Here is a 72,089-nt window from a genome sequence, read left to right on the forward strand (position 1 = left end):
CTCTCCCCCATGCTTTTAAAAGTCCTGTTTTCGTAATGTGTTTGTACTTTAAACCTTTAAATTTGGGCATCTTGATTTGTCTTCAAAGAGATCCCACTACTTTTCTACTTTTATCATTCACTGGGGAGGGAGGGAGCAAAACTTTAATCAACTGGCTAATTGTTGTTGCTTCTTCTTCGGTGATTGTTCCTTTACCATAAATGGCAAATTAATACCTGAAATCCTTTTAAAAGGAAATAGGCCTAACTCCCTAACATCGTATAGTGAGACACAACACTACAGTTCTACAGTACTGACATTTATGATTGGCCTTGCAAAGGGATAAGTATTTTTCACCTTTAAAGTGTTTTGATTTTAATGAGTAAACCTTCTTTGTGGAAGAAAGTGGGTCATCTAGGAGGACAGGATGAAAGGCCAGCAGCTGTGTTGCGAAGGGGAAGGGGATGGCTAAAGGTCTCCTTTGCAGTAGTAGTCCTCATGCTTGTATGTTGCCATCTGTAGCTTTCCAACCAGTGTCCCACAGTAAAGAAGGGAAGAAGACCCAAGGTAATGTAGTTTAAAACCAATGTGTGTCCTTCACATGTAAGAATCCACTGTTGGAAGGAGTTGCAGAGGTGACCCTCAGAGCAAAAGATTTGGGAGGCCTGTTTGGAAAGCATGTGAATCCAAGGTATAAACCGATTCCAGTTGATATGCCTAAAGGGTTTTAGGTGAAGTTTTAAAAGAAAATAAAAGGGATTTTCAGGGTTGGGGTAAGGAGAAATAACTCCGATGGTTTAGATTTTGGAGAGAGGGCTGAGCGGGAAAGAAATTTTAGTTTTTCGGCGTCCTCCTCCATCCCTTCGCACACCTCCTTCTTTTAGGTAACCCTGTGGCTTGACCTTGTCAAGGGCGAGATCAGGATTTAATCTCAACTTGGAAAAAAACCCCGCTACAAGTTTTAGCGTCGTTTAGTCCTTTTGTTTTCCTTTTTTCTTTTTCCGTCTCCCCCACCCCATATTTTCCTTCTTCTTCTTTTTAGAGCAGTGGATTAGCTGAGTAATATTGCAACCGGTCCCTGTTAATTTTTTTCTCTTTCATCCTTCTGTTTTGGAACCATATTTTTACTTGACGGTCGGTCAAGTTGAGCATTCGCGAAAGCTGGAGGCGTTTCTCTTTGTTTATATAGACGCTGAAGAAGAACTCCCTTTCTAATTCTCTAATCTGATATTTGGTGTAGGGGCATCTCTTTTTACGGGTGCGTTGTCCACCTGCGGAATGAAAATAATAATAATAATAATAATAATAATAATAATAGAAAGGCAGAAGCCATTAAGTCTGGAATCAGATATGGCTGGGTTAATATTTAATCAAGAAGGTATTCGTGTGTGTGTGTGTGTGTGTGTGTGTGTGTGTGTATTAAAAAGAAATGCTTGCCTTACCACTCCATGGCTATATAATAGCGAGATTCTCTCCTACTACTCAACTATATATATATATATTTGAGATATATAATCTAGGGAAATGGCTTGCTTGTAATATGCCAGACATGATGCTTCATGCTGGAGCATCACTTCAAACAACCAGCCTGCAGCAACAACCCATGTGCAAGTTCACCCAGACAGGAATATTACAGAGTACAATGAGGATTTGGCTCCCCAGGAAATGGGTTTAAGATTGGACCTTTCTCATGCCATTTCAGGCGTACCTCATTGAAAGGTAAATACCACCCTCCCAGCCCCACCAGATGAATTGTGTGTCTCTTACTCATAGCAATTCAGGATTGCAGCCTTTGCTGTTTGGGGAACCGAGCAAAGGGCAATGTCTAGACTAGAGATGCACCCTGCAAAGGAGCCTCCTCCCAGGAAAAAGGGGGTGTGTGCATGAAGTTTGGAAAGACCATGCTATAAGCACCTTGTAACCTAGTCTGAGCCTTTTCAGCCGAGTTCTGCAGTCCAGCCTTCACAAAAACCCAGGGAATTTTATATCCCCCCTCCGCCATAAAAGACATTTGGAGGAAAACCTCCTTCCTGTACACTGACCCTGTTGTTAATCTTAAACTTGGTTTTGCTTTTGGATGGCATTTCTCTTCATTTACAAACAGTAGACCAGCCCCTATGATAACCACCAGGTCATTATGGCTTATTTATGGCTTATTTATGCAATTTTGTTTTAAAATAAGGATGCCATCGCTTTAAACATCTCCCCAAATTGCTCTCTTTTCTGCCAGAGCCTTATTGGCTTTTTCATCTTCTTAAAGCAGTATTTTACGCTTCCTTACATTTTACAGGATTTAAAAAGAACATTCACTATTGAAATAATTTTTTAAAAAATAGTATTATTAATCCATCTATTTGTCCTTCTAGAGTTCATTATAATATATTTTTTCCATAGCCTTTTTCCCCCCTGGAAGGTGATTTGGAAAGCGAAACATTAAAAAAAAAAAGTCTGTGAAAGATCCAATAACAACTTAAAGTAACAAACTGTTGGGCAGAAAGCAACACGTAATTACCAATAGTGTTTTAGGAAAATGGCTTCCTTTGGACAAAAAGGCCAGCTTTAGGTTAATTTGTTGCCTTTAATATATTGCTAGCAGTGCAGGCGGCTACTTTATCTGTTTAACACTCTTCCCTTGCAATCGTTAAGAAAAGAAAAGAAAAGAAAAACCTGGGATGGCTTTGAATCCAGCCTCTAACTAGACTTCTGGGGCAACACATGGCTTTTATAAAACAAAAAATAAATAATAAAAAAGTCAGAGGATTACATGGATATCAAAAGGCTCTGGAATCCCCTTTTGGGCAAATTTACAGGCTCAAAACGTGCATTATTATATTTTTCGAGGCTTTGGCTACAGAGGAGTGCCCCTCCCTTCCTATTTTCCACCTCCTTTATTCTTTTCTTCTTCTTTTATGATTTAAAAGAAGGGGTGAAAAAAAGCCCCTTTTTTGTGTGTGGGGGGGTAGTTTTGCTTTTTTGTTTTAAAAAAGGGCCTCCATTGGGCCGGTGGGTCTTTCACGGCCAATTTCAGCCCTCGCCACGTGATCTCTCGCCTTTCTTTTCTTTTTTTTATAACAAAGTTTTGTTGGGGGAAATCTAAAAGGCCCTTCATAAACCTTCCCCCTGCTTATAAAACAGCATATAAAAATTTAACAGCGGCGGTGCGCCTAAGATTTCCAAAGCCCGGTTCATAATAAAAAAATATATATATATAAAAAGGAAAAAGAAAAAAGAGCAGCAGGGCTCTGCCTTTTTTATACGTACTGGAGCTGCTGGATTTCTCCTCAGTGTTGCCGGAGGACGAAGCCGGGCTGCTGCTGGTGCTCTCCGCCCTGCGGCGCCTCTCCTTCTCCTCCGCCGGGGTCCCCACCGAAGAGGAGGCATTGGGGGCTCCGGAGCCAGCCTCCCTCCCGCAAGAATTCCCCTCCGAACTTGAAGTTGCAGCTGCAGCAGAGCTTCCTCCAGGAGGCATTTTCTCGCCGGTCTTCTCGTTGCTGCTGCTGGTGCTTCCTCCTCCTCCTCCATAGTCGGAGGGGTTCTCCGCAGTGCCATAAGCAGTCTCAAAGAACTGGTCGAAAGCCTGGGGGAGGACTCCGTTCCTGCCCACCGTGCTATAGAAATTGGAGGAAGCGTTGGCGGCAGCCCCGGCGTTGGCGTTGGAGCCATTGGTTTGGTGAGGATGGTAGACCCCAGCCGGGTTTTTCCCGAACATCTCGGCAGCGGCGGCAGCGGCGGCGGCGGCGGCGGCGTTGGAGCCTGGCAAGCAGTCTCTATGCATGATCTCCTCCGCGGAGTAGCAGTGGGGCAGGTTGTTCCTGGGGTGCCACTTACTGGCGGGATCAATGGCATACTCTCGGAAGGTGACCTCCCGGACCGGTTGGACTTGGGGGAGGTTGGAGGAGTAGGAGTATGTCATGGGGCGAGAGGACGGGGTCTGGGGCAGGAAGGACGGGAGGCTGGGGAAATCGGGGCCCGACACGTAGTAGGTGCAACTGGGCAGATACATGTTAGAGGAGCAAGGGACACGCTCATCAAAATCCATCACGAGATCATGCGGGGGGCTACCTCGGCCGCGCCGCATTAGCCGAGCTTAACATGATTCTCTCTCGCAGCGCAGCTGCCTCTTTGAAGCAGATCCGCGAAGTAAGAAAATTGGGAGACGTAAAAGCTGACGTGGAAATCTATCCCCATCCTTAGCAGGGAGGCGCGGGGTCACGTGACCAAATGTTGAAATTGACAAGCTGAGAGTATGGGCCCTCTCTCTCTCTCTTTCTCTGGCTCTCTCTCCCTCCATCCCTCCATCCCCCACCCCACCCACCCATCCACCCCACTCCTTTCTCCTTCCCCTCCTTTGTAGCCCTCTCCAGGGAAGCAACAGATCGTCACTTTGGTCCTCTGGCTACAAACCCACGAAATCTAACATGGAACTCGTGCCTCGTGGACAGCCGGGAGCACTGGAGGGGTGGGTTGGGGAGGAATGGAAAGAGAAAGGGGGAAAGAGAAAAAAATGAGTGGTCTCCTTCTCTCCTTCCTTCTTTTTCTGCCCCATTTTCTTTCAGCATCTCCTCTCTCTTCTCCACCGCCCTCCCCTTCTGCCTCTCAAGCTATCTCGAGCCCATCAGTTCCGGAATGGAGGCAGGAGAGCCTATAGAGTCCTCCTCTCCTTCTTTCTCTCTCCTTCCCTCTCCCACCTCTTTTCGGTATGAATATAGCCTGTAATCTCACAGTTCTGGCTTCCATTCTGCTCTGCTCCTGCTCCTCCAGGAACCCATGGGGGTCTTTGGGAAGTGTTCCTCCGGAAGACTCTGCAGGCTTTGGCTGAAGACATCGCCGGGGAGAAGGAGCAGCCAGGGTCTGTATGCTTCCCCTGGTGAATGGAGGACAGGCTCGCCTTCAGGTTCACTTCCGAAGGCGCTCAGTGCCTTCCTTCCTTTTCCTACATATTAACCTCAAATAGCCTGGGCGGTTTCTACCAAGATCGCTGTAGGCGTTTTATTCATGCTTCCCTGGCTAGGTTTGTCCTCTCCCCACTCCTGCGCCAAGATCCCTCACAGCCCCCTTACAACTTGCTTGAACCCCAGTTGCTTTAATACATTATTCCTTCCAATGCCAGAACGTAGTTAGGATTGCAATCCATCAGGTTAAGGAATATTAACCAGCCCAATGCCAGTGAAACAGCTGAGATACCACACCAAGGATGCGTGAGTCCTAAGCGCCTCCATGAGTTTTGAAAGGTGCTACTCGGGAGTAAGTGCCCTTGCTTGGAAAGCAAGGGAAAAACAGTAGTGATTTGGACTAGAATGCTAACATAGAAGTTGATAATGGAAACAAAATATTAATAATTACACTATGACTAACCCTTCCTAGATAACCTGCAGAAAGACCTGATTTAGGAAGTGACAAAGCTTTGGACTCTCAGGAAAGGGGACGTGTTAGTCTGTAGAATCAGTATGTACAGAGATCTTGTAGCACCTTTGAGACTAATTGAAAGAAAGAAGTTGGGAGCATGAGCTTCAGTAGACTACAGTCTACTTGCTCAGAAAGGAGGTATGGATGGATGCATATGCAATGCAACTTACAGAGTTATGAGACCCACTGAAGTCAGTGAGACATATTTCTGACGAAGGTTACCTATGCAGCTCTGGCCAAACATATTCAGTGGTGGTGGTGGTGGTGGTGGTGGTGGTGGTGGTGGTGATGATGATGATGATGATGATGATGATGATGATGATGGACTCTTATCCAAGACTAAAGAAAAATGGTAAATACCACCACACAAGAGCAAATACAGGAAGCAAATTTCCCTTCCATGCTTTCTTGATGCTTTACGCAAAGGTATCAAAATTACTTGGTTTTGATGAATCTGTTGTTTAGGGGTGGGGAGAAGAGAAAGAAGAAGAACCATGGCAAGGCCATATGCAACTTTCTCTGAAACCGTTGCTGAAAACCAGATTTCAGTCCGAAGGGTGGCGAGGAGGTGGCCTCTTTGAACAGCGATGGAAAGAAAGCCTGGCGTCCTTCAAGGGCAGGGAGGGGAGGGAAGCCTCCTACAAACTGTATTGTTGCTGCTTTTTTCTTCTTCTTCCTTCTTGAAATGGAAACCTGCTTTTACATACCAGAGGCTAAAGTTGTACTGTCTATTTTATTCTGGAGATCCACGGGATTTAAATGTCAGGATCGATTTGTTTATTTATTGCTGAACTTATCGTGACTGACTCAATAACAAATCTAATCATGTTGGGTCCTGAAAGGGTTGGAGGCTGGGGGATGTACTCGTTATGTATTTTCTCTATGTTCCATTTAACTATACCAAGCTGTAAATATCAGTATTATCTAGTAATTACTGTGTAGTGGAGTAAACTAATTTATTAGCATTAATGTTTATACGCCTTTTTTTATGTCGCCCCCTTTCCCCCTTCTTTCTGTCTTTCTTTTTCTTTTCTTTTCTTCTCCTTTCTCTTTTTTTATTTTTACAAGGGTTACCAATCACAAATCAAACGCTTTGGACATATCCCTTTAATGAACTCTTTATTTTGGATCGCTGGAAGAACTTTTATGGGCCTTCAAACGTTTTGCGAGCTGAACTTGAAATTATTAATTAATCTCTCTCCCTTGTCGCATTTGCCAAGAGAGTCGATGAAAATAAGAGATAAGCATGTCATCAAACGACTACTTACAGATTGCTCGGGTCTGCCTTGGGACTATAAAATGGTTTTATTTCTCTTTCCCTCTCTTTCTTTCCTTCCCCAGTTTGGGGGTCGGTTGGGGGGGGATCGGTTCAGAAATATGCCAACGTTGGCCCGATGCCTAATTGGCGTTAAAGGGCGCCTTTTGCGTTTTATTTTCCCTCTGTCCCAAATAAAACTAGGTTATACCTGAACATCATCCCTCCTCCTTCCCTGTTTTTTCTCCTTCTGGTCCTTAGGGAAAGAATGTGTGGTCCCTTTCCCTTCCTCTCCCCCCCCCCCCATCCAACTAGGGTGAAATCTCTCAAGGATATTCCCCCCAACCCACCCCAATCTCCCAGTGATAACAAAGGCGCCACCATTCCCCAGCCTCGCTCCGCCTCTTCTGGCCTAGCAAACAACTTTCTTGCACTTGCATGAGGGCGAGGGATGGGGGGGGGGGGGGTGGGGTTTCTCCATCCCTCATTAAACCCGGCGGTGTCTAGGAGAACCAAAAAACACTTCTAGACCGAAGGGGGTGGGAGAGAAGGTTTATGGCACTTTTGGCAGTCAACTTCAGCTTGTCTCCGAGACGCAGACACGGCGGAGAAGTGGCTGACCAAGACTTTCAAGAGAGGCACCAACCAACCTTGCCTGGATTGCCCAGGCAGGGAGTTCCGGAACAGTGGCTGCGGCATCCCTGGGCAGGTCGGAAAGCCCCAGGAGCCATGGGGAGCCTCCACTCCTTCGGAGCAACCGAAGGGTCCTGTCTGGTTAATCCTTGCAGACAAAGGGATATTAAGATGGTGGGGGGGGGGGTGAAAGGAGGAGGAGGAGGAGGTCAAGAAGCTTCCACAATCCTGAAGGAAGTCAGTCCAGTTGCTTCAAATCCTGCAGCCGCCTCCTCCTGTCTCCTGTGAATTACCGGTGGCGGGTTTGGGGGATTGGTTAGGGGTTTGCAACGATGGTGAAGCTGGATTTCTGGTTTTGCGAGGCAAGGAAGAGGTTGCTTGTGAGGTGTGTTGTGTTCTCTCTCTCTCTATCTCTCTCTCTCTCTGTGTGTGTGTGTGTGTTGTGTGTGTGTGTGTGTAAAAGCAAATGTATGACGTATCTCCTGCCAAAAGTCTACATACCATTAAATTCTTCACGAGGAGACTTCAGGGTGCCACTAGTCTAGGAATTAAGAGGCATCACTTCACTGCTTTATTCGCTGTTAAGTGAAAGGCAGCTTAATGTGCGCCTAAACTCCTCCAAATGGGCCCGTCATGGCGGTGACCCTGCTGTTAAAAGCTGCTGTTCTGAAAGTCCAGGCATGCTTAGCTTATTATCTTGCTCCTTTAATGCATTTGAGGATTGGATGGAGAAATCAAGGAGGAGAAGAGGGGAGAGAAGAGGATCGGTGCCATTGCTGCCATTCTCCCACTTCAATACCACCCTCTCCAGAACACACACACACACACATATATATACACACACACATACACATACACACACACATTTTGAAAGACAAACTTGAACTGGTCAGGATCAAGGACAGGGGCTCACAATGGCGATCTCGGTTTATATACAAGGATTCAGTGGATCTAAAACGAGGGCATAAGGAAGCCCAGAAAGGTTACCCGCAGGCGCTTATATTAAGCAAGGGTTTCTATTAGGAAGGGCAGAGGATGTCTCTCAAATCTTTGTAAGGAACACAAAGGAATTAATTCAGTGCTTTCCCTTTGGGGTCGAAAACCGAGGCTCTATAATAACTAAACATGCCTTTTCAGTGCCTTTTCCTGCCTCTTAAGATTATTATCATCTCTCCGAGGCTTAATTATACAGTCCTACAGATAATCTCGGCTTTTTAGTAGAATCGTGTTTGGCAATGTTTGTAAAATAATAACAACAATAATAATAAAATAACATCACACCATGGTTTATATGTAACATGAGTCTGCCATTCGGCCCACTGTAAATATTTTAATTGTCACTCTTACCACTCGAAGGTTAATTTCATTGAATTCAACGCCGTTTGAGTCTGCAGGATTTGTCCCATCATTGTATGTCTCTGCCCCTCTATTCACTAAAGTGGGAGTTATCCAGATAGGAAAATACTGCTCCTGCTTCTAATGGCTTCGTCTCAGAATGATAAGGATGGGGATTTTATCCTTGAGATACACTTTATAACCTGTATTTTAAAACTGAATATTTTTCAACATTGCTTCATCCTTATTATTATTATTATTTTGCCTTGCTCTTTTTTGCTATTTCACGTTGATCTTTTCGTTGTCCTTTTGCGGCTTTTTTCGAAAAGTGTGCATATATATATATATATATATATATATGTTTGACACACTCTTACACCCAACAACAGGACAAAATACAGCAAGGATTCGGTATTTTAAATGCTCACTCATTCAAACAGAAATAATATTCTCGGGTGGTCCGGTTGAAATCAGGGGGATTTAACACCACTCCTTTTGTGATGGCGAAGAAAGAAACAACTGGAGAATTGTTACAACTGTTACCTATCGCGATGCATGCTTGAAAGAGTAATTTTCTCTGCATTTCCCTGATAGCGAATATCAATATTCCAGATACAACCGATGGAACAAAACGCTCACTCTCACCTTACTATTTTAACCAATATTCACATTGAAAATGAAAATACAAAACTATAGACATAAAATTGTATTTCCTCCCTGCATTCTGTAATGCTAATTTATTTCAATTCTTTACGTATTGAAGAGGAAATAATATTATACCCCCAAATCCAAACGAAAATGGAAATAACTACCTTTTGGCACCGGCAGCGGTTAGGATTAAAATAATCTTAAAGGTGTTAGATTGCTATTAGTTTAATTAGGAAAAAAATTCCCTAGTGTTGATATAATGATAATAATGATAATAATAATAATAATCATTTGTATCCCACCTCTCCCAGAGGATCAAGGCGGGTAACAACAGAATTCAAATACAAAGATATAGAAAGAAAAGCATAAAAACATTCCCTCAGATATCCCAGATATTCCACTTATGAGACAGTACAGATGAACCTACTAACTCCTCCCAGGTTTAATAGTCTTCATTTGAAAGTAAAACCCATTGGGAACTGGTCCTCCAAGCTCAGCATCTCATCACTACACACGCCAATAAATTCCGTTCTAGCATAAGTTACTATTAGCCTACTCAGGAGTAAGCTCTTTTGTAAGCATAGACAGACCTCGTCACTCTGTATTAGCAGCTCTGTATAAGCACAGAAAACATAAAGAAGGTATTTGTGTTTTGGGTGCGCAATTGTTTGTACAATCAGTTAACCAAAGGAAGTGCCATATATTTCTACGTTACTTTGCACTTACAATTTCACACCAGTTTTGCCTCAGACAAACAACCCCATGAAAATATGGGCAATATTTAGTGCATACAAATGCAGGAGTTTTTGTACATGTGGGGCAAGCAAGTCTTTGAAGGAGGGCAGGTTTCAGTCTGGACAACTTTTAAATATATCCCACCAACCGGAACTTGGTGCAAGACCTAAACGTAGTCGTCGGGACTTAGGGAATTATGTTAGGCACAAGAATAGAACCGGGCTCAAAGTCTATACAAACAGCTACTCTTCTTTACCCCTATTTTAACAGTGGGATTTTGTGGCATGCCACTGTTAAAACATTTAGGAGTCAGAAATCCTTACAAATCAACTTCAAATAACCCCAGAGACCAGGCTGTAGATCCCGATCTACTTTCAGCCTACCAGCTAGAAGCACTGATGGACAAAACCGATTGCATTCATATCCACAGAACCACGTCCATATTCATTGCAACAGTTCATAATAAGCACGGCTATCTCTCTTCTTTCATTTAGCACATTAATGTTTCTCAAGGGTTCATTCCAGCTCCCCGAACTCTTTGTCCAATTCTTTGTTTCAAAAAAGGGGAAGACTGCTCTTGTGCATTTCAGATAAAGAGTCTGCCATGATAAGCTGATAAGAAATCCCACCCTGGAACCTCAACTTTTTATTTTTAATTTTACTGATTTTTTTTTTACTGAGAATTAAGAAAAACATTTAGAAACATGTCCGTTTTCTAAACAACGCAAACAACCGCAGGATAACATTCCAGGTCTGACCTATCTAGACGCATTGCCACAGGTGATGCCTTGAACTTGACCTTAAGTTTGTTAATCAACGAAATGGATGAAAATCAAACCCGTTAGTGAAGCGATAATGCCCTGGTTTGTCGCGATTCGTGGTGGAAGACCATTCCCCCCCCTCCCTCTTTTCGTTCCTTCCACTACTAGCAGCTCTATTTCATTTTTTAAAAATGGATCTCTTATTGAATTTACACGTGATGTCATGAATATTCACTTGGATTCACACAAAAATATAATATGACAAGCAAGGATAATAAGAACAACAGCCAAAAAAAAAAAAAAAAAGCTTTTCACAACCGTGGAATTGCACCAGTGACAATAAGATTTTGAAAACATTATATATTATCTGAAAAACGAAAAGCGACTCCACAAAGTTTCTCGTTCTTCCATATATATTGCAAACTCAGCACCCGCAGAATACCATCATCACACTTTCAAAGGCTGCAGGATAACGAAACCGACAATTTACGTTGGCCTTTACAAGGCCCTTTTAGTGTACTAGACAAAAATGGAAACCGCAAACCATTGCACTGTGGTTCAAAGATTTTAAATTACCATATTTATACAGGGTTTCACTGAACTGAAGTTTCAACTCTAAGAACACCCCCTTGATATTAATACCTTTGTCCTCTATATTTCTGCTTATAAGTAAGTAAGTCCCATTGAGTTCCATAGGGTTTATTCCCAGGTTGCTGTTTCCTAAAATTGACTACAATTAAATTAGGAGTAAATATGGTTCAAACAAGACTATTCCACGGATTAAAAACCCGATAAGAGGTCGTAAACCCATTCTGGATTAGGCTGAGGAACAGAATATTATGGTGGTGAAGAAGCGGGGAAGATATGTCTTTTTTTGGCCAGAAGAACCCTAAAATGGCTGACATGAGCTTGAATCTTTTAATTTTGCCATAACCTATGCCTGAAGGCCTATAACTGGTTTGATGGCGCAGTGCGAAGATATACAGAGAAAAAAGCATTTTTCTGCACTGTTGGCACCTCCTGCCCCAATAACAGTGGTAGTAATAGTAAGCAATAACAGTAGTAATACTCAGAATAAAATGAGCTACTGTTGTGCTGTAATGGAGTAATAACCTCATTGCTGGCTGGAGGCAGAGTGATATATGTTGAAGAACATGTGTCTGCATTGCGGAACAGGAACAGAAAGGGCACAAAATACATGGGGGGGGTGGGAGATGGGTGGGGATCCTGAACTGAGGGGGACAAGCTTTTTGGGGTGACTTGCCCCATCTCCCTATGCATTATTTAGGCCAAGGCTTCCTCAGTAATGATGAGAAGAGAGATCTAGTATGCCCTAGTTAGAATGAGGGGCTTCCTTGGAGAAGAGGAGGGGTGGGGGATAATAAGACACCCCAACTCCACACACACATAATTATTTCGAGTTTGCAACGGAATAGTAGAATCCAGATAACCATCTCCTGAACAATCTGCATTAGTACTGAGCATTGGGGTGTGCATGGAGAGAAGAGGTGGGGGGAGATTGAGTAAGAGTAACAGGAGGCAGTAATAGTAGTGCTCTGAGCTTATATTGGAGTAATAGCACTATATATTTGTATATTGACTCAGAGTACATTTGTATATTGGCTCTGATGCATCAATTTGATGTGCCAATCTATTATCTCTCTAGGATGACTGGGGTAATGATCTCAACAGACCAATTAAAAGTAAATGGGGGGAAAGGGCCCTACCGACATGTGAAACAATGGCTACAATCTTATTGTTAACCCCTCCAACCAGAGATAGACGCAGTGAATCAATGAGAAGTAATCAAAATAAATAAAATAAATAAAACTTTTACTTATATCCCCCTCATAGCTTTTTAAATCTGTTTCAGCACAAAAAGAAACAAAGGAACCCTGTAGCACCTTTGAGACACATTTCAAAGATGTTACACGATTCCTTAATATCTTTTTACTAATCAGTGAGATTGGCCTATATACGTTTACCATTCAACTGAGTCAATGGGTCTACTTTAATTGAGACTAAAGAATAGGATCCAGGCCATTTCCCTCCCTCCCCTTTGTCCTTCTCTTTATTTCCAGGTAGGTGACCTAATCTATAATCTAGAATAAATTCAAGGTGTTCTTTGACAGCAATGGAAATCTGCACAAAGACATCTCTGGAGTCAAGGCCCAGAGGAAAAAAAGATGAGGATTTTAAAATTAGAAATTTGTGCTGCTGGAACATCCCTGATATTCTAAATGTATAAAGATGAAGGAAATTTAGTAGAACTGGAGAACTGGGAGGATGGCTGTTAAACGGCGTCGGAGATAAATATCCTCACTAAAGGCTGTATTCATGAATTAGTTCACAGACTTCGAAAACACCTCATGGAAAATAGATCGGTGAACGTGTGTGGATAGGAAATCAATCCAATTGCCCAACAGAATCCTAGAAATACACCTCGAGTTATGGCACTGACACCCTCATTCACCTCTAAGAGATATAACCCCCTCCCTTTAAATCTCAAAGATACTTTCACTTGGCCCTCGAGGAAGAAGAACTCAATTCGTTGCGGCAGAAGGGCAGAAGGGATCTAATTTGGAGAGGAGGCAAAACCTGAACATCTGATCTTTACTTTATTGATCTGTACTTCCAATATTTTCGGAAAATAATACCTGTTCGCACAACACACACACACACACACACACACACACTGGTATATAATATTTGAAAGGAGAGGGCTGGTGTGATAAGAAACGCACGGAGGAGGCGGAGGGAGAAGAGACAAAAGAAAATATAGCGACAATTTAAAAGACACCACGCGGGTGGGTGGGGAGGGAAAAATCGTGGCCCTGAATATGTTTCCCATTCAGCAGCGACAAGACAAACGATATGAAGATGTGCCTCCATATTTACAGAATATGTCCACGAAGGTTATGAGGATAGCCTTACCCCAGTCTCCAAGATCCAAATCTCTTCGCCCCAAGCACCCAGGAGCGACGTGACAAGCAGGTTTCCGTCCTCCACGGCAAGGCTCCAAAATCAGCTGGGATTTTAAGGAAGGGAGGGGGAACGAAACCCCCCCCTCTAGTCATACCGAAGTGGGCTCATCCCGAACCCAGAGGGTTTGGAACCACCCGACGATCAGGTGGTGAAGAAGAAGTCTTCTTCTGGGTACGAACTTGAGCCAAGAGATGCCGCCCACCAACCCCAAACCCCTCTCCTTCCGTCAGCACACATCCTCCTCCCAAATCCTTTTGATTAAAGTTCCAGAGGAGATGTCCAGGCAAAACACAAAAAGTCTGGGAGAACGGTCTCATCCCAAGTATTTCCTCTCCCTCCCCACCCTCCTCTCCCCTGAAGGGAAAGTCCAAATGTTTTTGATTACGGGACACCCTGGCTGACGTTCCCTCCCCGATTCACCATGGGTCACAGTGCAGTAATGACCGTGGATTGTGCGTTGTAGGACTTGACCTTTACTACGTAGGAAGAGGGCTCTCTTTCTTTCACGCGGCGGGAGGAGAGGCGGAGGGAGGGGAGAGAGAGAGAGAGAGAGAGAGAGAGAGGAGGTGGGCGGAGGAAAAGATGCTCTCCTCGGGGATCTTTGATCGGAAATCGGAGGAAAGAGCAGCAAAGGCCACTGGGGTTTTTTCTTTCTTTCTCCCCTCCCCTGCAGCCATATTTGGTGCATTTCACCAGAGCTGATAAGGACCCCCCCCCCCCCCCCTTTTCCAAAGCTTGGAGGTTATGAATCAGATTTGGGGGGGGGTGTGAGAGAGAAAGGGAAGGGTTCTTTCTCCCAAAAAATAATAACAAGGAAAAGAAACAAAGAGAAGATGGGCAATAGGGTTAATAAGACAGCTCTTCTCTTGCTGTCAGGCTTCCCTCCTCCCCACGCTCCGCCTTTCAGAAAACAATCCACTGAGTCCGAGGGGAGGAAGGACCCAGGAGCTTGTGTGTGTGTGTGAGAGAGAGAGACACACACATACACACACACACAGAGCTACTGAGAGAGAGAGAGAGAGAGAGAGAATGTCTACTATTCTGGTATTGTGTGGGAGAGTATTGGTGATAACCAAAGAAATAGGGCCATGCTTAGCTTTCGATGATACTCCCTTGAATCTCGGATTCTGAATTGTGAGGTTTTTGTACAGTATGGCACAGGAGAACGAATGGCTCGGAACTAAATAATTGCCATAATAATTTCTTTCCAGGGTCTAACCACCCGCAGATCTCCCCTACTGCTTCCAAGGCCCCTCTTTCTAATATGTGCTCCCCTACATCATTTCTAGGCCTCTTCCGTTTATTCCCTTTCCCTATTTTTTTTTAAATGTATGGCTTCTGGAAAGAGGCTGCTCAGTCAGATATGGAAGTATCCCCCCCACCTAAAAACGAAAGCACGTCTGTCCCCGTGCGTAAAACCCATCCAGCCACCCCTTTCAATGACCGGTTCAACCCTGAAATAGTTGCCCTAAATATAGCGAGATATTCCTAGACACCTGTAAATAAAGCCATTTCCTGAAAAGCATAGCTCCTTATTTATATCCCAGTCAGGGCCAATCTGAAGCAGCAGAGCATCCTCTGTTTGGAAAGGGAAGGGAAGTAGCTTTCAAAGGAGAAACGTGCTAAGGCATAAAGTCGCTTTTACTCTTGGATTCTTTCTAGGAAACGCGTCGTCGCTGTCACCTTGCATTTCCGATGGCATAAAACCCCTTTATTGTTGCCAGGGATTTTCAGAAAGGGAGAGGGATTGAATGCGGGATTATTATCCAGGAGCAATGTGGGAAGCGGGTAGGAGAGAGGTGCGCCTCTCCTCCTTCTCCTCCTCCTCCTCTTCTCTGCAGTCATTTTTGTTTCTCTGCCTCCTTTGTGCGATTTCTAAAAAGCCAGCTTCTAAGAAGGACAACAGTTCGGCACTTTTACTTCAATGCAAAGGCTGCTTGTGGGGAGGGTCGCGACTCCTTAAGTGGCAGAGCTCAGGCTTAACCTGGTCGGTTTAATATTACTTAGCCTCTCCTTGTCGCTATTTATATGGCAGTATTGTTCTCTACTTTCTGGTTGAGGAAAGAGTGTAAAATCATAGAAAGGCTTCCTGGGCAAAGGGGGTAAGGAGAGAAAAGTTACAAAATAAAACAAATAGGACATCAAATCCAATAGAAAACGTTATGCTTTAGAAAGAAAGAACTCCTTAATGTGAAGCGAAGGCTTTTATGGCCAGCATCCCTAGTTTTGGTGGGTTATTTGAGAACATGGCCATATAGTTCGAAAAAACCCACCCAAACCTTTAGAATCTGTCTTCTCGGGATGTTGTTTTTAAATAACAAACCCGAATATTTCTATCTGGCAGTTTCTATAGAAGTGACACCCCTTCGAGGAAAACCCCAAGGCTCTGCAGTCCATTTCCATTTCCGCTGCTGAAGGAACTTCATTCGTGATAGATGCTCTTATAAAGCAGATATTATGCATCTAGTTTTGGCTGCATCTGGTGGAAGGGGGGGGGGAGAGAAGGGGAAAATGTGATACAACAGCAATTTGTACTTGCAAATAAATGTACCAACAGTTTAAGGGTAAATTAAGGCAATAAATAATCGGCATGCATCCAAACGTGGGACATCTGTGTATTTATATTACCGTAGCAAAAACAGGGCGACTGCGTGGTAACCATGAATGCAAAACCAAGAATAAAACCCAGTGAAGCGGGGTTTTTTTCCCAAAGGGAAGGAAGGGGAATCCATCCTCATCCTTAATGCTAGTTATTTAGAAGTTGAACATCCTTTCGACGTTACTTGGAGGTAAATCCTCTTGAACACAATGCGATCAATTTCTGCTGCAGACATGGCTGCAAAGGAGCTATTTGTTTTTACATAAGTGCATTTAGGATGGCAGTCAGAATGCATTATATTGGTTATAGGTGAGAAGAACAGGGCAGAAGAAAGTGGGGTTGTTATTTAGGTTGAGGTGGATACTGGGGACCTGATCCATAAAACCTACAGTAGTAGTTTTCACCTCAGGGAGGAAAAAATACTCCCAATGAGTAACTTGGGAGTCATTTCTATTACAACCCTTTGGACTTACTCCCAAGTAAACGTGTTTAAAGTCCTGCTGTAAATCCGACTAACCAGCCTGTTTAAATCAGTAGTGGATTTGCGCTAAAGGAGCCGTTTCCCTTTTCCTGAATTTCATGGCATGCTGGAGAAATCGCTGGAGATTATGCACACCAGAATATTCCCTCCTTTAAAAAAAAGAAAAGCCCTCATGAAATGTTAAATTGAAGCTCTAATAAAAATCTGTCCCTGAAATCTGAAGCCTTGTGAGCTATTTTAATCAAGCGAGAAACCCTCGTGTAAACTCATAGGAGCACTCAATCCTAAATACATTTATGTGGAAGTTAAGTCCTATTGGAATAACAGAATTTGCTTCCAAATAAACGGTTTTAGGCCTGGTGTGTAAATCTATGGATATTTCGCAGAAAAAGGAGGAGGAAGAGGAGCATATCAGAAAGGCTTTTTAAAAAATACAGTGTATATTCTACTATTCCAGTCTTGTCCCTGAAACTGTTGACAATGAACACTGGTGTCTCATTATAAGGCTCCTTATAGGATGTGATTCCTAGAAATGGTGGCTTGAAAACGTTGGAAAGGATGAACTTGACTTTCTTTGCTGAAGATCATAGGCTGGATCCAAATTTAGGTTTACTTAGGCCTGAATCTGGTTATTATTCCCATCTAGAATAGATTCATAGAAGCAAGTTCCCTTTTATTCAATGTATACTCTAGAAGAGATTAACAAGACTTCTGTGTTGTTAGATCTACCGAGAAACTGTCAACGAAGAGTGTCCTAGTTATGTCCATCTCTATCTGTATCTTCACCTAATACGGTCTTACATATTTCCCCCTTTCCTCCATGCATCGGGTTTTGTGCTGCAAATGATTTCAGAATACTTTATTATTTTGTTATTGTCTTTATTTTACCTTGTGAAATGGTTTAGTTCTTACTGTTGTTATTCACTGTATTCTTTTTTTATTGTTTTATAAAAGCATACATGTAATAATGCAAAATTCATAATGACCTGCCTACCAGGCCTGAGCTCCCCTTTAAACATAGCATTGAGGGCCCTGGATATAAGCTTTACAGTAGATCCACTGAAATCAAGCAGCTTTGGGTTTCATATTGAAAGAAAGACTGGAAACAAATTAAGTATAAAAATGAAATCAGTGGCACTTCAGGCAATCAGGACAAAGCTAAACCACACTGATTTTAATGGGTCTGTTCTGAGTAGACATCATGACTAACTCAAGTTGCTTTGGCTTCATTTGGGCTTTATCCAGAAAGAGTAAAAGCGGTGCCAAACTAGGTTATTAAGCAAGCCTAAATCTGGGCTCAGTCCTGCATTTTCACAATCAAACTAAGCTCTGGGAAGAAGCATCTTGAGCAGCTACTGAATGGCCTTCAAGGACAATTGGCATGGCTCATCCTCTTCTGTGAGCCATTAAGCCATTTTATAATGGCTAAGGAATGGCAGATCTTTAGGGAAAGGACAGCTAAGCATTATTAGCAGCCTTTCAAAAAGGGAAAGAAAAGGCTAATATATATATTTTTAAAAATCTAAATTAAAATGGGCCAGTTTCCATTATTGAAAAAGCAGCAAAGATTACATTTCTGCATCATTTGGGTACCTTTACTGGCTATTAGATTACTACTGGTTGCTCCTATGGCCTACTACTACTACTATCACTCTTTCTCCTCTGCAATGATATTAGAATCAAGAATGAAAGAGTGATGAAAAGCAAAATGCCACTGAGCAATTAGACAGCAGCCATCTACTTCATGGGAAATCCCCCTTTCCTTTCTGTCTCCAGAGTAATTAGAAAAACTACTAGAAAAAGAATATAGATCTTTACACATTCCATTGCTTTTGCTCACTTCTTCATCCCAAAAAACCCTTGATCTAAGTATGACTCTCTCTCTCTCTCTCTCTCTCTCTCTCTCTCTGTGTGTGTGTGTGTGTGTGTGTGTGTGTGTAAGGGATGTAATTAACAAACCTGCTTGGGGCAATAGGGTAAAGTAAACCTACTTCCATGATGCATTATGTGTAGGGAGGGGAGCGATCTATTCCACTTATTTGTCTTACATATCATTTTTCTTCAGTTTAAATATCACACAGAAGATGTTCTAGAGATTTCTGTGGGAGTTGTTTTCGCAGGGTGTGGTTAAACTTCAGAGCCAACGTCTCGAGGGAGGAGATCTTTTACCAATCCTGTTACTCAAAGTTAGTTTAACTAATATTGCCAGGTAGTGGGACCAAACCGGTTTGAAGTTGGTACTTATTGGATTTGATTATATGGTAGACTGATACACCATCCATTTGCATTTGAAAACTATGCAAAGCCCTGTAGGACTATGTCCAGTGAGTATAAGTATAGGTACAGGTTTATAATAAGGTAGCAGAACAAGCATTGCGTAGTGGTTTGAGTGTTGGACTAGACTCTGGAGGCCAGGGTTTGATCCCCGGCTCGGCCATGAAAACCACTGGTTGATCTTGGGCAAGTCACACTTTCTCAGCCTCAGGGAAGTCAATGGAAAACCTCCTCTGAACAAATTTTGCTAAGAAAACCCTGTGAGAGGTTTGCCTTAGGGTTGCCATGAATCGGAAAGGACTTGAAGGCAAACAACACACATACAGGCTTGTTGTCTAGCAAACATATATTCCCAGTGTTAGATTGGGACTAAAATCAAGTATTAAATCTCCAATGTTGCATGAAGTTCACTGGTCAACTTTAGGCCTATCCTTATCTCTCAAACCTATTTTACAGGATTGTATTGATGATAAAAATAGTGAGGAGGACCATGTTCCCCATCTTTAGCTCATAGACAATTGGGGGGAGACATAGGAATGCAAATAGACTAACAAATGAATGGATAAATGAACAGTTATTTCCATATATGGCACACACAAACACACAAACATTATTTACAGATTGACTCATTTACTATAGAATAAACACAATCCACCTGCTATCCACATATATTTTATGTGTTTACTTGATAGCCATGAAATGTTACATACTCACAAACCAAATTACACTTACAGTTACTCCTATGAAAACTCAGAACATAGACCACCTCATTGTCTAAGCAACATCTCCTTGAATAACACTGAGTTTAATCATAGACACATATTCGTGTTGTTTGGCCAGTTTGTTTAATTCTTGAAAAGTGCCGTCCCCAGAAGCTAAATTGCAACCAGAGCCATAGGACACAAAAGTACTCAGCCTTGGTCATCAGGGGAAAGCAAATTACCCCCTTTATGACTCAGACAACAAAGAGTTGGCTCTGCTGTCAGTTACTCCAATAGAAACTTGGAAACAACTCTGTTCCGGAATTCAATAACAGCAACTGGGTGGAATTAATCTTACACACAGGATACTCCCTACTTGAAGGATCCTCCTGCTTACCGAATATCTTGGTGTATCCTGACAATCCCTACAAGGGTTGTCAGCAATGAACTAAGAAACAAAACAAAACACATGCACTGTATTATAGGCCTGATGAAATGAGAAGAAGATTAACCAGGGATATCAATGGCATTGTTCCAGGGAGAGGGATTCTGAAGTACAATGGACAGTTATGTATACTTTGCATGGACACAGTTTTATCATGCAAGTGGTCCCCTGGAAATAGCTAATGAATTAATATTAACATCAGTGCAATATGGTGAGGAACTCATTCCTCTCCCGTTTAGGGTTTCAGGAACTGGGCCTTCTCAGTGTTACTTTAAAACCCACAACTCATCTCCAAAAGCATCCAACATTATCCAAGGTGCCCAATAATACCATTTTTTAAAAAAAAACACCCAACTCTTTCCCAAAAGTAGTATTTATTATTTGCAAGAGCCTTCAGTTTCCAATTCAGAAGCCCTAGTTTTAGTCCGGAATATCAGCATGCAAAGGAATCTTGTAGCACCTTTGAGACTGTGAAAAAGAAGTCGTAGAATAAGATTCAAGAGGTCTAACCCACAAATGCAAAAGTATATGCTACACAGTTCTTTCATACAGTTACTTCCTTTTCCAGGTCATTATATACTTTTTAAAAAAAGACTTTCGCAGGTAAATCTAATTCTGATGTATTCCTAAGTGAAACATTAATTTATTTATTTTTAAAATTGTAATATTAAACTTTTGAAAACTATAAACTCAATAAAATGTTTTTTCCACCATTGGCTGAGATCCATCACCAAATCGGTATATTAAGATCTCGATGGGAGTACATGGATTTCAGTCCTAATACTTCAGCTGCATTGCCTTGTGAATGGAGAAAATAGGCAATTTTAAGGAAAGTATTTGACTGCTGGCCATTTTTTTAGACACATTGAAATAGTTTTTTTAAAAAAATTCTTTCAACAATCAAAACTGTAAAATAGGTTTACAAAAGATCTCCCTGGATTAGTTAACTTTCCTAGGATATCATACACCATTGAGAAATATTGTTGGAGGTTTATTGCACCTAGTGCACTGTATTTACATTTTATATATAGCTGTGTGATACTGCTTTTTATTATGTTTCTAGTATTTTGAAACGGCCCTTGGGCTACTCAATAAATTGTATTGATTGATTGAGAAATATTGTCCTGAGGTTCTGTACTGAGAGCATCCATTTTCAGCCCACTTTCTTCTTGTCTAGCTCCTGCCACTTGAGACGGGTTATAACTATCCATAACTTTATAAAGAAAGAAAAGAAGAAGTAAAAAAATAAAGTTTGTGATGCCATAAACAACGAGGCCTGAATCCTGCTATTTAGTTATATGTAGAGCAAACCTACCGAATCCACAACTGAATGGTGAGTCAACTTACAGGTGAAGCCCATTGATTCAATGGTTCCACTTAACTGGGCCTAAGAGTAAGACTCAAGGCTAAGAGATTTATCATGGGACAAGTTTTCCTGGCCAAGAATCCTTGAAGTTACATTTGTGGTTTTTATGCTACATGCAAAGTCCTTGGGGGGGGGGGACCCTCTATCTATGAATGCATACACACACATTGACATGAATGATAGGTGCAGAAATCTAGACAAGCATATCTAATGACAGGCATAGATGTAAACTGGGCTTGGCACTGCTGAAAAGGTAATGCAGAAAACCATTAACTTAAGGCAGCGATGTTCAAACTCTGGTCTTCTAGGCATCTTGGACTTCATCTCCCAGAAGCCTCAGCCACCTTGGTCAATGGTCTGGGATGCTGGGAGCTGAAGTCCAAAACACCTGGAAGGCCAGAGTTTGGACATCACTGTCTTAAGGGGGTTGAAATGCTTTGCCTTTACCAGTATGATTTGCCTTTAAAAATGTATTAACAGTATTAATTGGAGTGGCAGACAAGGAGCAAAGAGCTCCCAAAGAAACTTTTTATTCCCCACTCAACCATTGCCAAGAGGTTTTTGAGAAGCCAATGCCCAGTTAGGAAAGAAGCAGCAGGATGAGTGGCAACACACACACACACAGAGTAGGCCTTGATCACCAAAGAAATACGGGTGTGAAACCAGCCAAAGACTAGAATAAATGCAGGCCACTGTGCTTCCCAGCATCCTGACTGGTTCCTCTCTGACATTCCCTTGTGAAACAGGGCTAGGAGGCCAGCCTTGGTTGATTTCTTCTTTCCATAACTGCAGTCTGCGGACAAAACTGATGTGGAAACGCGAGGTGGCGCCCTTGATCTACTAATCCAGAAAGAAGACTATTCATGAGCTGTCAGGAGTCAAGGTCACAAATTGTCATCCCCCCCTTCATCAAGGTCAAGGTTTAAGGCCTTCCTAGCCCTGCCATTTCAACGAATACCAAATTTTCTCCCTTTCTCAGCCCCTCTTAACCAGTCCCTACCAATAAACCTTAAATACCACACTCTTTGCATTTGTGGCCTAACAACTGTTTTTCATTTTTGGAAAGAGGTGCCCAGGCACTACTTTTATATCTCCTTTCCACCTTCAAAAAAACACAAAACCCATGACTCTTGAACCCTACTGAAACATTTATAGTTTAAGTAAAGCTAGTTATCATGCGTTTATTCTCTGTCCTGTGTAATTTATAGGGAAAATGTGGACCATATCAGTAATTTAAGAGAAAACCTATTAGGCCTACAAGAGAAGCGGATTCTTCAGGAGATGCTTATATAAATGGGAGGGAGGGGGTCAATAAAGGAGGGTTTAATCACATTTTTTTTATCACAGTGACTGTTTTATTAACAGTTTTAACACTAGCATCTATCTACAACACTTAAAATTTCCATTTTCAGTAAAAATATATATATAATATAAAAAAGAGGGTGCACAAATACATTTTCACAGTGTGCTGATTTATTATTATTATTATATTTACAAGATAGCATCTTCTAGTGTAAAGGGAAAAAATAGTGCGCTGGTTGAAATAACTGATTTGGGGTTTTTTTGGGGGGGGGGAGTGATGTAATGGATCCCTACACTTTCTACTGCTGTCTCATAACTGTAAAACAAAGGAGGAAAAATGACTACTGATAGATGAAAATAAAGAATATAGAAATCAAACTGGGCAGCAAAATATAGTTTCACTTTCTTTGGGATGGTTTCTCAAAGGAAGGGAGTGCGCTTTCCATCACCATAATGCATCCATGTGCTTCTCTTTAACTGAGGTGCGCATGGTTTAAAATAGGAATTTATGGGATTTACACCAATTTTGGACAATTGGATAATGTCACTAATATTGAAAAGCTGGAGCATCCCTTTGCAAATTTCTGAAACATGCATTTTTGTGTATCAAAAAACCGAACCACTAAAGAAATTAAAAGTATTTCCAAGAGAATGTCCCCACTTTTTTTGGGTATATATCCCCAATAATGTATGTTGCATTTAATTTCATCCAAGGTTAGTTCTCCACTTAATTATATCCATGCTGCTGTGTTTGTAATGCTTATTCAGTACAGTACCTTCCTCGGAAAAAAGAAAGAAAACATAGAATACATTGCTTAAACATACAGTAATTGTACATTTTTCTGCACTATGTTTACCTGAGCAACCATCCAGCATGCTTTTCAATGTAAGGAATTGGACTGTGTGCATATATATATATATATATATATATATATATATATACACATGCTTACACACACACACATACACATACATACACATACATACATATTCCTCCTTTGGAAAAAAATATTCAGATTATACTTCTAAATAACATCCTAGAAAAGTCATGGTAATACTTACACGCTTTTCAACACAAAAGTATATTTTTTCTCTCTCTTTAAAATCTGAAACTGAAATATCTCTGCTTTGGGCATTTGGACTCTATTTCAGTCATTAAAATTGTCTCTTTTGGACGGCGGGCGTGAATTGTTAAGTCTTTAAAACAATTCTACAACCCAACCTTATTCAAAAGCCATTTTCCCCCCAAAGACACAGAGTTCTTGGAAAAAGAAGTTCATCGCCTTGTCTTTTTTAATTATTATTATAATCATTATTATTATTATTATTTGAATCTGGACCAAAAAAAAAAAAAAAAATTTTTTGGCCCTCGGGGCAGCTGCGTTCCCACTTAATCCATTAACTGGTCGTCTTCAATTTGTTGATGACTTTTTTCTCTTTTACCCTCCTGTTTTGGAACCAGATTGTGACTTGCCTCTCTGAGAGATTCGTAGTGGCTGATATCCTTCTCCGCTTGTCCTTGGTAATGAATTTATTTGTAGCGTATTCCCTTTCGAGTTCTTTTAACTGGACCTTGGTATAAGGCACTCGTTTCTTTCTCCCACGTCTGTAGGAATTGGCATCGGAAGGATGTGAAACCACGTCTGGAACAGAAAAACCAAACAACAGGAAGGTGGGCATTATTGACGGCTATTTAAATAAAGTAAAATAAAATACCAGGTTTATTACTGAGATCCCCTGTATCTCCTTTCAGGTTAAAAGACTGGGCTAAACTCTTCCACCAAAAGGGTTACAATGGTTTCTACGTTACCCTGCAAAATGTGAAGTCGAAGGCTTTCATGGCCGGCATTTTGTGGGTTTTTCGGGCTATGTGGCCATCCATGTTCTAGAAGAGTTTCTTCCTGACGTTTCGCCATCTTCTGAAGATGCCAGCCACAGATGCTGGCGAAACATCAGGAATAAACTCTTCTAGAACATGGCCCCATAGACCGAAAAACCCATCCTGCAAAAAGGTGGCTTTTCCTCTCTATCGCTAGCAGTACTTCGCCTAGGAATCTTCTCACCGTTTCACATTAAAGGCTTTTCGAAAATTATACGCAGCTATAATAAAACCTACGAGGTGTGAGATCTGAGGCCGTTCAAGGGGGGGGTGTTAACTGGGAATTATTAATATCCTCCAGCAAGCTTTTTCTGGCTGATTATTTCCTAATTCATAGGAAAGGATTTAAAAAACAACAAATCTATCCTTTAAAGAAAAGCTATACCTTTATCCCGTATCCATTCCTGTGGCCAACACAGAACTAAAACAATCCGTAACTAGTTTTGGTACAGCTGGATGGGGGGGAAGGGAGAGTGAAGGAAGTGGAGAGGCTATTTGACAGAACAATTTAGAAGCGGAACAACCAAGAAAGAAACTGAAGTTGAAAAAGTACAAATGAGGTTAATAGTATGAGTGTAGTTTCCGAAAGCTCATGCTACCGATTTCTTTCTTTCAGTTATTCTCAAGGGTGTTACAACTTCTCTCTACAGTATATCTATATGTATATATACTCAGATAGAAAAGGGATCAGTATTAGTCAAGTTTTTGTTATATCACTAAGATGGCTGATGCAACATCAGGAACATCAGGGAATGCCGCATTAATGCTAGGAAGGTGGAAACTAACGTCCATAGGAAAAGTAAAATCTTATTATTCCGAAAAGGCTGCTTGGAGTATCAGTAAGAGGACTGACGCTGCTTCTACCACTAGCAGCAGTAACAGTCATTTGATTTGGTGGACGGTGTGATAAAAGAAGGTAAAGGCGCATTAATAAATTATCAACGTGTGTGAAAGGGACAGCCTCCGCGCCAGTGCTGGGAAGGGTTAGAGGCCAGGAGCGTTGTCGCGAAAGGGGCTGAGAGTGCTACTTGAGAGCAAATCCCACTGTTGTCAATGGCGCTAAAGGGCTTAAGTAGGAGGCAGGAGAGGAGTATTAAAAACAGCAGAACCCAACCTGGAGGAAAAAGGCTCATATGTACAGGGACTGGTGGCTCAGAAAACTCAGCTGCAGCAGCAGCTCCGCTTCTTAAGCTGAAGGATCACACATTTCGGGAAAGGGCTCAGCTCTGCCATTGCTCAAGGGGCTGAGAATGGAGGAGAAGAAGAAGAGGAGGAGGAGGACGAAGAGGAAGAAGCAGGAGGAAGAGGAAGAAGAGTAAGAGGGAGGAGGAGGAGGAGGAGGAGGAGGAGGAAGAAGAAGAAGAAGAAGAAGAAGAAGAAGAAGAAGAAGAAGAAGAGCTGTTCTGAGAGCCTTTACAGCTGAAGAGCGGGGTATACATACCTAAACAAAGAAAGAAGAAAAAGCAGCAGCAGCAGCTATCTTAAAATGTCCTCCCTAAGTCAAAGGCTTTCGTGGCCGGCATCCATAGTTGTTGGTTTTTTTGTGTGGGTTTTTCGGGCTATGTGGCCGTGTTCAGAGAAGATGTCAGCTACAGATGTTGGCCAGAGTTCAGGAACAAACTCTTCCAGAACACGGCCACATAGCCTGAAAACCCCACAACAAACCCCAGATGTCCTCCCTAACGTTAGGCGAAGAGAACTGGGACCATTATGGCTAAGAGGAAAGGATGGCTGGAGAAAGGGCGCCTTTCAGGGGGGGTTTGGGGGGGGGTTCTTTGGGGGGGGGGTGAAGGGGAGCGATCCTGTGGCCCAAGGCATCATCCTCTTGAGCAAAGGAAGGTCCTTGCAGGTGCATTACCGGGGAGAGTGGACTTCCAGAGGTGGGGCGGCTGGTTCTGCTCCTTGGGGCAATAGACCTGCCCGTTCCAGCCGTTGGTGATGGCCCAAGGCTGGTAGCCCTCCATGAGCATGGAGTCGTGGCGGGGCTCTCCTCGCCCTCCGAGGGTGGGCACCACGGCGGGCATATCCAGGTAGCCCGGGACGGGCTGGTAAGGTCCGGCGGCGTAGCCTTGGTAGAAGGCGAACTCCTTGGCGCGGGAGGAGAAGTCTTCCCCGGCGGCGGCGACTGCGGCCCCGGAGGTGTCCATGTACTTGTCGGCGAAGGAGGAGGCGGGCTGGGAGCAGGACTTGAGCGAGGCGTTGGGGTGGTGGTGGTTCATGCCGCAGGGGAAGTAGCCGCTGCCGAAGTAGCCGTAGGGCAGGGCGGCGGGGCCCGAGGAGCCTTGCACCGAGGCCGAGCAAGGGCTGCATTGCTTGACAGCCGGGACCGGGTCGGCCATGCCAGCCGGCCCCGAGGGAGGCTCGCTGGAGGCGGCGTAGGCTGCGGCGGTGCCCGGGTGGGCCATCAGGTTCCTGGGGCACTGGTTGCTCGCCACGAAGCTGGTGCCCGCCGCCGCTGCAGCCGCCGCCGCCGCCGCGTGGAAGCCGGCTTCCATGTTCTTGTTGATCTCCTCCAGGCTGTTGTCGTAGAGGAACATGACGGGCTCGATCCAGCGGGGATGGAGGAGCACGGAGGCTGTCATAGCCCGAGCCGCATTGAGACGAGTGGCTCGTATTTTTAAAAGCCCCAAAGACTGAAAAAAGGAGATACTAAATCTCCCAGAGTTGACCAGGGGCTGACGCGCCCCAGTGTCGCGGCAGGGAGGACCCCATTGGCTCCTTTCCCCCCACGTGACTATGCAAAGCAGCTGATAAACATCTGAAGGGGGATGGAGGGGAAGATAATTAAATCATGTCCTAATCGCAGGGGCGCAAGGGGCTGGGATGGCGGGGCACACAGGATCGGGCGCTGCCGCCCCTCTTTCCACTCAGGACCGTGGGGGTGACAAGGGGAGGCACGGATTTGGGGTGCAAGAGAAGAGCAGGTATTTCCCCCCACACTCCCCTTCCTCCTCCTCCTCTCTCTCTCTCTCTCTCTCTCTTTCTCTACAAAGTGTGGATACTCCTCCTTCCCAACCCCCCTCTCTCTCCAGTACATTGCCTACAGGAAATTCTTTCAACAGGATATCCACCAGCTTTGTGCCAGAAAAGCCTTCTGACTTTCTCAACATTTTCTTGGTGATCAACTGGTGGTTATTTGGTTTCCCCCTTTTTATTCTTTTTTCCTTTTCCAGAGGCTCTCCTGCCCCGCCTTTGCCTCCTCTCTAGAGCAGCTCCTCTTTTCTCTGGTGAAGGGAGAGTGCAAGGCGCATCCAGCTTTTGTTCCTATGAAAACCAGCGGGGACCATAACCATCTCTTTCCCAAACCCTACCCAGCCTTATCACGTTTGGTCAAAGCCCCGTATCACACCTCCTTTACTGACCCCTCCAGCTTGGATTCACTATTTCTTTTAAAGAAGAGTATTTACAATACTGTAGTCTTCTTGTGCATAAAGAAAATTAAAATAAAGGAGAGGAACCGATTAGTTCAGGTCGGCATTGGGTTCCCGAGTGGCGAAGAAGGAGTTAAGTAGACCTCAGAAATGAATCAACCTCACTACATTATTATTGTTAACAATAAAATCGGGCTGTCCACAATTTGCGCTGGAATCATCCCCGACTATGAAAATAAATGTTGCCTGGGATTATTTACTGTCTTTGAGTGACCAAAGGACTCCCTGTTGTTGTTGTTGTTGTTGTTGTTGTTGTTGTTGTTGTTGTTGTTGTTATTAAAGCCCTTTTTCAATGAACTCAGTGTAAGCCTATGTACTGGGAGTAATAATGCAATGCCACACGTGTCTGTTCAGAAGCAAGCCTCGCTGAGTTCAATGGCAGTTGCTTCTAAGTAACGGAGTAGTAATGTAAAAGCCGTTATTTCTCTACTAATAAATGCTATTTTCTTAGATATAGATATTGGGTTAGCATGCTAGAGGATGGAGGTTATACAAGGGTTTAGAGATATGGTTTAATTCTTCAAAATGGGTGCAAGGCAATGTAATTATGAAAGGAAGAAAACCAGGGGTTTATCGGTTCTCTGGCTCCAAGGAAAGGAGGAAACTGGCCCCTCTGCCCCTGAACTACGTGTTTCTTTGATGCCCTTTTGACAGGTATTGATGATCTATTGTGCTGGCCCTGGCCCTGGCGTTGCGATGATGTTGTTTTCACCGCAGTGCTACAAGAGTGGAATTCCAAATCGTGCATTGTTCGGAGACTCTCCTTTTCCCTTGTATGTCGAGGAAGGAACAGATCTGTCAGTTCGCCTGTCCACCAGTTGGGCAGGTCCTGGCTCTTGGCGGAGAATGGTATGCGACACCGGGCAATCTTGTCACTGGGACCATATTTCAGTGAATTCTCTTAAGGGCGGCCAATAAAGGGCTCCCTTCCTCTCCTGCCCCAGCCTCCGCTTGGATGGGCTTTTCCGCATTCCTTCTCATGGCCAAAGGCAAATATTTATTCCTGGCATATTTTCATTTCATCCCCCCTCCCTTCTCTCCAGTCTTTTCAGCCTTCCAGGAGGAGGGGGAAGAAGTGGCCTTCGAAATCTTTCCATTATTTGGTGGCTGGGAAGGAGAGATGATGGTTGTGGGGTGGGATGGGACGCCGTTCTCCCCCTCCCTTTCTATTGTGGGGTGGGGAGGAGGTCTCATCCTTAAAAACTCATCTCTGAGGAACCAAAACCCAGCAGATCCCCCCAAACATACTCCCGTCGGGTTGTTCACCCATTCCCCCTACACACACTTTGGAGGTGGGCAGTGCTGTTTTACATACGGGTTAGACACGACTAGAGGCCAAGGTCAAGTTGAAAGCTCCAGTCTAGCCAATGCCAGGAGTGTCATTCAAAGTCCGAGGAGCCTGTCTGGTTTGCTAAAGAGGAGCAGTAGTGAGAAAGGGAATGGTTCCTTCCTCTTCTTCTTCTCTCCCCCTCTCCCTCCCTCCTCACCCTCCCCGTCTCCTTCTCTTTCTAGCCTTTTCCTCCATCTCGGGCTCCCCTTTTTCCGAGCAAGGTTTTCCATGCTCTCAACTTCTGGAGAAGATGGGAGTGCCAATGTCCAAATAGTGTCCAAATAACGTGCCACTGTGGGTGTGTGAGGGCATCATCCGATATAATGTTTGTGCTTAGTTGCTTGGCTTTGTTCCAATACGGAGGTTGGAGAGGGATAAAGGATGGGGTGGGGAGATGTGTGTTGGTGTGTGTGTGGAATTGAGATTGGGAGAGAGAGAGAGAGAGAGAGAGAGAGAGAGGAGGACATCTTCCAAGGATTGCTCATTGTTCCCCACCTCCCCAGACAGGCCAAGTTTTTAGGTGGACATTGATCAAAACAGAAGCCTTCAACCTCAGCCCCTTCCTGATTTGCTACGCGGATCAAGAATTAGCATGACTCATGGGTTCTCCATTTCTCTCGAGTTCGAAACAATTTCAGGAGATATCTGTGTGTAGTAATAGTAGTAGTAGTAGTAAGGTACCACGCGGTTGCTGCTACTCTAAGTCAATATGCAGTCCTGTTTCAGCAGTTATTGGGACAACAAAATATCAGGGATGGTATGCTCTAACTCCTTGCAGAAAACCAGGAGATAAACAGTCAGAGCAAAGGCACAAGCCAGATCGCAGTCCAGTAGCGTTGCATGAGCTAAACTGCCAACCTAGGAACTAAGCACAACTTTCAGAAGCTACATGCCTTCTACACGAGTATACAGTATATGATAGCTGTTTTTCCCCCCTTTCTGGCATTTTGAGAAATCTGTCCCGGACAAACAAAAATACAAACTGCTGAGCAACAAAATGCAGGCCTTTCAGCATGGCGATTGGTAAGGATAGGCAGAATAAGATATTCCTGGACTAATATATATTTGTTTTAATGTGGTCTATTCTACTGAAATGTGTGTGAAAATACAGTAAAAATTAGGTTGCCTTTGTGTAGTGCAGTGCAGAGAAGAGGGCAAAAGTTCTCACAGATCTGCCACCACTTCCCTTTGCGGATTTATATTTTGAAGATGGAGAGAATATACTCATACACTCACATATATAGACCCACATCCAAATAGGTATAGTATAGGTACACACCCAGAGTACCTACAGTTTGGTTTTCTTTGAGTTTTTATAATGTTTAATATTTATTTCACAAGAAAGTGTTCACACTCAACTTTTCTTAGAAGCTTAATATTAGTATATTTTTTCCACTTTTAAAATATTGTACAATCAGAGCTTGTCTACAGGTCAAGACATCTTCCCTTCCAATCCAGGCCTAAAATATTATTTTCAGTATGGTAACGATGACTCTCTTCCCGAACCACAGCATAAATCCGGATTAACCATATCCAGCATCCTTTGTGAGAACTGATACCTTTGTTTTGGCTAATTCTGCTCTGAGGTGCCCCCCCCCAAAAAAAACTTGAAGGTGGAACTGATAGTTGAAGAAAGACTAAGCCAACTAATTTCAGTTTGGTATCGCAACGCCTAGTGGGAATAAACAGACCAGTTTATAAAACAAAAACAAAACCCTTTGCATATCATTTTTAAAAAGGGATCGCAGGACTATCATCCAGGAGAGGCCAAACTCCTTAAAAGTAATAAAGCAGTAAGGACAAGTTAGACTTCCGCAAGTCTATTAAGGAATGAAGGACCATTTGAAAATGGGAAGGATTGCAGAATGAGGCCACGAACTCTCAGTTGTCCTTACATTGTGTGAATGCGACTTTTCCTTAACAAAAAGCAAAAGCTTTGCCCCTGTAGTCCCGCCCCCTTCACTCACCCAGAGCTATGGACACTTCGAATACATTTTCCACATTATATGACCCAAACAAGGCTAACTCCAGGCCTTGCATGTGCAACATGCAAACGGCCAAGAGGAAGTCACTCCGAAGTGTTGCAGTTAACTGCCATCAAGTCGAATGAGAGACCTCCAAGTCATTGGCTGCTCAGGTCTTGCAGAATCAGCCTCCAAAATTACATGGGCCTTATCTTCCAGGTAAGTGCTTTGAAAAATAGAGTTTTGGGTACCCAATCCAGGGATACCTAGGGACACCTAAACCCTTCTGAAGCCAAGAAGATTGAAAGCACATCCCTATGGACGTCCATGCTGTTTTATACCCATTGACTTCAATGGGACTTGGCATTTTAAAAAGGCCCGGCAGTCTTTAGGGCAGATAGTTTTCCGTGGGAGAAGGCCAACAAAGATGCAGTTTAGCTCCATTGAAACAAACTCAGCTTTCCCATTCATTCCAGCACGAGATGGATCTCACCCTATTCTTAAAAACATTAAGTCCTAATGTGAAGTAGAAGGCTTTTATGGCCGGCATCCATCGTTTTTTGTGGGTTTTTCGGGCTATGTGGCCATGTTCCAGATGAGTTTATTCCTGACCATCTGTGGCTGGCATCTTCAAAGCCCTAACTTTGTTCTAAACAGTAACATAATGCAGCTTTTAAATTAATCTGGTCCTGGTCTCATAATTTCCTCAAAAATATTATTACTATTGGAAAACACACACACACACACACATTCCTATATCATATAATCACTAGTGTAGTGTGCTTGTGCAACATACTACACATTTGTATAAGGACATTGGTGTATACATGTAACTTATTACCTATGTGTGTAACACACTCTATGTATATGTGTGTGTATGTGTACCTAATATAATAAGTATACCTTTTTAATAAATAAATAAATAAATAAGCCTTGATTTAAAAACTGGGATTCCTAGTAACTCAGCCACTCCAAGTGGGGAAAAAACCCATTTCGGGCCAGGATGGTGATAGGAGGAACCCTTTAATCAGATTTGATTTTCATGAGCGAATGCAATTTACCTGCCATCACATTATTGGGGAGGAAGGTTGCCGAGGCCTGGCTCCTTCTATCCTTTTCTCCACGTCCACATTCCTGAGCCTGTTTTAAGGACACATTGGACTGAAGGATATTCATGTGTTTCTAATGTAACCAAACAGCTTTACGAGCAACATTTGCTGGACATCCTAACTCCTTCCCCTCCCACTGAGTACTGGGTTTTGTTGTCGTCGAGATAATTGGAAAATAGGAAGGATTTTCAAAAGCAAACGTTAAAGGCGAAGGAGGGAGAGTTAAACTTCAGGAAGACTTCTGTAGAGATTAAACGACCCAAAAGTGCATTCCTTTTTAATACAAGAGCAGATACTGCAATACAAACACAGACACACACACACACACTAAAAAAAAAAAGCTAGTGTAAAAAAACTCAATGATTACAATCCGGCCATTTTCTGAATCCTCTGCTCAAAACACAAGTGAGGTTTAAAACATCCAGGAAACATAAAAACGATTCAAAGACAGGCTGGAGATGACTCAGTGCCTATTGTGTAAGGAAGGGTACAGTATACATTTACAGTATATGCTTCTGTCCGACCTTTTTATCACTTTTTCACAATTTCTTATGGATCCTCTCAGTAATCTGAGAGTTTAGGAATTCGTGGGGACGGTGTGTGTGTGTGTGTGTGTGTGTGTGTGGACCCACAAAGACGTCTGGTGGGAGTAACAAGTTAGTTCTCTCCGACGTAGTTACTCTTTTCTCTCCCCTTCCAAAAATGCGTAAGCGGTGTGTTAAGAGTAGATTTTATACAGGCGCACAGTGCGAATACCCTGATCATAAACACAAAGATACTTTAGCTGTTCCTCGGATTAAGGCTGTCTCTTTATGGAGCTCCTCGTTTCTTGTATTATTATTTTTTTAATCAAGGAAAGTGAGATGTTTTGGCCAACATCTTAAAAAAAGGGGTGGAGAGAGAATAAGAAGAAAATCGTGATTAAAAAAAATGTTGTTTGGATTTATTTTTTTAAACCACCAGATATATTATGGAAGATATACTTTAATAAACTCTGGTCAGGAAAGTGTATAATACAGTAATAATATCACTTGGATGGAAGCACTGATTTAGAGAAGCAAAATTACCTCAATAAGAGACACTGATCCCTGGCTGTTGGTAATTCCTCCTTCCCACATCTTTGCCAGGAGGTTATATTAATTGCTACCACATGATTATGACCTCCATTGTTACAGACATATTAAATCAAGCCTGCCTCCGAAGAAGCTCTTTGTGAATAGGTCTTCTTCAGCTATATAATATTTGTGCACAGAAAAAATATTAAAACAAATGTGACGGGAAGGCAGGGTTTGTGGCAAAATATGAGAATAACTTCCCGAACTCTTAAAAAAGTTAAGATAACATCATTTCCACTGCAATTCTTTGTAGTTACAAGAAGTCCTATCAGACTTGCTCAGCAACAGAGGGCAGAATTCGGTTGAAATCTAGATCCTCCTAACTGGGAGTAAGGCTCACAGAACCTAATGAGACTTATTCTCAGTAGATATGTATGGGATGTAAATCATTGGCTAGGAAAGTTTCTTAATTTTTAAAAGCTGATAATAGCAAGTCTGGCACCAGTTTTTTCCCCTTCGAGTTGTTGATTCTGATAATGATTTTAAGTGAGGGGAAAGAGAATTCATAGAAAGGATAACGCAGGCATTCTTTGCCTCCAGAGTAAGCCTCTCATAATTCTGGAGCCAATAAGATTCAAGGCTTCCGTTTATTACTATGATTTAAATCGAAAATGCAGAGGTCCAGTTATGATGCCTATTTTCCTATAGGACTGTAGTAACTTTGGTGGGGGAGGAATGTGTTCTTACTTTCATTTCCTCCCTTACAACTGATCCCCCCCCTCCCCTGTGTAGTCAATATTCCCGAAGAGGAAGACCATATAAGAAGAGGGCTCCCACAACTTTCCCCCAAGGCAGCCTCCCAGCACTGAAGCAGGTGAAAGATGGATGCGGGTCTCTGGAGGAAGGAGGAGAACTCCTCTCTCGAGCAAGGAAAGAATCCCCACTAAAGCTACTGCTTTTACTATAAGTTTATGGAAAGCGTGTACAACCGCCACGGCTCCTCTGCCTAAAAGCCAGCAGAAGACATATAAATTATTATTGAGTAATAATCCCATCCCATAACCTGGGCTCAAACAATTTGCTCTGAGACCATCCTCTGGAGATGTTGAGAGTAGGAGGTTGTGTAGAAATCCTCTCTCCTGCTCCCTCCACCCCCGAAATTCAAGCTGGTGTTTAGTTTATAGTTCTCTCTAAGCACACAAGGAGCAATGCATCGTGGCGGTTGCTATGATAGGACTGAATCGTCCAGAATTATTTGTACAATTCATGCGTCTAGAATAAATCCACATTTTGCACCGATTCCACAGCTCCCTTTCCCCTGGAGTTTAGTACTTTTCTCAAGGGCCAACGGGGTTTTCTTCTTCTTCTTTTCACAAGAATTATCTTTAGTCATTTAACTTACTTCCTCCACTGGATTTTTACGTTTTTTGTGGAAAACGATATCAAACAAAACTTGTCTACCTACTACAGTTTTCACTAATGCAGAATATAATATATTGGTGCAACTGTGGGGCCTTTCAAGGCTTCATGATTTCCCAGACTGATCTTTCTATGGATGAAGGAGAAGAGGAGGAGGAGGAGGAGGAGGAGAAGGCGAAGAAGAAGAAGAAGGTCAATTGCTTTTTTTCGGAGTAGCACTTTATTTTTAAAAGGGGGCAATCCCCACTCGCCCATTTTAAGCAAGGCACACACTCTCAACCCTCAGAAAATCCTGTGATAGGTTCGTCTTAGGGTCACCATAAGTACAAAGAAAGAAAGAAATACTTGAGGGCACACAGTAACAACTCACTACACCTCTGGCATGATGATGATGATGATGATTTGATGAAAACCAGAAGTGGACTTTTACTTACTTCTGTTTCTTTCCTTCTGGTGGTGGTGGGGCATTTGGGGCAGAGCAAAAGTCCAGGAACAGAAACTGGGTCCAGGGACTCGCCACAGTTTCCAACTTATATAAGCTACCTTATATGGTATTGCTAGGCCCAAAGCAATGAACACATATTGCAACAGCCTTCCTTACCACCTTCACACTCTCCAAGTGTCTTGTACTACACCTCCACATCATCCCCAAAAGACAGCCCCTATAGAGATAATGGCAGTTATAACACACCCCTGGAGGGTGTTAAAGTATGGGAGGTGCTCCTCTAGAATCATAGAGTTGGAAGAGACCACAAAGGCCATCCAGTCCAACCCCCTGCCATGCAGGAACTCTCAATCAAAGCATGGCCATCAAGCCTCTGCTTAAAGACCTGCCATAGACTATGTTAGGAATGTAATGGAGTGATAATGGTGTAATATGCTAAAAGACAAGTAGACTTGGACCCGAGAGAGATGTGTACTATTCAGCTCTGAAAAAGGTTCAGTAGACTGCCAAATAAATCCCCCTGCTTCCCCCTGTCCCCATGGTATCAAAACCCAACCTGAAGTTTCATTTCCAGTTCTGTGAATACCAAGGGAAATGCATCAGATGCTTGCTATAGTAGAGCTGAGTCTCCATAACTACATTACAGTTCATATGCCTGAAATAGCAGGTCTCTATGAATTATAGTATGCCCACCATAGGAATGGTGTGATGGATAAGATCACTGATGTAAAACCTTTGCAAGCTTTTTTATTTAAATAGAAATTACTAGGCGGCAACATTCAAACACGTTCAGCCAATTCTTCCTTCTGTTCTTCTCATTCTGGTCTCACTCTGAAACTGAGTCCCGTTGTGTCCAGATGGAGGAAGGAGGGATATCTGATACATCTGTACCTTTATGTTAACACATACCCAAACTCCCAAACACTTTTAGGTTCCAGTCTTACAATGCTTGAGAACCAGCTGTGAGGTAGTAGTTTGAGCTGTGGCTCTGGAGAGACCAGGGTTTAATTCCCACCTCAACCAAGAAACCCACTGGGAAACCTTGGGAAAGTCAAGGGAGGGCAATGGTTAAACTCCTCTGAAATAATCTTGCCAAGAAAATCCCATGATAGGTTCTTGAAGGCACACAACAATTTATAACACTTTCATGGAAGTAAGTATCAATGGGATTTCTGAATAGACATGTATCACCTCGCACTCTGGATGGGAAATACTTTCTACTGATTTCAATGGAACTCACGTCAAAGCAAGTTCAGGTCTGGAGCCGTATCTACCTTTCATCTGAAATAATAGCTGAGGATGGGAAGAGGCTAAAAAGCACCCTTTGGGTGTTTAACCTGGATATCTATCTATCTATCTATCTATCTATCTATCTATCTATCTATTGTCAAGGCCTGTCGAAATGTAGAAACTCAGACAGAGTTGAGCAGGGTTTCAACTGCTGTTAACTGCCATCAAGTCACCTTCGACTTATGGCAACCCCAAGAATAAGAGAGGTTCAAGTCAATGCTTAGATCTTGCAGATTCAGGGCCATGGCTTCTTTGATCTGGAAGGTGGTCCTCCTCTTTTCCTACTGCCTTTTACTTTACCCTACATTATTGTCTTTTCTAGTGAGTCATGTCCTCTCAGGATATAGCCAAAGTAGGATAGTCTCAGTTTAGTCATCTGGGTTTCTAGGGGAGAGTTCAGGCTTGATTTGATCTAGGACCTATTCTATTTGCAGTATTTGTCTTTGTTAACCGTCCAAGGTATCCGAAGAACTCTTCCCAGCATCACATTGCAAATTAGTTGATATTCGCCATCACAAAACCATAGAAAAATAATATTTAATAATATAATAACAAAATGAATGAAGGTAATATTTTCAGTCAATGTGGATAATGTAGCAACCAACATATTTACTTTGATGGGCGTTGGTACACTGTTCCACATAAATTACGGCTTCTCATCAAATACAACCAACTCCATATTATTCAGTTAATTATAAATCTTTGGATGGTGACATCTCCATTGCTAATCTATGCAATCTTAAATCAGAGGTATTCAAAAGCCATGCTATCAAAATAAACAGAATTGCTCCTGACTAATTGCATTGTGTTAAGCAGGTCCTCATCTTTCCCCCCTAAAAAATTCCTCCGAAATAATTCAAATGGACTACAAATAAACTCAGCGGGATTAAATTCCAGTTAAATAGTTTTAAGATTGGGAAGAAAAACTGTGTCAGGCGCATTACAATTCTGATTGTGGATCCATAATTGTAGGTAGACCTTACCCCTATGAAAATAAAGCACAATCTGATATACTGTATGATAAGTAAGTCACGTTAAACTCAGCAGGACTTACTCCCCGAGTAGACTTGTCTACAATTGCTCTGTCAACGTGTTGCTCTTTTCAAGCTCCCAATAATCCCTACAAAGAGTTACTGGTTTCATAAACAGGGATTTTAAAAATCTGTGACCTTCTGATGTAAGAGTCTCCTGGAGGCGACCATATTTCTATAAAAAATAATGAGACCAGGGAGTGTTCAGAAGTGTTGTTACTTCATCTGCACGTTCAGTTCTTGCAATGACCGAGGGCGAGTAACAACAGTTCGCAGGAAATATTGTGGAATCTCCTTTAAACATGACAAAATAAAAATGATACAAAGGAAGAAACCAAATGCTCCTCCCTTGGAATGCTCTAAACAACTATAAACCCACGTTGACCAAGACTGCTGGGGATGTTCATTCTCATGTGACTCACGAACAGTGTGGTTTTAGGCTGAGATAATTATTTCTTTACTTTGAAAGAGAAGATAATCTGGAACAAGAGGATCAGTTTTAAAAGTTTGTTATGGAACAGTTTGGAGCTCTGCAAAGGCACAACATATACTTGTCAAAATGCAAGTAGAGTTTGTATTTTAAAAGATCACTCTTGGCTTCGTCTTGAAACACTAATTGAAGACCTGAGCATAGCTGAGCTACTTAAACCCCATTGACTTCTTTGCCATTGAGGCAGTTTAACCACTGGAAGGACTTGCAGCCTTGAAGAAGAAACCAACCTAGATTTCGAGTTAAACACAGTCACTTGGCCTGTATGTTTGCCTATGTCTACATACTTGTGTGTGTAATGTGTATACTTGTGTGTGGATACGTATAATTTGAGGTTAGCTATTTATATTTACGTGAAATATTTTATTTCAATTAATATATTTACATACCTACTGTGTATCCTTTATGTATCTATTGTGTGGGTGTTTGTGTACGTACGTCTCTCTGTGTGTGTCTACAATTCCAAGTTAGATGTCTGTGTGTATGAGAATAAGGTATTGTTTTGATGAATATTTGTATTCATACACAAACACATATATAATAATGCACACACATGCACACATATCCATCTACCTTGTGTATGCTGAACATTTTGCAGACTGTTTTGATTCCCAAGCTGAGAAAAAGGATGGATGATGATGATGATGATGAAAATAATATGTGTGTATGTATACATGTGTTCATGTGTGTGTTGAGTATGAAGTGAGATATTTATTGTATATGTATGTTGCCTGTGTATTTTATGTATGACAAAGAGACTCCTTTTAAAAATGAAAATGGGCTATAACCTATAATTCTATACGTTCTGCATGCATATGTATTTTATATGTGTGTGTATGGTGTGTGTATGTATATACACACACAAATACACACACACACATACACACACACACAACCTATCATTCTATTTGTGTGTATATGTATGTGTGTGTGTGAGAGAGAGAGAGAGAGCAGGCACTTATTTTTATGGAAAGGGATCCCTTCCAACAGACACAAGTGTTTCCAGTTGTGCCTGATGAAGACTTATCACTATATTCGAGGTTGAATTGCTAAGAAATCCCATTTTAATAAGGGAGCTCTTTCTGTGGTTAGAGGATGCTGGGAAGCCCAGCTCTGAATGCCTTGGCCAATTTAGCGTAGCTTTCGCAAACAACACTCTTTCCAGTTCTTACCCAATACTTGGAAAAGAAGGAGGATATGTTGTGCCTTTTGTGCCACCTTGACACACGAAGCCCTGTGGTCACAACAACCCCAGAGCCTTCCACATTGGACCAGTCATGTCACTTCCCTGCTGAAATAGTTTCACTCTCTAACTGTTGGTTTCTGGACATGAAGTGGTGGTTATGACCTACAGGGTCCAGGCTATCGACCTTATCTGGATGTGTCCCTGGCTCACTTTTAAGATCTTGAAGGGAGGGCTTTCTCTTGGCCCTACCACCATCAGAGGCAAATATATTAAGGACACAGGAAAAGCCTTTTCAGTGGGTGCTCCTGGATAGTGGAGTTCCCTCCCAGAGAAAGAGAGGTAGCCCCTTTCTGCTTTCTTTCAGCAGGCAGCAAAGACCTGGTTTATCCAAGCCTTTGGCTGTAAAAGACTGTACTCGAAGGGTTTTAAAATTACGGTGTGCTGTATTTTTATCATTATTATGTTCTGATTGTCCATTAACTGTTTTAAATTAATTTTTCTAGCATTATAGTGTAATTATTTTAACTCTTGTATTAGATATTGTCTTAGCTGCATTTTGTTTTAACATATATTATTAGCTGCTTTGGGTCCCATATTGAGAGAAAGACACGATTTAAATAGGACATATAAACATATATACTTCTATTGCAAGTCACCTTGAGTTTGATATTTTTCAATAGGTGAATGATAAGAGTCCGCATAACTAACTAAATAAATACAATGCCAGTTGTAAACTACATACAGGTGCTACTGTTGTTATTTATTCATTTACATCCCAACTTTCTCCCAGTAATGTGACTCAAGGCAGCATACCACAGATTTTAAAAACAATACAGATTAAAAACAGTAATGAAAGTATTAACATGCAAGTAATTTAAAATACAATGAAACAATTTGTGAAGTTCTTCTTCTGAAAGAAAGCAACCTATTGCCAGGAAGACGAATTTTTTCTCACTTTGTGAAAGGGAAAGGCAAAACGAAACTCTGGGAGGAGAAAGTTGCCTGAAACTTTGTGATGCAAGTGGCCAAACAAAGGCAGAAAACTCTACTACTAGCATTTTCTAGCATAACGATGAGCAAAATGGCTGACATCTGGGTATTCCTGTCTCCAGAGCTGAGCCAGGTTGGTTGGAGCTACAGAGGAGTTCAACCCCTGATCTGTTCTGCTGCTGGAGCTGTTGTTTCATTATCCAAGGTTTTCAGCTTAATGATTTGAGTTTATAACACATCCTATTAACGACAACATGGCGAGGGGTGTTGTGTCGAAAAGTCCCCACTGCTTGGAGCTCCAGGCTTGTATAGTCTTAATGAAGGACTTCTGGATTTGAGCAAGTCCACCAGAGATGGTGGCGTCGGATGAAAGGCTGCAGTTGCAGCAGGCACCTATTATTTAGATAGCAGGGGGAAGAGCATTTAAACAACAGGGCTCTTGTTCCCTACCTTGCCAACAGCTTTATTCAACGTAACAGTCTAAGGGAATTGACTGCATGCCAACATCTCACGCAGCTCTCCCCCAACCTATTTTTTAAAAATAACCACTCATAGTTAATGAATAAATAATTTTTAAACCCCCAAACTGATTGCCTGGGGTTAAAATGCAGCCAGTAATTTCATAATTCAGAACTGAGATGCATGAGCATTTTTGTTGTGTGTGTGTGTGTGTATGTGTGTTTGTGTGCATGTGGGTGTGTTTTTAAAAATACAGCCTCTATGTATCCAGCTTAAAAGCCTTCTGTACTACAGATTTCACTGTGGTTGTACCAGTGGTTGAATATCTGCCTTTTATTTCTTACTCCTTGGAGCCTGTTAGTAATTACTTGCTTTCATATGTTTTTCAAAGTTGAATTTTTTTCAGCCCCCCCCCCCCTCAAATGGGGACTACATGGCCTATGCTGGGTCACCTATCACCCAGTCATGATGTAAATTGATGACACTGAAAACTATGACACATTGGTCACACAGTTTCAGATATTAAGAGGGATTGTGAGTTAGAATTAAGCAGAGTCACCCACTATTGGTTTGTTAGGCTGCTTGTACTTCGCAAGTAATGTCGCCAATTAATTTCATGCAGTTAATATAACAGATATCATGAAGAACAGGACTGCTGAGCCTGGGCAGGACCTGTGTGGTTTCTTAGATAATGCATTCAGAAAATGTGGGAGGCTTAGGCCTCTGATATAAGGTTACTCATAAGGGAAAGAAATGGGGGAAGGGGACAACAGAAAGGTAACTGGCAAGTCCTCAAGGAAGGAGAAGAAAGAAACAAGAAATAAACATTGCTAAAATCATGTGGATATCTATTTGAGTGAAGTTGACGTCAAGCATATCTTTGTGAATTAATTAAATGCAAAGAAGATGGGAGGGAAGCAGATGTCTAGGGTGTTTTTCTTAAACTCCAAATGTGGGAGGATAGGTATCCTGATGTCCTGCCAGGTTTTTAATATTTTAAAAAATTATTCCTTAAATTTGATGGGAGTCTTCCCTGTAAAAATGCACAAACTCTGGGAGTAATAACAGTGGTATCTTTAGCATCAGATGGGAAAAGAAAAAATTGGGTATACACCAGTTAGTGGATGAGGGGAACACATGAAAGATGGGGGGGGGGGGAGAGGAAAGAACTTTATTCCAGAGAGAAGCATTGGGAAGTCCCTGTTCAGCCCCATGGCTATTAAGATGTGGGGTGCCATAGGCTTCCATCTTATCCCCCATGCTGTTCAATATCTCCAGGAAGCTACTGAGTAAAGTCATAAGGGGGGTTGAAGTGGAGTGCTGTCAATATGCTGATGGTACTCATCTCTATTTGTCCTTGTCAACTGAGTCAGCTGGGGCAGTGCAGGTACTGGACCAGGATCTGTATGGGATGAATGAGAGCCAATACACTGAATCTGAATCTGGATATGCTAGAGGTTCTGTAGATTGGTGGTTCTTGGGTCTGTGGATTTGGGTAAACAGCCTGTCCTGGACGAAATTTCACTCCCACAGATGTGTAGTCTGAGAGTACCCTTAGATCTTTGCCTGTCACTGGAGGCTCAAATACAGATCAGAAAGGTTGGCACCATCTTTGAAAGGTGCACCAGCTATGGATCTTCCTCAACAAAGACAATCTAGCCACAGTACTCCATGTGCTGTTAACTATCTGATTAGATTAGGGTGTGTGTGTGTGTGTGTGAGAGAGAGAGAGAGAGAGAGCGACCACTGCTCCTTTGGGGAGAGAATTGCTGTGGAGTTCACCTGTGCCCCTTTAAAATGCTGAAGAGATAGAGTGAGTAGGGAAAGGCTGAGTGGGAGGAGAAATGAGAGCCCCAGATTTAAACAAAAATTGAAAATTTTAATTTTTAATTATTTTAAAAAATTATTTAAAAAAATCAAATTTTACCAAATTTTGATTTTAACCACATGAAACGATGTATATGTAAACACATTTAGGTTGTGCATAGGATATTGTAATGTAAAGGTATAATATTCATTTTGCTAGTTATTTATGTCACAACTATTACCACTAAATACAGTGATATATGGGAATTAGGATTTATGAGTTACATTCATACAAAAACATTACAAAACTAAGCATTCTGTAAGATGTGTTATGGGAGGGGGGCCAATGGGGTGGTGGGGGACACCATGAGTTACTGTACCAGGTGATGCCACTGAGTGCTGGTGATAACATTTAAAGCCCTAAATGTCTGGGAACCCCACTACTTGAACATCTTTCCACACATGGGTCTATCCAAGGACTGAGGTTTGCTGAAGACAACCTCATTCATTTCCCATCAGTGAGGTCAATACACTCTGCTGGGATGTGGCAGGGAGCCTTCTCAGCTATGGCACCCCAACTGTGTTTGACCCCCTCTTGAAGGTCTGATTGGTGCCACCACTCATTTTATTTAGATGCCAAGGGAAAACTTGGCTATTCATCAAGGCCTTTGAGCCTCATTAATTCATCCCAAATACTGCTGTACAGTGTTTTTTTAAATCACATCTTTATATCTGTTTGTAACTCTTTCATTGTTTAATATTTTCCTAGCTTATTTAATTTATTCTTATTGTCTTAAACTGATTCATTTGCTTTAATATCATTGTTAAACTGCCCTGATATCTTTTCATATAGGGCAGATATAAATATTTTAATAAATAAAATATAAATGAATACACCATAAGGAAAACAATTGGGCCCCAGAAAACAGAGCCAATTGTTTTCCAAACATATGGAAACAAATATACACCATTGCTATGATAGCCAGCTATCTGTGGCTTCTGTGGTTAAATGTTTATAATACTTTGCAGTGTAGTGGAATGAACCTGATTGCTCAAACTAAACTGAAGCAAAATCCATTGATTTCAGTGGAACACATTTCTATTTGCTGTGTTTGAGATTTCCACATTAGAGTGTCTATCATTATTTATTATTAACCTTTAACCAGACTTCTTTTTCTACTCTACAATAAGATGCACACTAACTCAGAGGTAAGTCTCATTAAGCTCAATGGGACTTAATGCCAGATAGGTGGATACAGGATTTCAGTCCAATGATGCAAACTACCCCAGTTTAAACTACTAATAACATTTCACTTGGTGGAAACTATCTTTCTTAAAAGTTCAAAATCTACCTTTTTCATTGTTGATTGAAAGGTGTTGAGCTTACTTGGTATCCTTATGGCCGATTAGTGGGATCAGGCATTTCACTTGGTCAAGGCTATAAACTTTGCATCTTTACCTGAGAGTAAAGGGTGAAACAGACTGCCCCTTTGCACTGCTGTCCAGGCGGCTTCAGAGCATGGTGTTCTAACACCGCATGCTCTGAACCCGCCCATAAGCCAGCTTCATGCTGCCTGGCTGCCCACACTTGGGCCGGCTTGTGTCCGTAAAGGACAGAAATAAATAAAAATAAAATATTTGTTTATTTAGTTATAACAAATAAAATAAAAGTCCGCTCCTTTTTGCCAGTGCAAAAAGGAGTGGCTATTTGCCACATCGCGCTGGCAAAAAAGGCGGGTTGGGGCTGGGGCATATGGTTGCCATGGCCCCAATCTGGCTTTTGCCCTTTCTATTTTGGAAGGAACCCTGGTGGTGCAGTGGTTAAATGCTGGTACTACAGCCACAAGGTTGTGAGTTCAATCCCAGGGCTCCAAGGTTGACTCAGCCTTCCATCCTTTCATAGATCAGTGAAATGAGTACCCAGTTTGTTGGGAGCAATTGGCTTACAGATTGTAAACCACTTAGAAAGTGGTGAGTTCACTGATAAGCAGTATAGATATGTCAGTGCTATTGCTACTGTAAACAGCCAGTTTGGTGTAGTAGTTTGAGCATTGGATTATGACTCAACCATGTAAACAGACTGGGTGACCTTGGGTAAGTCACACTCTCTCACCCTCGGAGGATGGCATTGGCAAACCCTCTCTGAAGAAACTCACCAAGAAAACTCCATGATAGATTCACCTTAGAGTCACCCTAAGTCAGAAGGCACACAGCAACAACAAAGTTTCACTGAATTGTTTCTAGACCGATGTAGTTAGGATTGTACTGTTATTGAACTAAATGGAATGATTATATCAAAATGAATTGTTTAGGACATGGTCATATCCATATTAAAGTAACTCAGATTTCACATTTCAGAAATTATGTGTACATACAGAGAGAATGTTACCAGGATTTTCTTTGAAAAAGATCCTGAATGGAGAAAAATGTCTTTAGCCTTATGAGAAAGTATAACTAGTATGTAAATAAAAGGCAGAGGGAGCATTTAAAATTTGTTAGCTAAAATCAAGTGCAATGAGCAATAGAAATATGTTTGTGTATGTGTAAAACTTACCATTTTGAAAATTGTTCACATGTGTAGATGTATTTATTTCTTCTGGATTCATATTTAAAAATATGATAGTCACTGGTCCAGTTCAGAAAGCAAACACTCTGAGAGAGCTGTCAGGAAGAAAAAGCTGTTTTATATAATGGTGGCAGGGATAAATTTAAGGAGAGAAAGATATTGTCTCCTTTAATGAATGAGGAAGTGCTCAAAGAAGTAACACTTGTAACACTTGTTCTGAAGATTCCTTGGCCTACAACTCCCATCAGCCTCAACTAGCGCAGCCAAGGGTAAGGGTTTGCATAAGCTGTCCTCCAAATCTTGAGTATGGCCAAAGGTTCCTCAAAAAGGGAGAGGCAGGATATAAATAAATATTTTATTATTATTTTTATTATATCATTATTTCTGATTTGTTCTGTAGATTCTTTCAAAACTCTTCCTCCCCAGTTCTTTGCCTTGAGGAATGCTTCTGCCTTCCTTCATTTGTATCACAACAGAGAAAAGGAATGCTACTTTAGCAGTACATATTTTAATTCTTAGAATTGCTGAGTTAATTTTGATTATGGTTTCTAGGAATATCTTTAACAGGATGGTTTTCCATGGCAAATATAATTTATTGTGATTATGGACACATTTCATATCTTTTCCTAAAAGGCTATCCATATCTGTCACCAGCACCATCATACCCTTTTCCAGAACTTGAACTTTCCAAAACTCTTGATGTGCATTATCTCAATAATAGTCACATGTGTAATGTAGTTTTGTAACTGAAGCAAGATCTTTATTATGCATAGCTCTCTCTAATTCAGTATAAGCACCAGTATAAAAGAAATATGTAAAGGTCCAACTTGTTTTTCATTCAGTTAACAGGGGAGAATGACTTCATTCAGTTTTCTAGACTTCCTTGTGCTTTCTATGTATTTACTATCCAATAAAGAAATATTAGCTGATTAATCAGTGAATGGAGCCAGCTTGGTGTAGTGGTTTGAGGATTGGAGTATGACCCTAAAGACAAGGGCTGAATCCCTGCTCAGCCATGGAAACCACCAGGTGACCTTGGGTAAGTCACACTCTCTCAGTCTCCAAGGAAGACAAAAGCAAACCTGCTTTGAACAAATCTTGGCAAGAAAACTCAGTGATAGGTTCATCTTGTCTCTGTGTGTGTGTTGAACTCACCTATTGGCTTATGGCAACTCCATTAATTTAACTGGATTTTCCTAGGCAAGGAATACTCATAGGTGGTTTGCCAATTCCTTCCACTGAAATATAGCCTAGATTCCATGTTCTAGAACATGGCCACATAGCCCAAAAAACCCACAAAAGACTGTGGTTGCCGGCCATGAAAGCCTTTGATTTCACATAGCCTAGATTACCTGGTATTTGTTGGTGGTGGCCCATCCAAGTACTAATCAGGGCCGGCCCCTACTTAGCTTCTAAAATCAGACAGGATCTGGTGTCTTTAGAGTATTTAGGCAAGGTTTGGCTTAGGGTTGCCCTAAATCTGAAATGATTCGAAGGCACACAACAATCAGTGAATCCACCTATTTTATGCAAACATATATGTAAGTAAGGAGCCCTGGTGACGCAGTGGTTAAATGCCTGTACAGTACTGCAGCCACTCACTCAAAACCACAAGGTTGTGGGTTCAATACCAGCGAAAGGGCTCAAGCTTGACTTGCATTCTTCTGAGGTTGCTAAAATTAGTACCCAGCTTGTTCGGAGCAATTAGCGTACAGTTGTAAACCACTTAGACACTTAGCCTAAGTATGAAGCGGTATATAAATGAAGCAGTTTGTAAGTAAAATAAATCATTCTGAAGCAAAATGGATAGCCCCTTTGTTGTTAGCTATTGTACATGTGTATACACCATAGAAGAGGCCTCCCATCCTCTATGAGAAAAAAAAGAAGAAGAGGAAATGCCTCTTGGAAGATCATGCCTTTGTCTCCTGCAGTTTTTAATAAATACTTGCATAAAAATTGAATTATATATTCTAAAGTTCTGTTCGGTGGTGAAAGGAGGACTTTAAACATTTTAAAACCTCTTAGTCTATTCAACTAAATTAAACTTCCACCAACCTGGCACCCTCTAGAGGTGTTAGCCTACAGCTGCCATTAGGACAGGCTGGTTGTGCTGCCTGGGAGTTGGATATTGTAGCCTGACACACATCTGGAGGCTAACAAGTTGGTCAATTAAATGTGGTGGCCAGACTAATTTGACAGTGCTTCTGTTGCTTCTTAAGTAATTTTCACTTAACTGAGGCCACTTCCCTGGCTGGATTAGGGTCCTCCCCTTCCAAGAGGAGAAGGTCCTTGCAAACCAAAAAATAAAGAAGCAGCACACCTCATTTGACCTTTGAGTGTATGCATGTTTCTAGCCCTATCTAACCTAATCTATGACTAAGATTAGTTCTAAATCTCCTCCTTCTCATCTATGAATAGACTACCTGCCTGAGGTTCTCTTCTGGGGGCGAGGGGTGGGAAGCACAGGCCGTTTCAAAGGTTAGAGCTACAGCTGTCATAACGTTCTTCTTCACTTCATCATTAGCCCCAGGATAAACAATTTTGGAATTTTGTCCCCACTCCTTCCACAATCACAGAGAGTGCAGTAGTAAGATTTCAGAGAAATTCCTAAACCCAGAGTTCATCTGCTAAATGAGACTTATAGAGCAGGAGCCCTGAAATTCAAGTAAGGCTGAATTCCTCACTTGCCTTTTGGATCCTCTCCATTTCGCTCTCTTTTTTCCCCTCCTTGCTGCAAGCGGGGGATGTTGGGGGGAAGGGAATAAACACAAACACAGTCTGAATTGAGAGCTCCCTCTGGGAAGCTCGGTGGCACAACAGCCATGGCATTTATTTATTGCTGAACTGGGTGGGTGTTGGCACTTGCTGAGGGTAGGGGTGGGTGGGAAGTGGGCCAGACCAGACGGGCATTTGGAATTGCTAATCTGAGATGAGAAGAGGAGGCATATAAGGAGACAAGCTCGTCTTCCCTCCTGGGATGGGAAGGGACGCCTTCACATTTTCCAGAGACTTTCATGACATGCAAAGTGAGATGTATCCGGTACTCCATCCCTCCATGATGAGATGAGGATAGAAAGCACTGCACCAGCAATCCACTGGCGATGGAGAGAAGGAAGGAAAGAGGAAGGAGGTAGGAAGAGGCCTCCTAGTCAAAGAGGATCATTGCCCTCTGATGGAGCTGCAGTTGCGAGATGTTTCCGCTAGATGGCTTCGCAGTTAATGATAGTGACCTGGCTTATTTCCTCGGATTCTGGAAGTGCCCTGTCCCTTTGGGGCATGAAAACAGAACTCCACTGCCTTCACAGAACAAGCGTAAGGTATACCCTCACGTCTTTCCTCCAGTTGTTTTCCCATCCTAGAGGTCCTACGAAAAATTGAGCATGGATTTCTTCCTTCTCCTTCTCCACCCCAACCTCCACCTCCCCCCCCCACTTTGAATGTCCTGCACCTCACGCAACCGGAATACTTTTTTACGACTGGGGATTGTGTTTAAATAACACGGGGGAGCTGAGCACACACACGCCGGAGCACACTTTAATCAGCTGAAGTCAAGGACGCCCAGGTGGTAAATGAGTTTACTTTGCAATTTCTACTTCGGTACAATATGTGTGTCCAAGGTTCAGCTTGCTGTTAGAGGCAGACCCGCGTCCTTAAAGCCGCGAGCATGGACTCACCTACTCAGCTTCTTGAAGCCGGCCTGTCCTTATCATGGCTTCCTTAAAAGGAGAGAGAGAGAAAATCCCCAGGAGGAAGCGAGTTTATAATTTTAAAACAATATCTCCAGTCTACAAACTGACACCTTGGCTATACCCATAGGATTTACTGGCTGCTCAGACACCTTTAGCCTTCTTTATAAAGGCAGCCAGGCACACAAAGGCAAGCAATTAACTTCGCAAGGCAGAAAGATACAAAGATAATTAATTTTTATATTGTCGGGAAAAAAATCCTGACTGTCCTATACTTCTCCAAACGTGGGAAGGCTTACCTTCAGTTGTGTAACACAGATGAGTATATTTTGAAATAGTATTACTATTAACGTATTAGGAGGCTTTGCATACACATAGACACACACTATAAGTACATTAATGGTGCATTTGCATCTTTCATGGGCTCGGGCACATTCAGTCCCATTTGAATCTTAGAGCTCTTTTCTACCTGCCTAACAATTTTTATGCTGGATTGTGGCACATTGTATCCATCAGTTTATAGCCTAGCCCTATAGTTACGGGGAAGTGAAGCCCACTGAGTTCAGGGTTTGGGTTTTGTTTAGTTTTATTTATTTATTTATTTATTTATTGCAAAATTGCGGCCTCAGTCTGCAAAGTGATAGAAAGCACTGGGAGTAATCTCCTTTGATGACAACAGGATGCAGCCTGAGTCCATTTATATGTGTTTATGGCAATAAAGACTACTCTACGATATGTTTTTTTATTGTTAATCAAATAATTCCTCGCTACACACTTTCACCCAGCAAGACGGGACACAACTAATTTTATAAAATGCATTTTAAAGAGATCCAAACACTATGGCGAAAAGAAACTGAATAAAATGTGCATTCACTGTTTGAACGAATTGGCATTCGATCTTTTAAAATAGTATAGGTAATACAAGAAGGAAAGTAATTCATTGTTTTACTATGGACCAGCACCCTTTATCTTATTTTGTACTTAAAACGTATGGGGAGGACGGGAAAAGGAATTAGTAGTAACAGATTGCTCCTTGTCCTTTAAATATATTTTGAAGTCCAAGCAGGATTAAACTGTAAGATTTATGAATATACAGGTAAAGAAGGGGTAAATGTGCAAGATGCCTAACTCTTTCAAGACTTCTCTCCGAAAATGTTTAGTATATTATTCGAGGGAGTATAAACTCCAGCCCAAAATGGATCTGAAGGAAGCAAGGTAGAGATTCACAAACAGAATAGTTTCCTCAAGGTTGTAGCTGTGTTAGTTTGTTTCAGAAAAAAAAAACCAGGCAAGGAACCCTGCTGCACCTTCAGGATTAAAACATTTCTTACATTATGGAGGTTTGTAGAGCAAAATTACCAGAATTTAAAGTATACAGATGGTCGAGAGTGGAAGTGATGTACTAGTTAATATTTGTTGTCATCAGAGGCCCGGAAAACAGGGGATTCTGGCGACAAACAAGGAGGCCAAGGTCTAGGTAGGTATGGAGACATCTCCCAAGTTCACCACTTTGTTTCACATCCAGAAGGTGACATTCACTCCCTTCGGGGCAGGATTGTAAAAGCGCCGGGTACGTCCGCTGTCTTGTCTTTTTCATGGAAATGAGGTCGTTTGCCTTCGTCAATTTCAAATTGCCTAGAAAAGAAAGCTTTGCACGTCAGAAAGCTAAAAGAAGCGGTTAATATAAAACTATATCGGAAATTGGAAAGTGAAAATAAACACTCCTGGTGTAGGTTTTTTTCATTTCACGTGGCCATTTCTCTTCCAGTGGAGACAGATGATCGGTTCGGTTTGCTTCATATACTCTGGTCGGGTATAAATGCAGACTGCTTGAAATACGTTGCTTTCATGTTCTTAGGGGGAATCTGCTTGGAAATTAGATTTTAAGGGTATTTAAGTCCCACTGGTTTGAAAGGAGAAGGTGAAACAGGGATTTCGGCTGTCCTGCTGGAATCATTGGAGCTTAACATGGATTGGATTCAGGAATAAATAAGTAAATGCTAGCAGTAAAACCGTCCCAACTCGGTCTAAACTTTCTTTCTCTTGTTTAGATTTATGCTTCTTCCACTCCTAGTGAATACATTGACCTTGCTAGAATGCTGTACAATTTATGATGCAATATTCTATGCATACATATCCTCAAGCAAACCCCATTGCTTTCAAGAGAACTAAGGCCCAAAACACACTGTAGAAAAAAATCCAGTTTGAGACTGCTTTAACTTCCCTGGTTCAGTGCTAAGGAATCCGGGGAATTGTAGTTTCTTGTGGCACCAGAGCTCCCTGACAGAGAAAGCTAAATGCCTCCCAAAACGACACTGCCCAGAATGCCCTAGCATTGAGCCAGGGCAGTTAAAGCGGTCTCAAAGTGGATTGTTTCTGCAGTGTGTGTTTTGGACCAGACTCTCACGGTGGCAACAGGACTGCAACCTCGACTGGAGGGTAGACTAAAGCGTTCATTTTAAAAACCAGACAGCTCTCTTTGAAGTGGACTTGTGGCATGATGACATTTCTGCAATGCTTGTGTATTTTGAATTGTGTATAAAGAATTTTGTGTCTTTAATGCTTGCACTTAAAAAGGTGCCAGGCTACATGACCTTTAGGAAACAAACGTGCCAGGCTGGAAGCCACAAAAAGAGAACAAAAAACCCGTTTTGGCACCGCTTTGGCAGCCCTGGTTGAAGGCTATGGAATTCTGGGAGTTGGAGTTTGTTGTGGGCCCCACACCATACTCCAACTCCCAGAATTCCATAGCCTTCAGCCAGAAAAAAGTTAAAGCGGTGCCAAAACGGGTTATTTCTCCACTGTGGGTGCAGCCAAAGTTTCTTTCTCCTGGCCTTTACACAAAGAGGGCTTCTAAAGAAACGAAAGTCTTGACATGATGTGAGTGTCCCATCAGTCTGCCGTTTGTAATTAAGGGGAGTTAGACTTTTTTTTGGGGGGGGGAGCACAAGTTGTTGGAAACACAGACGCAGCCTCTGCCTTGAGAAACTCACTTGCGGTGGGGAGAGAGAGAGAGAGAGAGAAAGAGAGAGAGCAAAAGAATCTGGAAATAATTAAGTCGCCGAGTCGAGAACATTACGCTGCTTGTGCTGCGAAGGTGTCCTTACACCTTTACAAGGCGTTATAGAGAGCGAGTTAAACAAACTCGGGCCTGTTGTACAGCAAGGTTATGAATTCAACACACTCGTTCCATTTCATCTTTATGGAGCTATACCATTCCTTTAAAATTCCTGGAGTGGGATCGTGATCACACACAAACACACACACACACACACACACACACACACACACACACACAGAGCTTTCCCTCTCCTTTCCCCAGCCTTGGATCAGCAAGGCAAGAAGACCCCAGAAGTCCAACAACGATTCAGAGGCAGCCTTTGGCAAGACCACGATGCAGAGTCCGTTCATTTCCGTGGGACAGTTTCCCACCAATCTGACCACTACCCCCAATTTTTGACTGCGACAAGAAGCAGAAGCTTTTGTAGGACCAGACGACATGCCTCCTCTTGGGATATCATTATAGTTTGTGACCCAAGGAGGCCTAGAAAGATAGGAAGGAGGCTGTCACTCAGGGGTGCAGGTATGGAGAGAGGGGGGGGGGTTATAGCAAAATTAGGACTTGTTTACCCCACCATAATAATTCTGCCCCCCAAACAATTTTTCCTTCACTTAAATGTCTAACATTGCAGCAAGTGAGAAAATCATTCCCTTTGCGACTTTGCCTGCCTCTTTTCTAAACTCTATTTCTAAATAGTAATCTGAATTTTAAATCACTGTGATGCAAGAAATTCAGGGGCTGAAGGCAAATTCCATGGAGGGAGGGCAGGCTTCATATTTCGAAAGTCACTGCCCTCATTCTGTCCCCTGTAACTGCATCCCTGCTGTCACTACTAGTAGCATGATTGCTTCTGCTATCACTATTGAGAGCCAGCGTGGCGTAGTGGTTTGAACTGTTGGATCTATGACTCTGAAGACCAGGGTTCAGTTCCCAGCTTGGTCATAAAAACCCATTGTGTGACCTTGGGGAAGTCACACTCTCTCAGCCTCAGGCGAAGGCCATGGCAAACCTCCTCTGAACAAATCTTGCCAAGAAAACCTCATGACAGAGTCGCCCTGAGTCGGAGACAACAGCGATTACTACTGCTATGTATGGTGTTACAGAATATTTCCCACCACTGTAAGCTCCTCTGTTCCACGAAAGCTGGTTGCCTTGAATTACCAGCAATAATGTGCATGGGATCTAGCCAAAGCGCAGCGTTTTTCAGGCTCATTCTTTTCCAGTGTAGAAGACCCATGGGAATTCAACGCCTTCATTGCTGGATCGGATCTGCAGCACGTCTGCTGCTGAGAGAGGCGTCAGGAGAAATTATCCGAGGCCTCCGCCGGACCAAAGAGGAATGGAAATGGTCTTGCAAACCCATCCGTCTAAACTCGGGAGCAAGCCTCTCGGGGCTTGGTGCGGCTTACTGCCTGTTACTTAAATCCCCAACCATAATTTATCATATTTCTACACCGTCCATAGTTTTGCAAAGGTCATCATAATAAGGAAGAACAACCCGATCCATTAAGCAATCGGAGTAAAATGCATGCTTCATTCCCTGCTTTAATTGAGCGAAAGGAACCAAATCTTTCTGAAGCGGAACGTCTCCTTGAGGCTGTAATTGTATACAACCAGGGCCCAAAACACACTGCAAAAATGATCCAGTTTGAGACCGCTTTAACTGCCCTGGCTCAGTGCTAGGGAATTCTGGGAACTGTAGTTCTTTGAGACATCTTTGAGACATCTAGCCTTCTCTCAGAGAACTGTGGTGCCACAATAATAAACTACAGTTCCCAGGAATCTCAAGCACTGACCCAGGGCAGATAAAGCGGTCTCAAACTGGTTTATTTCTGCAGTGTGTTCAGGGCCATCATGTTTAGGATTGCTCCCACACACACACATACACACATTCATCCCTTTCTTTTGGAGATTAAATTTAGATGTCCTACAGCCCAATCATACGAATTACGACAGCATCCAGCGACTTCTTGCACTTGAGAAGGGACACGCGATTACACAGGACAAACACCACAGGCCAAGATGTTTTTATTCTGTGCATGAGTTAATTTTAAGGCGTGAGTGTGGAGTTCTTACGCTTCTTTGCCTGATGAACCTGGGTGATAAACAGCGTGTATGTGTGCATCGGACAAAAGACTCCAACCTCTCGAGAAAAGCTTGGGGCAGCATATTTCTCAACGTCTGGAGTAATATCTATTTTGTGTATGAGTGAGTGACTTACAGAAACAATGTCCTACAGCTTGAGTTGTTGTTGTTGTTGTTGTTGTTGTTGTTGTTGTGTGCCTGCAAGTGGTGGCCCTAAGGCGAACCTATCGCGGGGTTTTCTGGGGCTGAGAGTATGTTACTCGCCCAAAATCACCCAGTGGGTTTCCACCGCTGAGTAGGGAATCGTAAACTGATCTCCAAGGTAGTACTCAAGCGACTACACCAAGATGCTACTATGTCTTCATCTGCATTGCAGAAAGAACCCAGTTTCGCATCACTTTAACTGCCATGGCTCAATGCTAAGGGATTCTGGGAACTGTAGTTTGTTGCGGCACCAGAGCTCGCTATAGAGAAGGCTAAATGGCTCACAAAACTACAGTTCCCAGAATTCCATAGCATCGAGCCCTGGCAACTAACGTGGTGTCAAACTAGATTATTTCTGCAATGAGGATGCAGTTTATGTTAAGTGGGCCTCACTTCCAATGAAGTGTCTAGATCGGACTTCTCCTAACTTCTCTTCTGTTCACTTCTGCATCCATTCTGCTCAGTTTTGCCAGGGTCCAGATGATATCCAGTATCTCCCATTGTATTTGGTCTCTCCAAAGCTACTGCTTTGGTGAAGTCGTCACCGGAAGCCTGTGGTTTCTCTTCAGGATATGATGAAAGGAGCTGTTTAGCCATGACTTTTGTACTCTGGCTCTTGTATAGATGCCCACTTCCTTTCCAAACGTCGTGTTTTTCGCTGGTTTCAGAACTGCTCTGACAAGGGTGCCTTGGAGCAGGGCAGCCGGGTCTTCCGGCCTCAAAAACAAATGTAGATTAACTTGCCGGAATTTCTTATCTTGTGGACATCTATTTCCGAACCGTAGACAAAAAGGCCTATGCTGGCTCCTGGGCACTTTCCCAAGTGTCCCCATTTTGTGAAGCAGCAGGAAGGAGTTCACAAGGAGAACTGTATCCCGATGCTTGCTACTGAATGTATTTACTCAGGATATATTCAGTTTTCGTCCAAGGCTAGCACTTGCATGGTTCGCCTCTCCATTTTACCCTCGCAACAGCCTCGTCAAGTAAGATCAGCTGAGAGATATTTGAATTGCTCAGCAAGGTTCAGGGTTGAACATCGGTGTTTCTAGTCAAATACAGTGACCACAATATTATTACGCTGTCTGCCAGCTTTAGGAGGCTGTAGTTTCAGAGGAGTTTATGGGGAAATGTATCGTTGTGTACTGGTAAAATTTATCCAGGGGAAGTTTGCCATTGCCTTTTTTAGGCTGAGAGAGTGTGACTTGGGTCACCCAGAGCGAGGATTGCAACCCTGGTCTCCAACCACTACACCATACTGCTCTTCGTTAAATTCCAGCCAAAACACACTGCAGAAACAATCCAGAATGAAACCGCTTTAACTGCCCCGGGTATGGAAATCCTGGGAATTGTAGTTTATTGTGGCGTCAGAGCTCTCTGACAGAGAAGGCTAAATGTCTCACAAAACTACAACTCCCAGAATTCCCTAGCATTGAGCCAGGGCAGTTAAAGCGGTCTCAGACTGGATTGTTTCTGCAGTGTGTTTTGGACCTAAGTTTCTCCATTCTGTGTGTTTTTTACCCGAATTTAAATTAAATGCGCTGCTCCCCTTCTTTCTACCTCACTGCTTTTAGGATCTGACTCTTCCTGAAGGGCTTCAGGCGTCTCCCACACTTTCTAATGAGTCCTTCAAGTCCTACAAAAACTTTCAAGAAGTTCGTAAAGACAGGAAAATGTTCTAAATGTAACCAGTTTCAAAACAGAGCGTTTTTTCCGTAATCATTCTGTAAGGATGGAGAGGAAGCGATCTTCTCAAAATAGGATGAAATGAAAATAAATTAATAAATAAATAAAAGTTGAGCTCCAAGACTTTAAATCGCTTTCGCAGGCTGGAATCCATCATGACTCCAAGCAGGTGCAGAGTCTCATAGGCTGCATCCGCACTGCAGAAATAATCCAGTTTGACACAGCTTTAACTATCCTAGCTGTATGTTATGGAATTCTGGGTATTGTCGTTTTGTGAATCATTTAACCTTCTCTGTCAGAGAGCTCTGGTGCCACGACAAACTACACATCCCAGAATTCCATAGCACTGAGCCGTGGCAGTTAAAGTGGTGTCAGACTGGGTTATTTCTGCAGTGTGGATGCAAATGTAAGAAAGGGGCGAGGGGGTTGACACAAGTAAGCTAAATAGTTGACGAGATGATTCTAACAGAAAACTATTGGGAGATGATATCCAAAACCAGAGTTTGAAAAAGTTACTTTTGGGAAACTACAGAATCTCTCACTGGATTTGGCTAATGAGAAAACCTTACCCCAAGGTCAGTCAGTTGGAAGAGATAGAAGCCGGTTCTCTCTTCCCTTTAACATTCAGTTCTATGGATCATAATGCTTTCTCCCCAGCTCTTGATGTTTCAGTGACAGTTACATTACATTTAAAAATGTAAAGATTTAAACTTTAAATGTTAATGGATGTTCTGCTCAACCTGATCTGAAGATCTTCCCTTCATCCGCGAAGGGCCTTCCTCTGCCTCGACAGCCTTCATCTACATGAGACTAAGAGGGTTCAGATCGTGAAGAGAAATTTCCTGACAAACACACTTCTCCCACTTGCTCACCTCCAGAATGGCCTTGCTGGGCGCTATGTGAGGACTTTCTAGAACTTTTGATTCCAACATATAGGTTTTCAGTCCATGAAGCAGGCGGAGGACACATTTTCACCAGGTTTTTTAGTTGTATCTTATTTAGAATACTGTAATAGAATCATAGAGTTGGAAGAGACCACAAGGGCCATCCAGTCCAACCCCCTGCCATGCAGGAACTCTCAATCAAAGCATCACCTGACCCATCCAGCCTCTGCTTAAAGCCCTCCAAAGAAGGAAACTCCACCACTCTCCGAGGAAGGAGTGTGTTCCACTGTCGAACAGCTCTTACCCTCAGTTGGTAATGCTGAGGTGGAATCTGTTTTCCTGTAGCTTGCATCCATTGCTCCAATTCTCTGGAGCAGCAGAAACCAAGCTTGCTCCATCCTCATTATGACAGTTGTTGTTGTGTGCCTTCAAGTCGTTTCTGACCTATGGCGATCCTAAGGCAAACTTATAATGAGGTTATCTTGGCGAGTATCTTCAGAGAGGGTTTGCCATTGCCATGCTCTGAGGCTGAGAGAGTGTGACTTGCCCAAGGTCGCCCAGTGGGTTTCCATGGCCCAGTGAGGATTCGAACCCTGGTCTCCAGAGTGGTAGTCCAAAGCTCAAACCACTACAACCACACTGGCTCCTGGTTATCTTATTTTACCCTTCTTCAAAGCCGCCTTGGGCCTCCTGTTGGAAGAGATGTGGCTATAATCAATCAATCAATCAATCAATCAATTGCTCTCACTCCTCAGAAGTAGCTGCGGCTGGGGATGAGGGATTAAATTCTATCTGCCTTCACACTCTCAGTTCAACTTTCATCAAAGGCCTTTTGTGATGGTGAAAGGGGTATTCCCTTGTACATTTGGAGGGACAGGGTAAGCATTAATAGTGGATAGAAAGGCAGTGTGGTGTAGTGGTTTGAGTGCTGGACTCTGGGAAACCAGCCCGGGCTCAAATCCCTGCTCAGCCATGGAAACCCATTGGGTGACCTTGGGTAAGAAAGATTAATACAAATGCCTATAATGGTGACGCAGTAACCCATGTAGCCTAGTTAGCAGCGCAGGAGAAGGGAACAGTACAAACTTCCTGGATAGGGGCGACTTGTTGCAGAATTGAGTGCGACATACAGGTCAATATAAATAGGATTGCAGCCTTAGATGTTGTTGTATGCCTTCAAGTCCTTTCTTGTTTACAGTGACCCTAGTCGACCCTTTGGCAAGATTTGTTCAGATGAGGTTCCCCATTTGCCTTCCCCTGAGAAAGTGTGATTTGCCCGAAGTTACTCAGTGGGTTTTCATGGCTGATCAGGAACATGAACCCTGGTCTCCATAACCGTAGTCCCATGCTCAAACCACTACATCAATGAACATTACAGTATTTGGAAGGTTTTATCTACAAACACAATAGGAGCCAGCATGGTGCAGTGATTTGAGTGTTACGCTACAACTCTGGAGACCAGGGTTTGAATCCCAGCTTGGAAACACACTGGGTGATTTTTGGGCGAGTCACACACTCTCAGCCCCAGAAAACCCCGTGATCGATTTGCCTTTCTTGTTGTTATGTGCCTTCAAGCTGTTTCCGGCTTATGACGCCCCTAAGGAGAAACTTATAATGGCTATTTTTCTTGCCAAGATTCATTCAGAGGAGGTTTGCCATTGTTTTCCCCTGAGGCTGAGAGAATGTGACTTGCCCAGGGTTGCCATAAATTAGAAACGACTTGAAGACGCACAACAGCAGCAAACACACATAGTAGGACGCCTGCAGAGGGCTGTACATGCATGCACCCAATCGTTGCTACCTGCTTCGGAGCAAATGGGTCCAGATTTGTTTACTGAAACATTAAGCCCCTGCTAAGCCCTGGGAGGGGCTTGCTTCCTGGCAGCCTTCCTGTGTTTAGAATGGGGACTCGCCCTCCGCAAAGGGAGATAAGATAGGAAAGGGCGCTGAAGGGAAGGAAGGGAGACGCAATTCCAGGGCTGCTGAGTCTCCAGCGCCACCTCCTCCGACACCTACTCCTCCCAGCCACTTTGGAGGCCATACACCCAACTCTCCTAAGCCTCTGCCTAACCCAGGATATCAAGTGGGCCATTTACTGATAAAGGCCACGGCTAACTGGCCCTGTTGATGTTGTTAGCTGTCCTGGAGTGGATTTGACAACCCTGTGAATGAGACATCTCCAAATCTCTCTGTCCTCCACTGCTCTTCTCATTTTCTGCAGACTCAAGCCTGTGTCCTCCTTACTTGAATCTATTCATCTGGTGTCTGGTCCCCGCTCTCCTTCTTCCCTCTACCTTCCTCAGGGTCATTGCCTTTTCCAATGAGCCATGCCTTCTTATGATGTGGCCAAAGTACGACAGCCTCTGTTTAATTATTTTGGCCTCCAGTAGTATTTATGGCCTGATTTGTTCAAGGACCCATTTGTTTGGCTTTCTGGTTGTCCATGGTATCCTCAGCACTCTTCTCCAATGCCACATCTCAAATGAGTTGGTTTCCTTTTTATCTGCTTGTTTCACACCCCAGCTCTCACATCCATACATAGTGATTGGGAATACTATACGGCTTGAACCATTCAAACTTTGGTGCTCAGTTCTGTTTTTACTCACTTCCATGCCAGCATCCTTTGAAGATGCCAGTCACAGATGCTGGCGAAACGTCCCATGTAAACTCTTCTAGAACATGGCCACGTAGCCCTACAAACTCATGAAAACCCCACACATCTTAACTCTTTTCATGGCTGCCCTTCCCATTCCTAATCTTCCTCTTATCTCTTGACTGCAGTCTCCATTCTGGGCGATGTTTGATCCCAGGTACAAGAAATCTTTGACTACTTCAATTTCCTCATTGTCTAATTTGAATTATGTAGATTACCATGTACGAAAAAAGCCAACAGGAAGAAAATTAACTCATTTGAGATGTGGTGCTGGTGAAGACTGCTGAGAATATAGTGGACAGCCAAAAAGACAAACAATTGGATTCTAGAACAGATTAAGCCTGAACTTTCCCTAGAAACCAGGATAATGAAACTGAAGCTTCTGCCACATCATGAGAAGGTATTGGAAAAGATAATCATGCTGGGAAAGGTAGAAGGTAGAAGAAAGAGAGGAAGACTATGTGCCAGATGGATGGTTTCAATCAGGGAGACCATGGACCTGAGCCTACAGAGGTAGAGAAGAAGAGGATGGGGGCTTGGAAATGTCTCACTTACAAGGTCACCATGAGTAGAGGTTGACTTGAAGGCAGCTAACAACAAATTGTGCATCTCAATATACGGAAAATTGTACATCAAAAGTGGGGAAACTGCAGCCTTCCTGATGTCCATGGACTGCAGGTCCCATTATCCCTGATCCCTAGCCATGTTTGCTGAGGAAGATGGGAGAAAACAACATTTGGAGGGCTCCCCCAGGTTTCCCACCATGGATGGGGAGAACTGCAATGGTCCAGTGCAAAGGTAGCACCTCTCATTGGAGCTCAGAACAGGCTCGGATTTCTGACCTTCTTCAGTAGCAAGAAGTACAATACTAGTTTGGAATATCAATGGCTGGGCGAGGAAATAGCTAGTTATGGAGTCGGAGGTGACAGGACCTTGCTTTCCTTCTCTTTCTTGTGGATTTCCCGGAAGTAGCTGAGTACTATTGCAGACAGGAAGCTAGGCTAGAGGGAACTAGGGCAATGATCATGATTCCTATCAGCCACCCATTCTGAACCCAGAGTTTATTTAGCATATGAAAGCCGAGAGCAGGGAATTTACTTTTGGGGGATATTGACTGGGGGATTCTGGAAGTTGTAATAGAAAAAGTAACTTTTCCAAGTTGTGGACCTTGATAACAGATTTCAATACAATTCTGTTTTTAGTCCACCCACATGCTCTGCACGTGGATTTTAAAGAAAACTGATTTCTCCACTTCTAAATAGCTTCTAAGTTACTTCTTTGTAAATGTCAGCGAGTCTGTACTTACAAAGAAAAAAAGAGAGAGAGAGAGAGAGGTTTAAATCCAATAGTGAAGTTAAGTCCCAGTATTTTGCCATAACCAGCACCGTTTGGACTAATGGATCTGTTTCTTCAATTAGGGAATTCAAATGCTTTGATTTCAGTGGAAGAGCTGAGTTGCTTCCTATGGTTGCTATCCTATGACACATTTACTGGAGAGAAAGCTTGCTTTCCCAAAAATATGCCGCCAGTGGGATTGTTTCTCCTACAGAAGTCAGTTAGGCAAGCAGTCCAATCCAAGCAACTATTTGGAAATAACTCTGAATATGTTCTATGGAAATCCGTTTCAGAATAAAAAACCTGTCCTCTACTGCTCTGTCCAGCTCCTGCTCCTGCAAACTCATATTCGTGGTCTCTTTAATAGAGTCCATCCATCTAGCATGTGGCCTTCCTCTCTTTCCACTTTCTTCCACTTTCCCTAGAATTATTGGGTTTTTCCATGCCTTCTCATGATGTGTCCAAAGTATGACAGTCTCAGTTTTGTCATCTTGGCTTCTAAGGAGATTTCTGGCTTGATTTGCTCTAGGACCCATTTGATTATCTTTTTGGCTACCCACAGGATCCTCAGCACTCTTCTCCAGCACCACATCTCAAATGAGTTGATTTTATTTCTGTCTTCTTTCTTAACTGTTGTGCTCTCACATCCATACATGGCAATAGGGAATACAATGGCTCCTGTGATTCTACCTTCTGTGCTGAGTTGTATATCTTTGCATTTCAGGATCTTCTCTAGTTCTTTCATAGCTGCCCTCCCCATTCTTAAACTTTTTCTGATTTCCTGGCTGCAGTCCCTGTCCCTATCAAGGTTTGATCCCAGATATGAGAACTCCTTTTCTATTTCCTCATTGACTAGTTTTAATTTGTGTAATGTGAGACGCATACACAGAAATAAAATACTGCTGGATATTTACAAACCATCTTTCATAATTTGGCAGGCTGCAGAATCCAAGCTGCTGGCCGAAATCCATACAAACACACACACACACACACACACACACACTGGCACAGTGGTTTGAGAGTTGAACTACGACTTTGGAGACCAGGGCTCAGTCCCCAGCTTGGTCATAAAACCCATTGGGCGATCTTGGGCAAACCACACTCTCTCAGCCTGGGTGGAAGGCAATACCAAACCTCCTCTGAACTAACCTTGACAAGATAGATCCCATGATAGCATCATGAAATCATAGAATCATAGCGTTGGAAGAGACAACAAGGGTCCTCCAGTCCAACCCCATTCTGCCATGCAGGAAATCTCAATCAAAGCATCCCTGACAGATGGTCATCCAGCCTCTGTTTAAAGACCTCTAAGGAAGGAGACTCCACTACATTCGAGGAAGTGTGTTCCACTGTCAAACAGCCCTTACTGTCAGGAAGTTCCTCCTAATGTTGAGGTGGAATATCTTTTCCTATAGCTTGCATCCATTGCTCAGAGTCCTAGTCTCTGGAGCAGCAGAAAACAAGCTTGCTCCCTCCTCAATATGACATCCCTTCAAGTATTTAAACAGGGATATCATATCACCTCTTAACCTTCTTTTCTCCAGGCTAAACATCCCCAGCTCCCTGAGTCGTTCCTCATAGGACATGGTTTCCAGACCCTTCACCATTTTAATCGCCCTCCTTTGGACACACTCCAGTTTCTCAATGTCCTTTTTGAATTGTGCCCAAAACTGGACCCAGGTGAGGCCTGATCAGAGCAGAGTACAGCATAGGTTTGCCCTAGGGTCGCCATAAGTCGGAAATGACTTGAAGGCACACAACAACAACAAATTTATATCTGCATTGTACACATTGTTATCCCATCTACATAAAAAACAAGAATTACAAGAGAAACGCGTTTATCCTGTAAGTTTTACCAAACAAAGAATGGGGGCGATAGGTGACGTTAAACGTGCACCAGTTCTGCAGGTTTCTGCTAAAGGTATTCATAACACCCCTGCCTTCCAAAAGAAAAGGTCGAAGTGGTGCAAAGTTGGGTTAATAGGTCTCCTTGAGGAAATAAAATCTGAAACAAGTCTTCCAGGTATGACATACATTCCAAAAATATATGTATTTTCTGCAGGATTTATTTCATGAACTGTTAGCTGATAAATCCAACGCACTTCCAAGAGGGAAATGTTTCCTTGTCTTGCTTATTACGTACAATTTGCTTTTTAAGGGGGTGGGCCTCTCGCCTTGCCTTATAAACCTGGAAGAAGCGAGTTAGAGAAGTCAAAAGGCATTTGCATGTAGTATTTTGTTTGCACCCATTCAATTGCTTCTGAAGTTGTATTTGTTTCTAGGTTAATTGGAACCACAACTGTTTATTCTTATTCTTGATTCCTTCCCACTCTCCCCCAACTTTGACATTTGTTGCCTGAATATCCTCAATGAAGACTGGAAGAGAAAGAAAGAAAGAAAGAAAGAAAGAAAGAAAGAAAGAAAGAAAGAAAGGGAGGGCAAGGATCCAGACTATCAGAACATCATCTGCAGTCTTATTATGTCCTGGTATTTCCCCACCATAGTTTTACAAGTCTTCCTATATTTTCCATACTCTCCTTCCCACATACATTATTCTTCCTCTGGATGGTTAATTCCTGCATCTTGTGAAAATGCAAGGAAGGAAGAAGGGAAGAGAGAAAGAAATGGGCTGGTGGTGGAAAAAACTGGAGTCAATCTGAGAGCTTCCGTTGAGGCACAGAAATGATTTCACTTTGATCTCCTTCCTAACAAATCTTCTTCCTAACAAAGCCCCAAGCTGCTAATTGCCTTGTGCCTTTAAATCCTAGCAAAACTTGGAATGCCACCAAAGCGAATTCAAGTTACATCTGATATAGAAGAAGGCAATATGGCCTCACAGGAAAATCTCTTGAGATCACAGCTTGTGTGTATAGAGAGAGTGTATGTGTGTGTAAGAAAGAGTGCTCTACTGCTCTTCTCCATCGTTTTGTTTTGTTTTAAAGAAATAATATATGTCTATTTGCTATAAATACATTTCATATTTTTTCCAAAGTTATTTTTCCACTGCTGGTACAAAATTGCCTTTAGCCCTCAGACACTCCCTCAGCTACCTGAATTGACTGTAATAGGAGAACATTATCTGGAAAAGGCTGTAGAGATGTACCAAGGAAGTTCAAATTTTATCCAAGTTTAAATTTCTGCCCATCCCTGCCTGTTTTCCTTGTTTTTAAACTAAGAGTTGTCCAACTTGCAGTAGGTGTGGGTGGGTTATAAGTTAAATTCAGATGCAGTCATTTTTAGAGTAAGTAGATGCACTCAAAGAGTAATACAGTATAGGTCAACTAATCATGATTGAATAAACTCCACTGATTTCAGGAGGACTCTATTGATTGTTGTTGCTGTGTGCCTTCCTTTGCTCTTTTCAATGATCTTAAAGTGACTATTAGCATTTTCTTCACAAAATTAATCCAGAGGGTGTTTCCTTTGACTTCCTTTAAGGCTGAGAGTGTGTGACTTGGTCAAAGTCACCCAATAGGTTTCTTTGGCCCAGCAGGGATTTGAATCCATGCCTCTCAGAGTCCCAGTCTAATACTCAAACAACTACATCATGCTGGCTCCAACTTTGTGCATTAAATCTGGACTAATTTAGCACATTAATTTCAGCTGGTGATTTTGAAAGCATGACTAAACTTGGATGCAACCAAAGATTACTTAAAGGGAGAGGCAACTTTTCAACAAGAGGAAGTTGTCCTCTGTGGCAAATTATCTAGAATCAAAGTAGAAATCTTTGGAGAAATATGTGGAGAAATATACAGTGTTTCTTCAGAAGAGAAAGTGAATGTGTACTACTTTCCTGTATTAGCTTTCCTTCTTCCTTATAGAATAGGCTAAGGAGGTCAGGTAGGTTGTCCCCCATCCTCCTTGAATTCCATCACTGCCAACAGATAAAGGTGCTGTGCTTGGAAGAAGGGAGGGCAGTTCTGTGTCTTTAAGAGCTGCATTAGCCCTTTGCACCCTTACTGTATTTACTATATTTAACCTGTTCCCTGTCTATGCCTCTCAGCCAACTATTTAAAGCATAGGAATCATGATAGAATAAAAGGTGGGAAGCATAGGCAGAAATTCCTGTTGCTAGAATAGATCCACAGAACTGATTTATGTAAGTATTTGTCATTCAGAAATTGATTCAGTGGGGCTACCTCTAGTTGGAACTACCAATAGGATTCAAGCCTTGCCCTAACAAATCCCCATTCTCTGTTTCCCCCACATGCTGATCACATGTGATTATTTGTGTGATTGTTTCTTGGGGGAGCCTTGAAAAGTTTGCTCTGTTGAGTACAGCAACCAGGATCTACTATGACCACTGTATATACTGGCTGTATTTAGGCCAAAAACAGGTAAAAAAAGGTTACTTTTTGATCCCAGAATTTCTCAGCTGCACTTCCCTTTGCAGTCAGTGATATTAATTACAGTCAGGGGCACATGAGGGAGAAACTTTTTAAAATTATATTCAGGGGTAACCTGAATGTAATAAACCAGGGATGGCCATGCAGCTAACAAAATATAACAAAGTCCATAATCCACAAAACAGTAATAATTTTATTGGTCCAACTAAAATGCAATATATACATCATGCAAGTCTTCAAAACTTGCCTGGCTTCATCAGGCAACAGAAGAAGAAAAGTAACAAAGTTAGAGTCACAGGTCTACATTTTGTCTCAGTTGTTCAGATGGCCTAGGATATCAATGCAGGCAGAGGCCACTTCCCATTTTTTGGTCATGTGGAGACTGGGGCAAAAGGCAGTAAATAACAGGCAATAAAATGTAAAATCCATTAGCAGTATGAAAGTAACTTTCATTGACATCCAGGTTAACTCTCTCCTGAACTAGGCTGTCTGCCACTTTCCTAGGCAGAGGACATTGAATTTCCAAGAAGTTTCTGTACTGTTACTTCTGGACAAATGTTTAGGTTCTGTATAGTTAAAGCTTAGAGAGCCAACCTGATGTAGTGGTTTGAGCATTGGGCCATGACTCTGGAGAACAGAGTTCAGATTCCTGCTCAGCCATGGCAACCCACTGCATGAGTCTGGGCAAGTCACACACTCTCAGCCTCAGAGGAAGGCAATGGTAAACCTCATCTGAATAAATCTTGCCAAGAAAACTCTGTGTTAGGGTTGCCTGACACACAACAACAACAACAACATTAGGTAAAACTTGCAGTTGGTAGTCCAAAAGAAAGAGCTTTACCTCTGTTAGAGGTAGAAATCTCAAAGACTTAATCTGTAGTCCTTTACCTCCCTTTTGTTAAAAGTTCCTCTTTAGAGTAAAACTCAGTATCTTACACATCAGGATAATCAAATGTTGTGGCACATTCATTTATTTAAGAGCGATCCAGCGTTTTTAATGATCTACACTATCCAAGGCTTTGCTATAATCTATAAAGCACAGGCTGATTTTCTTCTGAAATTCTTCACCTCCCCCTCAATTATTCAACATATGTTTGCAATATGATCCCCAGCGGCTCTTCCTTTCCTCAACCCAGTTTGGACATCTGACATTTCTCATTCCTTGTGTGGCAAAAGTCTTTGTTGTAGAACTTTGTGCATCACTTTGCATGCATGGGAGATTAATGTAATAGTTACTGGAATCCCTGGTGTCCCCTTTCCTGAGGATTAAAATGTATACTGAGCATTTCCAATCTGTGGGCCATTATTTTGTTTTCTATATTTGTTCACATATTTTAGTTAGAACAAGAGTAGATTCTCTTTGTAGCTTGAAGCAACTTTATTGGTATGCCATCTGTTCCTCATGAAGTATTTCTCCCAAGTGCTCTGAGTGCAGCTCACACTTCACTTTCTAAAATTGTATAGTCATCTTCAAATTCTTCTTCTTCAAATGAATCTGTCATCCTTTCAGCTCTTTTATATAACTCTTCAATGTATTGTTGCCATCATGTTTTTATTTCTACTTGGTTATATAATGTATTTTGCTGCTGGTTGTATAGCATCCCCACTCTTGGTTTAAATGTCCCTTTGATTTCTCAGATCTTCTGGAAAAGGCATCTTGTTCATATCACTTTACACACAATGTGCGTAACTGTTACATCGCAGCTGTGCAGCAGCAAAAAAGAGCCGCTTTTTTCAAAAAAGGCACCTCTTCTGGGCAGTCTGTACTCCGCCAACAAGTCCTTTTCTGGTGTGTGATGAATTTACTCCAGGATTCCAGCACAGAATCTTTCAATTTCTTCTTCTGATTCTGTAGTCGGACCATAAATTTGGATTATGGCTATATCAACAGGCTTTTTATTGAAGACTTTACTCCCACAATGCATTTTAAGTGGGTACATAGGAGAAATTAGAACCTAAAAAAACTGCCTAGAACAGGCAGTGGACTGTCCTACATAATGTAGGGTTAATTTCAATTTGTTGTTTGTTATGTCCCTTCAAGTCATCTCTCATAGTGACCCCATTTTAGGGTTTCTTCCCAGGATTTAGTCCGAGGAGATTGACTTTCCTTTGAGGTTCAGAAAATGTTAAATGATATTTAACCAGTGGTTTTCTATGGTTGAGTGGAGAATTTGAAACCTTGTCTTCCAGAGTCCTAGTCCAAAACTTAAACTGCTGCATTATACTAGCTCACAATCCCAACTAGAGCATGTCTATTGAATCAACTGTTGAGTAAAGAGTCTGCACATAGCTAAATCTGATGGTTTTAATGGCTCTATTCTAGTCAGGATTTAGACCATGGATCACAACCCACTTCTTCCCTAGATTTCCTGGATGACCTGTATGTAATGCTTCCCTCACAGCTCAAATCTATGTAACTGGGACGCGTGAACCTATATGTGCTTTCTTATTTAATTTTCAAGTAGTAATCCCAGCATTACTCATGTATTGGATTACAATTCTCATCATTAACCCAGGCACCACATAGGTGCTGTTTGGAGATTACAAATTTTGCAGTCAGTAGATATAATAATAGAATTGTAGAGTTGGAAGAAACTATCCAGTCTAACCCCCTGCCATGCAGGAACTCTCAACCAAAGTATCCCTTGACAGATAAAATATTGTATTTACGACAAAAGAGGTGAGGGATCATAGCCTCATTTACCCAACAAGTTCACACTAGGTGGCCTTGCAGCAGTTGCCTAACCTACCTGGCAGGGCTATTGGGCCACAAAAATGGGGAGAATAGTTGGGTCTCTTTATCTCCTTGAGTGGGATTGAATTGTTAATCTGCTATTTGAAAAAGAGGATGATGCCCACCTCCCTTTTAGAGCAGGTGGTTGTGAGAATGAATAAATACAATTTCAAAAAGGATTGGGAAGCACTTTGAAAAAAGGATCGTGTTGTCATTACAAATAATAATAATAAAAACCACCAGAGAAGAACACAAGAGGCGAGGAATTCCTCTTTTATCAAAGGATTGCAAAGAACATGGGTGGCTCCTGGAGTTGTCCCTTGAGAAAGAAATATCTAAGCTCTCTGTAAGTCCCTTGAAGAAGAGGAGGAGGAGGAGGAGGAGGAGAGAGAGAAATTGCCTATGTACTCGAACACCTCCTGAGGTTCTTTGAACAAATATTTAGTTTCCAAGTAATAAAGTCGGGTAATGCAAAGAAAAAGCTTTTAGGCGCTCCAGTTGAAACTCGTTTTCTCGCTGCTTGCGGGAGGCGCTCAGTGCGACCAGGGCTGGTAAACCTGCCTTCACAGCAGAGGTAATTTAAACCAGCGACAGGCAGCCAAAACAGAGCTGACCTCACAGATCGGAGCTCCCCCCTTGTCTTCCTCCTTCCTTTCCCTTAATGTTTAACTTCATCGCGGGAGAAAACCTTTTTTAGCTCCGCTTTGGTGGGTCTCCTTTGAAGGGAACTCCCCAGCAGCAGCAGCAGCAGCTCAGCCAGTCCAGCCCTGTCTGCAGCGCAGAGAAGGCCTTTCCAAAACCAATTACAGAAAGCAATAAAAGGTCATTTGGACTACATCCTTTCCTCACTTCCCTACAAGCAGAGAGTTTGGTGGTGGTGGGGTTTTCTTCTAAACATACCATTTCTACAGCTCTTTATCTGTAATCTCCCCTTTATGGATGTTGCAAATTGTAAGGCCTTTGGGCAGAACCTGGCTATAGCATCTCAGAGATTTCTAGTGCACCCAGACTATGGAGAAAGACACTCTTGCCTTGCTTACATGGACAGTTACAGCTTACTGGGAAAGATTTTACACACACAAACACACCTCACACACACACATATGGATGCAATGCTCTGGAAACATACATACATACATATATATATATAATGCAAAAAGACTTTACAAACACGTGACAGACATAAAACTTAAGACATAGAACATAAAGCAAACATTAAAAAACACTATCAAATCAGATCAATCATTCTTGCATATCACATCATACCTGCCCAAGCAACTTTTTTCCTGCGTGTTTTTGCAAATAAGTTCCATATTTGAACAATTATCTTGGTAATCTTGTTAATCTGCTATAAATTAACGCCCTGAAAAATTAGGTTCATTTTAACTAACAGGACTGAAATTTGCCCATTGCTTGTCTCAGAAAATACCAATGGTTTTACATCTGTTTTTCTCGAATACTTTGTAAGTATTTGTAACAAGGTTATTTTTATCTTGAGATTTTGATATAGTATTATATCTTTCTTCCGATTATTATAATCTAGGTTGAATTTAGAGAAAGATAAGGGAAGAAAGTCAATAACAGGAGTTAAAAGAAACTTCAATGTAATTGTCCTATGCTTATTTTCTCTTTGTATAATCTAAGGTAGTCCCATTCTTCTTCTGCATTTGTGCTTGATTGCTCTCTCATGGCTGCAGTCAAGGCATCCATATTCATAGCTTCTCGTAGTTTTATAATCCATTCTTCTGGTGATGGGATTTGTTTTTGTTTCTGAAAGCATTTTTTTTAACTGTATTTTATTCTTTTAACACGCAATCTGTTTTAATCTCATAATAATTTAATTCTATTTTAATGTATTAGTTTTGTATGTTTTAATTGTTTTAATTTTTTTAAATATTGTAAGCCACTCTGAATCTCAGTTTTGGTAAAAGGGAAGGATACAAATAAATCTAACAACAACAACAACAACATTGCTCCCGTCAGCCAAAATATTATTATTATTATTATTATTATTATTATTTGTTGGGCGAGGCTTGGCTGATTCATTTTTTACATGATCAGAGGAAATGTTTTCTCTAGCCGGTAGAAGAAAAGAGGTTGAAAACTCAACTTCTCTAATACAGCTTCTAGAATCAGTGTTGGGATAAGTGTACACATACATGCACACATTAACGTTCCAGCATCCCCCTGCTTCCCAAGAGTATCCAGAGGATTTGGGGTATTTGGGGCTGTTGTGGTATTGTGGGAGACCTAACATGGATCCCTACAAAGATCCATGCATGTGTGAATTTCTTAGAAAGAATGTGGTAAGGCTAGGTAAAAGGCCAAGAGTATGTGTCGGAATGCTTAGAAATAGTCCTCATGGACAATACTGAAAGCATAAAGTGGGCTATACTGAGATCAGACCAAAGGCCTTTTACAGTCCAATATTCTGTCTGTACAGGAACCAATCAGTCTTGCTTTGCAGTAGCCTGCAGAGGCCTAGTCTCTCTTGAAAGGGATTTAAAAAATATTTTAAGGTGGTGCAGTGGTTAAATGGCGGTATTGCAACCACAAGGTTGTGAGTTTGATCCCAGGGCTCTAAGGTTGACTCAGCCTTCCATCCTTTTGTACTTTAGTAAAATGAGTACCCAGCTTGTTGGGGGCAATTGGCTTATAGACTGTAAACTGCTTAGGGAGTGCTGAGTTCATTATAAAGTGGTATAGAAATGTAAATGCTAAATGCTTTAAGGTTCATGACTGTAGTCTGATAATAGAGTGAACTCAGCAGTTTATTTTATAACAGTGCTGGATGGACTCTGGCTTGGAAGTCCAAATTCCAATGTGCCTCCAAATCACCTGTTGACTTATGGCATCCCCATTAATTTTATAGGGATCTCTTAGCCAAGGGATACTCAGAGGTGGTTTTGCCAGCTCCCTCCTCTGAAATATAGCTTACATCACTTGGTATTCCTTGATGGTGTCCCATCAAAGTACTAACCAAGTTTGACCCTGCTTAGCTTCCAAGATCAGATGAGATTTGCTGCCTAACAAGCAATTAAACCAATTTTATATAGCATTCTCACAAAGCATGCAGTGGCAGCTACTGTGTGACAAAAGTCTATGACATACATACAGACTCACCAAAAAGGACCAAATGCTATTCCCGCCAGAAGAACTGTTTGGCAGAGAATTCTAAATATCATTCCATAAACTGCAAATCTCTGGATTCCACAGAAAGTTTCCATGACAGTTAAAGTGGAATCATAGCACTATCAGTAGGGAGTATAAAAAGGGCCCTAGGTCTCAGGAGGGGCCTAAGTACAAAAGAACCTCTGGTTTTACTCACAGAAATGGATTCCTTCCATTTATAAGAAAAAAGAATAGCAAGTTCCTGTAGAATTTTGATACATAAGTAGACAGGTCTCCCCCCCCCCCCCCAGCACTGCAGAACAGTTGGTGAAGTGTTTTGTAGTGTATTCAGCCATCCTTTATACTCTGAATGAAAACAGAACATTGGATAGAACTAAAAGGAAGGGACTTTCAATGGAGTCATCAAGCTGTCACCTCAGTCATAAAGGTGTGTCACACATGGAGGGAATAGATAGGGGAACTTAATTTCCTGGCTCATGTCACAAGCCCTGAGTCTCTCCAGCTTTTGTTGTTGTTGCTGTTGCTATGTGCCTTCAAGTTGTTTCCAACCCTAAAGTGCCCCTATGGATTTTCTGAGGGCTGAGAGTGTGTGACTTGTTCATGGTCACCCAGTGGCTGAATGAGAATTTGAACCCTGGTCTGCATAGTCACTGTCCAACACTCCAACCACTGTGCCATGCACCTCCCCTGACAAAAAAGTCCAGATATAGAATTAACACTGTTTCTTGTTAATGAACTGCTCAGTTTAGATTGTGAATGTGAGAATCAAATTACTTAAAAAGCAAACAACCATATTAAAAAAACAGCAAGCAACTTGACTCATTGCACATTAAAAAGGAGCATGACAGAAGTGTATCATAACATGATAGCTCTGTTTGCACAGTGTGTTTTTAATTTAACATGGAGGACCCTAAGGTGAAGGCTTTCCAGT

At 42.2% G+C, this 72,089-nt stretch overlaps 2 protein-coding genes across 2 annotated transcripts; both read right to left on the reverse strand.

Moving 5' to 3' along the window:
* Positions 1–887: 887 nt before the first annotated feature.
* On the reverse strand, positions 888–4,208 carry HOXA11 (homeobox A11). Its single transcript, XM_042471175.1, has 2 exons — positions 3,241–4,208; positions 888–1,250 (listed from the first exon to the last, which is right to left on the reverse strand). The coding sequence occupies exons 1-2, from the start codon at positions 4,055–4,057 to the stop codon at positions 1,018–1,020; spliced, it is 1,050 nt and encodes a 349-aa protein (XP_042327109.1). The 5' UTR covers positions 4,058–4,208; the 3' UTR covers positions 888–1,017.
* Positions 4,209–24,299: 20,091 nt separating this feature from the next.
* Positions 24,300–27,397, reverse strand: HOXA13 (homeobox A13). Its single transcript, XM_042471179.1, has 2 exons — positions 26,643–27,397; positions 24,300–24,548 (listed from the first exon to the last, which is right to left on the reverse strand). Exons 1-2 carry the CDS (start codon positions 27,364–27,366, stop codon positions 24,304–24,306), a joined length of 969 nt encoding a protein of 322 aa, XP_042327113.1. The 5' UTR covers positions 27,367–27,397; the 3' UTR covers positions 24,300–24,303.
* Between the last annotated feature and the right edge of the window lie 44,692 nt (positions 27,398–72,089).

The sequence above is a fragment of the Sceloporus undulatus genome, chromosome 6, assembly GCF_019175285.1.
Source record: "Sceloporus undulatus isolate JIND9_A2432 ecotype Alabama chromosome 6, SceUnd_v1.1, whole genome shotgun sequence".
NCBI lineage: Eukaryota > Metazoa > Chordata > Lepidosauria > Squamata > Phrynosomatidae > Sceloporus > Sceloporus undulatus.

Excerpts from the sequence above, each read along its gene's own strand:
- HOXA11 (XM_042471175.1), bottom strand. The coding sequence starts at position 4,057 with ATGCGGCGCGGCCGAGGTAGCCCCCCGCATGATCTCGTGATGGATTTT. Across the intron at positions 1,251-3,240 it reads GGAGAAATCCAGCAGCTCCA|GTGGACAACGCACCCGTAAA; the intron begins GTACGTATAAAA and ends TTCATTCCGCAG.
- HOXA13 (XM_042471179.1), bottom strand. The coding sequence starts at position 27,366 with ATGACAGCCTCCGTGCTCCTCCATCCCCGCTGGATCGAGCCCGTCATG. Across the intron at positions 24,549-26,642 it reads CTGGAAGTCCACTCTCCCCG|ACGTGGTTTCACATCCTTCC; the intron begins GTAATGCACCTG and ends TTTCTGTTCCAG.